The sequence below is a fragment of the Phaseolus vulgaris genome, chromosome 10, assembly GCF_000499845.2.
Source record: "Phaseolus vulgaris cultivar G19833 chromosome 10, P. vulgaris v2.0, whole genome shotgun sequence".
NCBI lineage: Eukaryota > Viridiplantae > Streptophyta > Magnoliopsida > Fabales > Fabaceae > Phaseolus > Phaseolus vulgaris.
In genome coordinates, this window is record NC_023750.2 from 7,180,416 (window position 1) to 7,250,650 (window position 70,235).

The 70,235-nt window shown below is 30.0% G+C and overlaps 6 protein-coding genes across 12 annotated transcripts; 4 read left to right on the forward strand and 2 right to left on the reverse strand.

Moving 5' to 3' along the window:
* Nucleotides 1–38: 38 nt before the first annotated feature.
* LOC137813478 (uncharacterized) lies at nucleotides 39–2,211 on the forward strand. The gene is made up of 5 exons (XM_068615765.1): nucleotides 39–310; nucleotides 481–654; nucleotides 750–938; nucleotides 1,300–1,387; nucleotides 1,852–2,211. Exons 1-5 carry the CDS (start codon nucleotides 39–41, stop codon nucleotides 2,209–2,211), a joined length of 1,083 nt encoding a protein of 360 aa, XP_068471866.1.
* A 19,779-nt stretch (nucleotides 2,212–21,990) lies between these two features.
* On the forward strand, nucleotides 21,991–22,527 carry LOC137813482 (uncharacterized). Its single transcript, XM_068615776.1, has one exon. The coding sequence runs from the start codon at nucleotides 21,991–21,993 to the stop codon at nucleotides 22,525–22,527; it is 537 nt and encodes a 178-aa protein (XP_068471877.1).
* A 3,345-nt stretch (nucleotides 22,528–25,872) lies between these two features.
* On the forward strand, nucleotides 25,873–31,007 carry LOC137818877 (uncharacterized). Of its 5 annotated transcripts, none has more exons than XM_068622514.1 (10): nucleotides 25,873–26,148; nucleotides 26,858–27,080; nucleotides 27,372–27,520; nucleotides 27,640–27,692; nucleotides 27,832–27,949; nucleotides 28,707–28,855; nucleotides 29,210–29,317; nucleotides 29,431–29,550; nucleotides 30,557–30,730; nucleotides 30,863–31,007. In XM_068622514.1, exons 3-10 carry the CDS (start codon nucleotides 27,403–27,405, stop codon nucleotides 30,962–30,964), a joined length of 942 nt encoding a protein of 313 aa, XP_068478615.1. In that variant the 5' UTR covers nucleotides 25,873–26,148; nucleotides 26,858–27,080; nucleotides 27,372–27,402; the 3' UTR covers nucleotides 30,965–31,007. The 5 variants fall into 5 exon arrangements, with proteins under 5 accessions (XP_068478615.1, XP_068478616.1, XP_068478619.1 ...); XM_068622515.1 differs by having other exon boundaries at nucleotides 25,911–26,148; nucleotides 26,852–27,080; XM_068622518.1 differs by having other exon boundaries at nucleotides 25,998–26,148; nucleotides 27,372–27,517.
* Nucleotides 31,008–36,438: 5,431 nt separating this feature from the next.
* On the forward strand, nucleotides 36,439–40,817 carry LOC137818646 (uncharacterized). The gene is made up of 5 exons (XM_068622187.1): nucleotides 36,439–36,918; nucleotides 38,362–38,757; nucleotides 39,219–39,311; nucleotides 39,427–39,569; nucleotides 40,294–40,817. The coding sequence occupies exons 1-5, from the start codon at nucleotides 36,535–36,537 to the stop codon at nucleotides 40,736–40,738; spliced, it is 1,461 nt and encodes a 486-aa protein (XP_068478288.1). The 5' UTR covers nucleotides 36,439–36,534; the 3' UTR covers nucleotides 40,739–40,817.
* A 2,550-nt stretch (nucleotides 40,818–43,367) lies between these two features.
* LOC137819223 (uncharacterized) lies at nucleotides 43,368–51,782 on the reverse strand. Of its 2 annotated transcripts, none has more exons than XM_068623008.1 (15): nucleotides 51,389–51,782; nucleotides 51,240–51,298; nucleotides 48,742–49,701; nucleotides 48,581–48,641; nucleotides 48,434–48,496; nucleotides 48,106–48,169; nucleotides 47,923–48,016; nucleotides 47,495–47,578; nucleotides 47,310–47,399; nucleotides 47,192–47,219; nucleotides 45,993–46,511; nucleotides 45,840–45,901; nucleotides 44,869–44,978; nucleotides 44,709–44,796; nucleotides 43,368–43,805 (listed from the first exon to the last, which is right to left on the reverse strand). In XM_068623008.1, the coding sequence occupies exons 1-15, from the start codon at nucleotides 51,696–51,698 to the stop codon at nucleotides 43,539–43,541; spliced, it is 2,859 nt and encodes a 952-aa protein (XP_068479109.1). In that variant the 5' UTR covers nucleotides 51,699–51,782; the 3' UTR covers nucleotides 43,368–43,538. The 2 variants fall into 2 exon arrangements, with proteins under 2 accessions (XP_068479109.1, XP_068479108.1); XM_068623007.1 differs by having other exon boundaries at nucleotides 51,240–51,301.
* A 2,204-nt stretch (nucleotides 51,783–53,986) lies between these two features.
* On the reverse strand, nucleotides 53,987–57,649 carry LOC137818240 (protein mago nashi homolog). 2 transcript variants are annotated; one of them, XM_068621532.1, is made up of 4 exons: nucleotides 57,551–57,649; nucleotides 57,216–57,464; nucleotides 56,954–57,130; nucleotides 53,987–54,357 (listed from the first exon to the last, which is right to left on the reverse strand). In XM_068621532.1, exons 2-4 carry the CDS (start codon nucleotides 57,432–57,434, stop codon nucleotides 54,298–54,300), a joined length of 456 nt encoding a protein of 151 aa, XP_068477633.1. In that variant the 5' UTR covers nucleotides 57,435–57,464; nucleotides 57,551–57,649; the 3' UTR covers nucleotides 53,987–54,297. The 2 variants fall into 2 exon arrangements, with proteins under 2 accessions (XP_068477633.1, XP_068477634.1); XM_068621533.1 differs by having other exon boundaries at nucleotides 57,216–57,469; nucleotides 57,551–57,642.
* Between the last annotated feature and the right edge of the window lie 12,586 nt (nucleotides 57,650–70,235).

Sequence of the window (70,235 nt, forward strand, 5' to 3'; positions counted from 1 at the left end):
ATACAAAATTCTTCCATTCATCTGTGAAGTAAAGGAGAATGAGAAATGGGATTAATGGGGTAGTGAACAATCGGTGGTGTGAAGATAAGGAGGTAGTTAAGACTAAGGTCAGAGAGTTCTTTGAAGCCAGATTTGATGGGACGTCCAAGCCCCAGGTTAGGTTGAACAATGTTCGCTTTAATGTCACATCTGATGAAGATATCGCATCGCTGGTTGGAGTTGTTTCTAATGAGGAGGTTAAGAACGTAGTTTGGAGTTGTGGTAGCTCAAAGAGTCCTGATCCTGATGGATTCAACTTCAATTTCATCTGGTTTTGGCGATAAATGATTTTATGGACAATGGTAAGTGGCCTAGAGGGTCAAATGCATCTTTTATATGTTTGATTCCTAAGTCTGATAACCCGCAACAGCTTAGTGATTATAAACTCATCTCACTGGTAGGGTGTGTGTACAAAATCGTTTCAAAAGTTTTGGCTATCAGGTTGAAAAAGGTGATTAATAAAGTCATCGACATTAGGCAATCTACTTTTCTTAAAGGGTGGGGACTTTCGGATAGTGTTCTAGTTGTCAACGAAGTCTTAGAAGAGATGAAGAGGAAGAAGAAGAGTTGCGTGTTTTTCAAGGTGGATTACGAGAAGACATATGACTCTATGGGGTGGGATTTCATTTATTACATGTTAGGCAGACTTGGTTTTTGTGAAAAGTGGATAACTTGGATTAAAGTTTGTTTAGAATAAGCTTCGATATCAGTTCTCGAAATGGAAGTCCCACTAAAGAGTTTAACCCGAAGAAGGGTCTGAGGCAAGGTGATTCTTTAGCTCCATTCTTGTTCCTTATAGCGGCTGAAGGCCTAGCTGAGGTGTCTAGGATTGTGATTGAGAAAGACTTGGTTGAGAGCTTGGAGATCGGGAAAAATTCAGTTAAGGTAAACATGCTCCAGTATGCTGATGACACCTTGTTTTTTTGAAAAGAAAATACAAAAGTGTGTTTAACATAAAGGATATTTTGAAGTGTTTTGGGTTGGCATCTGGTCCTAGGGTCGATCAGATCACAATTCTCCATTTTGCGACAATATTAAATTGTGATGTGATGAAAACCCCCTTTTAAGTATTTGGGGATGCCTGTAGGGGGTGTCATAAGAGGGGCGAGTTTTGGGACGAAGTGGTCAACAAAATAAAAAGCAGGTTAGTTAGGTGGAAGGGCAAATAGATATCGATGGCTGGGAGGATTTGTTTGATGAAATCCGTTTTGTCATTCATACCTTTGTTCTATCTCTCTCTATTCAAGTTGTCGTCTACAGTGTTGAAAAAGATAGTGAGTATGCAAAGGATTTTTTGTGGGGTTGGGGGTTTGAAGGGAGAAAGATTGCATGGACTGCTTGGGATAAGGTTTGTATGTCTCGGGAAGCGGGCGGTCTTAGCATTATAAATGTTAGGCTATTTAATTTGGCCTTATTGAGAAAATGGATTTGACGCCTAAATTTGGGCAAGGGGGGTTGTGGAGGGAGATTATTGAGTCTAAGTATGGAGGATGGAGAAATCTGAATGAACAGCAGGTCAACAATAGCAAAGTTTTTTTGTGGTGGCGAGATATGATGAAGGTATGGAAGTCTGAGGAGTGGGGAGGGAAGTTTGAAGATTGTTTCAGTTGGGAGGTTAGAAATGAGAAAAATATTATGTTTTAGGAAGACAATTAGGTAGGCTCTGGAGTCTTAAAAAGTAGATTCCTCATACTCTTTTCTTTGTCTGTCTCTAAGGAGGCAAATCTATTTGATTGTGGAGATTGGGTTAATGGTGTCTGAGTGTGGAATTTAATTTGGAGAAGATGTTTTTTTGTTTGAGAGGAGGATTAGGTAAGTCAGCTTTTTGAGGAGATTTCTAGTAAGCGGCTCGAGTTAGAGAATGTGGACATATGGGTTTGGAAGGATAGCGAGACAACAATGTTTTCAGTCAAGTCTACTTATGATTTATTAAGGGGAGAGGGAGTCGAGGAAAATATGCGAATATACAATTTCTTCTGGATGATTAAGGCTCTTCCTTCTACTCATGTCACAACTTGGAGGGTGATTGAAAACAAGATTGCTTCTAAGGTAAATCTGGAAAGACGCGATATTGGGATCGAGAACAACCTTTGTTGCTTGTGCAGGGTGTTCAACAAGTCATTTGTTCTTCAGATGCAGAGTCACTTGCCTAGTGTGGAATCTTTGTTATGATTAGTTATGAGTGAGTTCAGTTGATCCTCTTGTTCCTGGATCACATTTTGATTCAAAATTCTTGATGCATCTACTTCAGTTAATCTGATTATGAGTAATGTTTGGATCGCGTTAGTTAGTGAAATTTGGAGACACAGGAATAATTGTTTACTTAAAGGAGGACTAGTGGATCATTCTGAAGTTTTTTCCCTAACACAGGTTAAGGTTTGATCTTGGATCTCTTCAAAGGTACAGTCAGTGAGTTTCTCGTTCTCTGACTGGTGTCTAGAATCCTTGATATGTATGCATTCAATTTAAAGTTATTATTAGGGTGGCGGGGTTGGTCCTTGATCTTACTGTTGTATTTAGTTGGTGGCGTAGGGATTGGCAATAGGCGGATCTTTTGGGATGTTGTTTGAGTATGCAGAAAGGTGTTTTTGTATATCTAGCTCTGTATGAGAGTTGGACCACCCCTTAAGTAGTCTTGTTTAATTATTTGTTTCTTGCGGATAAAAAAATAGTTAATTTTAAAGGTTTTTATGTCAAATAGATTAGATATAATCTATTTTGGTGAGGGTAAAAAGGGTATGGAAGGAAGATGAAAAGAGGGTATGGAATGAGGAGGTAGTAGAGAGAAATAGTTATATTTTTCTTTCTCTATTATTTTTTTTTTTCAATTCGTGCAAATAATCAAGTGTTCTCGGTTGTGTTTTATAGTTTAATGGGTTTTTTTTTTGTATTTTTTTTTGTTTGGTTTGGTGTTGAATTTGATGGGTGAAGTGGTGTCTCAACTTGTCTCATTGCTAGTTCAAGGTTGTTCACTATTTACTTTTGTTTCGAAGTGATGCTGATATACATAAGTTTGGTTTATGTTCAAAACACATTATCTATAGTATTAATATTAAAATTTGTTTGTTACTTCGTTGATCTTGGTGCTTATATTTGATTGAGTGGATAAAGTCATGAACTTATATTAGAATTGCATTATAAGTGTCTTTTTTACTCTGATTTTTTCCTCTTCAATTGGTGTGTTAGAGAAGGTTTAGAGTCTTGATGGCCTGAGCCTGAAGTGATACTATACTACAAGGTATTGTTGTTGATCTTGAAAAATTAACTTACTAAATATAAATAAATATGTATGAAAATTTAATTAAAATTGAGACTTATCAAAGATAAAATATATTAATATATAATTCATATTAATTCTAAAATATTGAAATATGAAGTTAAGTGAGTTCAAAATCACATAATTATAATTGTTATTAAATATTTTAGGTTAAGATATTTTAGTTATAAAATATTTTATTAGGTTAATGATTTCTAAGATAAAAAAACACTTAATTATGGTGTTTTTTTATCAACAAAAATTATTATGGTGTTCTTTTAAGTAATATATGTATCTTATCATATAGGTAATACAAATCAATTTCTTTGATATATTAGTACATCATATGATTTTTTTCTCCAGTATATATATTTGATTAACTCATGAGTCTCTCCCATTAAAAAACCTAATAGAAGTATCTCTCTATCGTGTCTCTTCTCTTTTGCATTTTTTACTCTAGTCAATGTCCACAATATTACAAGTTCATCAAATTTAACTTGGCATACTTGAACAACAATACACTATAAAATTCCTATTTTAACAAAATTCCTATTTTAACAATTGTGTGGCATCTTTTTGGATCCATACTCATGGATGACAAGGAGCTACAAGAAATCATTAAATAAAAATCAAATTTAGAGATAAAAAATAATTCGTTATTATATTAGTAAATTAGATACTATTTTAAATACTAAAAAAATGTATTGGTATCTAAAGTTGTTTTTATTATTCATTAATTGTTTTTAGATTGGTATCTAATTAGCTACTGGTTTTAGCTACCAACTTTAGAATCTAAGATAGTTGGTAGTTAAAACCTTAGTAGCTAATTAGATATTAATTTAAAACTACTTTATAAATTTTATTAATAATATAAATTACTTTAGATACCACACAGAGTATCTACCAAAAAATATACTCTATATAAACTTTTTAATCACTTGATTTTTTTAAAAGTATCCAAATAAAACTCAGGTATAATGATTAACCGCTAGGGGTTGGAGACATGATACCTTATCAACACGGATGTAATTAAAATACTCATACTCATTACCTATATGTATCTATTAGCTAGAAAATAAGATTGTTACTAAAGTCAACTTGAAGAGACGGGAGGTTGAGATTGAAAGTAACTTGTGGTGTTTGTGCGGGGTGAAAGAGGAGACAACAAGTCATTTATTGTTTGGTTATAGAATTGTTTGGCTAGTTTGGAACCTTTTCTACATGTGGTTAGGGATGAGATCGGTAGATCATCATGTTTCGGTTTCACATTTCTTGTAGTTTAAATTGCATGATACACCTACATTTGTTAAAATAGTTTTGGGGAAATGTTTGGATTGCATTAGTAAGTGAGATTTGGAGGCATAGGAATAAGCACATCTTTAAAGGTGGAGTGATTGATCATTTATAAATTTTCTCCCTAGCTCAATTGAAGGTCTAGTCTTGGGTAACTTCTAAAGTGCCCTCTGCTTGTTTTTTCCTTTTTAGATTGGTGTCTTGACCCCCTAGTCTGTATGTACTCGATTAAAAGTAAATGACTTTTTATAGGTTGGTCAAGCTTTTACTTTGTGTTTGTGAGGGTGTTAGCTTTTGTTGTTGTTTTGAGTGACAGGTGATCAAGATGGTTTTTTCCTGTTTTGAACTTTACACTTTGCGCTTTAATCTTTGATTTTGTTTGGTTTGAAAGTGGTGTTTGGTGTGGTAGCTTGTTTTAGTGTAGCTTTTGTTGTACGGTAGACAACTTGGCTTGCATTGGTTTTTATTAGATAGTTGGTGGTAAGCTTTCGGATTTCATTTCGCTTTAGAGAAAGATGTGTTTATCTCTTTTGTTCTATATAAGGGTTGGATTACCTCTAAAATGACCCATATTTATTTATTTTTTCTTACTGATAAAAAAAATTAAAGATATTCATTTAATGTCTTTTACATAAAAGCACAATTTAATTGAGATTGGATTGATCACATGAATTATATTTTTAATACTTTTTTTATTTGATTTTTTTTTCGATTAAAAACAACCAGGTTTGACAATTCCATTGACCTCTAAGATAGAGAAATTGAAATCCAGGCATGCATTAGTGAGAACACTAAATTTATCTTTTTCTACTTTGTCAAATGTAATTTGAAGTTTATTCCTTGTTAAGAATGGGAAAAAAAATTGATTATAAATATTTTTCCTAAGAACAATGTTAAATCATTTATAGAAATGAAAACAGACTTGAATTCTTTGCATTTTAAAAATCTAGTCTGAGAGAGATAGTCATTCTTTTCTATGTCATATTATGGCAATGCATTTTGTATTCTTTCATATTTAATTATTATATTAGTTAATTAAACGTTAAGCCATTAAAAAACAGACACATGGAGAGAGAAACATAAGTGAAAGACAAGTATTAGATAGGGTTCAAGTGATGGATAAATCTGTTAGTTTTTTTAATGTTTTGAATTCGTATGATGCTTCATTTTCCAAATCATAAGAAGAACTATTGAATTGTGTGTTTAGCTTTTTAACACTTTTTTGGCATGAAAAGGCTTGAATTCAAACAATGCATGGAATGTTAAACAAGAAATGGCATCATTGTAATTGGGAATGTATTGTCATTTTCTTCCCTTTTTAATTTTTTGAGAAACAATTGGTGAATTTTTTTTTTTCAACGATAAAAAGAAAAGGAGAGAAATATAAGGGTCACCATACCAATATATAGAGTATTTATTGGTTTTGAAAAATTTAACATATTTATGAATATAGTGAAGAGTATGACGTTTTCTTCTTCGTTTTTAAGTGATAGTGGTTGTTTCTGGTGACGGTTAGTGATTGAGGTAAGTTTTGTGGTGTTTTTACTTGTGGTGGTTTTGTTTTTGTTTACTTATCTTTATTCATTTTTTTGAAAACCACAAAATCTAGAAAAAAAAATCAACAAGGTGCAAAAATGAAGTACAAAACTAAAAAAAAAAAATGTTTGCAGTGAGGAACGTCAAATACAACGAATCTTCTTGTCAATCCCCTCACATACTCAAATGATGAAATTTCTCTATCAAATGTTGCGACTGGAGAAAAATGAAAGTATTGTGGGTCGAAGAAAGGTATGGGGTGTAGGGATACAAGTGAGATTATTTAAAAAATTGAGATTATGCTTCATTTAGGATTATTTAAATTTTTTAAAAAGGTTAAAACCAACTTTTCACAATTGATGTGGAGGTGATGGGGAAGGTATGAAGGTGAATGGAGAATTGTGCCTTAGTTTTTCTCTATGACTATTTTTGAAAATATGAAAACTTATTTAGTTGGCTCAATTTTTCTTAATTCATAAACTAAAATCTAAAATATTAAAAATTATTAGAAGAAAAAAAAAACTAAAAAGAAACCATAACCCTAAATTCTCATATTCTTACTAAGAGAAATCTAACAAACTACCATGATCAACAACATTATTATTTTTAAAAAAAAAAACATATAATATTATATAACATGATATCTTACAAGAGATTAATTCTCTAGAAATGTTAAAAAGTCAAGAAAAAAATCCAATATACTTCATTGTTCTTACAAAGATGCATTATGGTGAATTCTATGAAAGAGAAGTGTGAGTAGAACCCATTTTCCTATGTAGTGGGAAAATAATTGCATTTAGGTTTGTTTCTTGAAAGGACTGAATTTTCAAGTTCCTCATTTGATGAGTCATATATAGAATTGACCTATGAATGTGTTTTTTCTTTTACCAACTCATTGTAATGGGAAAACCATATCCAGCATTTACCAAACAGATCCATTACTGTAACCAAAATGCTTTCTTCTTATAGATAGCTTAAGGGTTTTCTCTCTCCAAATTATCCTAAAATGCATGTCCCAAAAAGGTGTAAATTACAATGGTATACACAGTTGAAGCACCATACAAAATTCCCCTTAAAATGAGAATTTATCAATCATAACAAAAGGACATATTATATAAATAATTCAATACTTAGAGCCAATAATATTTTCACACCAATTTCATACCCTTCACATTTAAAAAAAATATTATTTTATTATAATATAATATCTTATTTTAAAAAACGATTATAGAGTATTGTTTTTTACTAGAGTGTGTCAAAAAACTTTACCATATTATATCTTGAAATTCTTTCATCTAAGTAACCATGATTATGATTACATTGTTTCATAAAATGTGTGAAACAGTCACAAACACTAATGTTTTAGAAGGTCAAATTTCCATCATCAAAATTTACTATGTTGCTTTTCTCTCTCAATTGTAATGAAGATAAGTAGTTTTGCTTTGACCACCAAAATGTTTTTCTTTTTCTTTAAAGACTTAATTTAAATATTTTGTCGGTATTTTTTATTGAGTTTAATTTCCATGTACTTAAAAGAAAATGGCTGTTATAATATGATTTTAAAAACAGTTAATATGAAAATAAAAATAAATATTTGTTATGAGATGACAGTATAAAAACTGTAAATTGTTAATGCATATTCATAGTAATATCATTTCTCTTTTTAAATTGATGTATGTATATGCACTGCATTCCAAGTGTCTCTTTTTATTTATTTATTCTTTATTGATAAAAAAATAATTTTTTAAATGTTATCAGGGTTTGGTATTAAGTTTAATAAATTGCTTTGGATTTGACTTTGTTTTTTAGTCTCTTTCTTGTATAAAAGTTGAAACATATCTCTAGAATGTTTCATTTAATTTAGTTCAATTTTTTTGCAGATAAAAAAATTAATAAATTGCTAATTTTTAAATACATTTCACAATAAATTTCACTATTTTGATAAAGTATTATTTATACTGAGAAGGGAATACTGGTGTTCTTGAGAAGAAAACAAAACAGCATTCACTCATTCTGAAGTTTCAGGTGACAAAGGCCCAAAACCTCACTTTACTTATTCTATCAATTGTTTGGCACAATATAATTAATATTCTCAGTACTAATTTACTTAATTACTAGTAAAATTATTTATGTAGTGATTAAGTACTTGCATATGCATAGATGTACTAGTTAAATACTTGTAGTTTTATATGGTGTGAGAATGATTTATTTAGCAACAAACTCCATATTTTCATGTAAAAATTTATTAGGCTAACAACAGTAATACTATATGAGTAATTTTATTTATATTTTTTAGGATAATTTATTTGTCAAGAACTTTTGTGTTTGATTTATGTTATATTCGATAAATTTGAGAAATAAAAAAAAAGTATTTTAATCGATGATTATGAAAATGAGAGCCAATATATTTATTATTAAAATTTTCATGTAAATGTATTCTTAAAAAGATGATTTACTTGTATATAGTTCTTTTGTATAATTTATAGAAGGTTGAATATATGTATGAAATATCAAATACCTATAAATATAAACGAGTGAATTCTTCAAGGAATATATATATATATATATATATATATATATATATATATATATATTATTTTGTTTTTGTTTGGTTTAGGTTTTTTTTAAAGGTTGGAACATTTTTAAAGTATTTTTTATTTAATTTATTCATTATTAATAAAAAAAATGACAAATGTATATGGAAGTTTCAATCAATGACAGGAAGCTTAATTTTTCAGATATCAATTCCTACATTTACTTGAAAAAATAAATAGAAAGTTCCATCATCACTGCTATTTGCATATTCTTAACTTAAATTAGAGTTGTTCTTCTTTTCAAATTTACAAATAAAAAGTTCATTGCTCATGGACTTCTTAAATAGTTTATAATAACATAATTAAATAACATTAACTAATAAGATATAAGAATAAAAATAAAATAAAACAACTATATGAGAATATTTTATATGCATAATTAGTTTGTCAAATGTACTTTATATTCTTCTATATATCTAGAACATTATGGAATAACATAAAATTATTGAAATAATTAAGTTTAAATATCATTTAATACATATTATAACAATTTATATGATAGATAATTCATTATTAGAAAATTATCAAAAAATTAATTAAAAAATAGTTATTATGTTAAATATATTAAATATTATTTTATAAAAAAAATTATTGATATCTAAATTAATTTTTATTATTAATAAAAAAATTATAAACTAGTTTCTAAATTAGTATCTAATTAGCTACCAAGATTTTAGCTACCAATAATTTTAAAATTTATAATAATTGATAATTAGCTAATTAGATACCAATTTAAAAATTAAATTATAAATTTTTATTAAAAATAAAACTACTTTATGCCAATAATTTTTTTATAAAAACTAAGAGAGATAAAAAAAATATTTTAGAGAACGAATACGATTAATTTACGTTCATTTTGATAATCAAGTATATTATGATTTTATTTTATAATTTTGTTTATATTAAAAGAATATAATATTTTATTATTAAAAGAAATTGTAAAATGGAAGTGTGAGAAAAAAAAAATAGTGTTAAATAATTTTTTTCTAACTAAGAAAGAAGAGATAAACGAAGAAACAAAGGCTTTCAAATCCATGCCAAATCATATTCCAATAGGAACACATGTGTCCACTGAGACCACCCTTCTCTGGACAAGGAAAGACCCTCCACACTCACTCTTGAAAAGACCCTCCACAATATATATATATATATATAGAATAGCATTAAATATTTCATTATATATATATATATATATATCTTCTAATTTTAAGGGTGAAAAAAATGTATGTATTGAAAATCTCATAATAAAAATAAAATAATAATATATGTATTGTCTAGGTTGAATGGCCTAAAGGTAGGCCAAATGGTCGAAAGGTGGAAAAATGGACAATAAAAAAAAATTAAACATAAATGAATAAGTTATTAAATAGTAAAATATTGCAGTAAAGGTCATTAAATAGGACCAAATACATGGAGTATGTTTAATAAATATTAGGTACAAAGATTAAAAGCCTAATTGGGTTTAAGACTCATTAAGAAAGTACTATAAATAGGTGATCAACCAAAGAAATGTAAGTAGAGTGAATTTTATCTAATAATTAACTAAAATCGATTATGACTTTATCATCGGAGCCTTTTGCCACACACACCTACCCGAGAGCTGATACCGAGACCAGAGGTCAAGAGTTCAAGTTGACCCAACCCAGCGAGTGAGAGTCCATAACTTGCGTCCAAATCCAATACCAAATCAGTGAACAATGTAATTGAAAGCCCAGACCTAAGATAGAAGACTAAGAAGCCGACAAGTCCATAAGAAAAGAAGTTTGTTTCCAGGCCCTATAAGAACAATACATAAGTTGATTTTAAAACTCTTAGACGTTTTTTCACTTTCCTTTCCGTACATTAACCATTTATGTTGTGATAAATACAATCCTCACACTACAAGAAAATTATTAAATAGAAACTAATTTTAAAAATAAAAAAATTAGTTACTATTGACTAAATTAAATATCCTTTTTATAAACTAAACAAAATTATTGGTATTTAAAGTAATTTATAAACTAGTTTCTAAATTAGTATTTAAGTTACCAATGTTTTATCTACTTATTACTTTATATTCTAAATTAGTCTCTATTAATATTTTAGAGACTAATTTAGAATCTAAAATATTAGTAGTTAAAATCTTAATAGCAAATTTATATACAAATTTAAAAATTATTTTATAAATTTTTATTAATAATAGAAATCACTTTAAATACTAATAATTTTTTTAGTCTCTAAAATAATATGTAATTTAGTTAATGTAAAAAATAATTATGTCTCTAAATTTAGTTGTTATTTAATATTTTTTCTTTTAATGTCAACAAAATATAAAAAAAATAAAGAAATTTTTTCTTTCATCATTTAGTAAGAAATCGTAAAGCATAATAAAAGAAAAACAAAGGCGCAAACCAATCACATGCTTCACTAAGAAACCGTAAAGCATAATAATGAAAGAAAGAAAAAAAAAGCCGCAGACCCTTTCTCTCTCCCTCCTCCTTCTCTCTTCAATTTTTCTTTCATACCTCATCTATTCCAAAATCTGATCACATCATGGTGTAGCTGAGGAGTCAGAGTACATTTCTACCCGATCAGATTTTCAAACATAGTAAGTTCATTTTTACTCTAAAGATCCCTTATGTCTTTCTCCGTGATTTAGTCTTCAATCTTAGTGGGGTCAGTTGAGAAAAGTAACCCTCTCAACTTATTCTATTATATATTGAATTTATGTTTTGTTTGGATAACTTGCATTAGGCTCTTAAAGCTTATCCAGACTGAGAGATTAAAATTCTAGAGGTTGCTTGAAAAACAAGCAATTAAGGTAAGGAAAACTAACTTTAACTTTCAATAGTACCTTAAGGTAGAAGATATGAATATGGAGGAAAAGTGGTCCCAAGTTTCAATTTATCTTGTAGGGATGTTGTTTGTTTATATATTGTATTGTTTGTTTATATTTTATTTAAACTTGTAAAAATATTAGATTTTGATGGTTTAGTATTTAAGTGTTATTTTTTATGTTAAATAAGATTTTAAATATTGTGGATTGCGTTTTGAATGATATTGTATGATGAAAATTGTATGAAATTGAATTCATACATTTGGGATAATGTATGGACTGATGTTTGTGTATTAATTATTGATGCTTATGTGGTAACAAAGATCTCTGACCTTCACTGATGATCTAAGTCACACAGACTAAAATATCAGGTGGTGAGAAGTTGATGGGGGAGTCCGTGACATATGAGATGCATGACTTGAGTTGTATTGAACTTACCCTGATCCTTTCTGTTGGATTCGCGGGTAATCTTTGGATGATGTGTTAGTCTCCGGTAGGACTTAATACGGATCTTCCGGAAGGCATAAGTTGTTATTATGTTTGTTGAATATTCTGAATGTGTAAATCCATGTGATTTTTATGTTGGGATTTGGAAGAAGATTCAATAATTGAGAAATTGATTCATGTAATTTGGTTTTCTCTTTTGATTTAATAGTGTATATTATAATTTTTTTACTAGTTTACCCTTGTTTTTCTTGTTGTATTAACCGCGATAGCTGTATTATATACACGAGCAGATGATCATACAGGTAGAGCCTAAAAGATTTTAGAGTTTTATTTGAGCTATGAATTGTAAATATTTGTATTTCTATAAATACTAATCATACATTAGGAATGTTTTGAAAAACTTTAAACTTGTATAAAAATCTATTGAACTTGTATTATAATAGTTAGAGGTATTTTTCGAGGCGTGACAGTTTAAATGAATATGTCAAGTCTAGTATTTAATTATAATAATAAAAAGAAATAAATCATGTATCAAATTAAGATTAATCCAAAAATTTTAAAATTTAAAAACTAAAATTGTAAGAGAAAAAAAATTAAGTCTCACTTAGGTCTTTATTGTTTAACAAGTTTTATAATCAATCGTTATTCTTTAAAAACATTAATTAAAATACTTATGCACTATTTTTAATGGAAAAATATAAATGGACACTTAGTATAGTCTAACATTCCATACCTACATTTTAAGTGACTAAAAAAATATAAAAATAGGGCTTAATTATCTTTTTAGTTTCACTATTTATTTTTATTTTATATACTCATTATTAATAAATAAAAATCAATCAAGTTTTCTAACCTTTTATTTAATTAATGATAAAATAGTTTTAAAAAAATAATGTTAAAAATTTTAATGTACATAGAAAAATTTATAATTAATACATAATAATAAATTATAAAACTAATTAGTTAATTCCAACGTAACGAAAATGTCACATTATTGTATTTTTGAAAATAGAAGAAGATACAATGAACTTTGAAAAATCACATCGTGTTACTTTTATAATTAAGTAACTTGATTGAACATTGTTATTAACAGATGGAACAAATTTAATAAAATAAATAAATGATAATACAAAAAATTATTAAGCCAAAAAATAATAAACAAATGCACACATATGTGAGTGTTCTTGGGATTGTTGGGATTTTGATAAAAAAAAAAAAAAAGTGGTACCACTTGTTTTTAATCCTTCTAAATTCCGATAATAGAAATTAAAAATTATCCAACACCAAAAAAGATTAAAATGATATATATAGGGATAAAATTAGATTATTTTAAATATAAAGATAAAAGAAAAAAAAAAGTATACAATTATAATACTTTATCTGGAAGGAATGTATAATATGAATATCTTACTTGTATGATGTGATTCGCCAGTCTAAATATACCATTTTCTTTATATTAATCCGTGAAAATACAGGTGTGATAGTGTATCTATATTTTTTTAATCTAAATGAACTAAAGTTGAAAAACAAAAAATAATATGTAAAAAGAAAATTAATGAATTATTAATCAACCTCTTCTTTCTTCTTTTCTAGTTTGTGCTTCTTTTTTTCTTCTTTCTCTAGTGATTTTGGGATTACAGAGTATGATGAGGTTCAAGATAAAGTGGAGATTAACTTGATAGTAAATGAAAAAAAAAATAATAACTTTACCGATGAATGAAGTTGTTTGAAATAAAGTGGAATAGCAGATAGTAACCAAAAGTTGTCTTCTTCTTATCTTTCAAAAAAATCTATTTCATAAAGGTTGTGTCTTATGTCCTTAAAATAAAGAGTTTCGGGAAGAGTGAGAGAGATTACTTTGCAATAAAAATTACTCCTTAACATTAATTTAAAAAATTAAAAAATAATTATATTTTTAGTGATTAATTTGAAATGATGTAATGCACATTCTCATCATTTTAAAATTTAAAAGATGAAATAAAATATATTAATAAGGGTAAAATTGAAAAAAAAAATATGTACATTAAAATCGGTTATTGAAAAAAACATATAACTATAGATAATAATATTAATAAATAAAAATGTACTTTTCTTCCTCCTTTTGCTTAACGTCAATAAATACGGTGATGGGTATCATTATTCAAAATATTAATATTATTACAAGATAAAAAAAAAAGCTCTTTTATATGATTTTTAGAATAAATATAAAGATAAATGATAAGTTAAAAAAAAAGTAAAGGTGCTTTATGAAAGTTACAACTGTTAAGAGGATAAATGAGTAGAAAAAACATCACTCAAATTCAAGTTATAATTTTATATTTTCGGTTATGTAATTCACACGAGAATATTGTAATTAAAAAAATCCTTTTAGGAATAATTTTCATAATTTTGAAAATATTTTTTTAAATTTTAAATTAATTAAAATAAAGAATAACTAAAATAATGAAGTTATAATAGAGGTTGAAATAACTTTCTTTTTTATTTCCATAGGATTATAACTTCGACCCTAACGTGGAAATAAAACGTGTACAAATCAATGGAATAAGGAACTATATTTTTATAATTATGTTCTAAGTTAAAAAGAATATATATATATATATATATATATATATATATATATATATATCACTTTTATAAAATTATTAAATAAAAATTAATTTTAAATATAAAAATATTAATATTTAAATTAATATTTAAATAATTTAAAATGATTTTTCAATAATAGAAACTAATTTACACATCAATATTTAATTAGTTTCTAAATTAATATTTAATTTATTTAATATAATAATTAATTATTTTATTTTAAAAATAGTGTTTATTTAATAATTTTTTGATAGTATTTTTATTTAAATAATAATTATTTAATCTTTAAAATAATATTTAATTTAGTTGATATAATAATTAATTTAAAAAAAATAATTTTTATTTAATAATTTTCTTTCCGTACGAGGTTAATTGATTTCTATACTAAAGATGTTTCAAATTAGGTTAACATTGGTATGGTATGTAGACGTTTTTTGAAAAGCAACTTGAGAAAAAGAAAAAGGAGTTTATAATAATTGAATTTATGACCATGGAATTAATTAGCCTTGATTACCGTTAATTATTCTATTCTTATTTAAATTCAAAAGAGAATTGCTATACGTTGAAAATGAGAAATAACTTATTTTATTGATATCTCACTTTAGTGTTAACTTTTTCGTTGGATACTATTATATCTTTATCTTTATTTAGTAATTACCATCATGTATCTACATTTTATTTTATATTTAGCTATCTTCTTATAATTAATTGTATACTTCATAGTAATTTCTCCTATTTTTTTTTATTCCATTTATAAAAAATATAGAGAAACACAAAAAGTGACACTCTTTTCCTTAGTAGGTTAAAGTTTTTCAAATGCACTTCCTTTTTCACTCTTAAATTTGTGATTTTGGAGAAGGAACTTGGTAGAGTATCTTTTAAAGGTGAGAGAAGAATATAATAATATCATAAGAGAATAGAGATTTGAAAATTGGTGGTTTGTCCCCATTGTTTACAACATGGATCCATCCTTTGGTCCCAAAGAAAGGAAGTTTGATACACCAAGGATCAAACATTTGACATTGACATCTTAAAAACCCTACTTTTTTCTAATCCAAAAAGAAAAAACACAATGTTTAATAGTTTTACACTTTTATTCGATGTGAGTGAATTTCATTCCAAAATAATACTCATTCCTTTCAAAATTATTTTATTACAATAAAATCATTAAATAAAAATTAATAGTAGATGTAACAACGTTTTTTAAAAGGCTACATAGCCCTTCTCGTGCCTTTTATTCTCTCTCTCCATATTCTCTTCTCTCCCTCTCTCTCCTAATTTTCTCTCCCAATCTTCATCTATTTTAGAATCTGATCGTACCACGTTGTAGCTGAGGTGAGGAGTTAAAAAACATTTCTACTCGATCAGAAAAATTTTCAAACAGAATAAATTCATTTTTACTCTAAATATGCTTTGTTCTCTGTTTTTTATTAGGATTTAGTCATCAATCTTGGTGGGGTCAGTTGAGAAGTTTAATCCTCTCAACTTATTCTATTATATATACTGAATTTTTGTTCTGTTTGGATAACTTGCATTAGGCCCGTAAATCTTGAAGCTTATAATAAAATTCTATAAGTTGATTGGAAAACAAGCAATTAAGGTAAGGGAAACTAAATTTAATTTTTAATAGAACCCTAGGCTAGAAGATCTGGATGTGGAATGAACGTGGTCCCAATATTCAATTTCTCGTGCAGGGATGTTGTGTTTATATATATATATATATATATATATATATATATATATATATATATATATATAAGGTTGTTTGTTTATATATTATTTAAATTTTTGGAAATATTAGATTTTGATGATTTAGTATTAAAGTGTTTTTTTTATGTCAAATAGACTTTTAAATATTGTTGATCACTTTTTGAATGATATTGTATGACGGAATGTTATGGAATTGAATTCATACATTTGGGATAATGTATGGACTGATGTTTGTTGTGTATTAAGTATTGATGCCTATGTGGTAATAGAGATCTCCGAGCTTCACTGATGATCTAAGTCACATAAACTAAGATATCAGATGGTGAGAAGCTGATGGGGGAGTTCATGCACACCGTGACATATGAGATGCACGACTTGGGTTGTATTGAACTTACCCTGATCCTTTTTGTTGGATTCGCTGGTAATCTTTGGATCAGGTGTTAGTCTCTGGTAGGACTTACTTAATACGAGTCTTCCGGAAGACGTTGTTTATTGAATATTCTGGATGTGAGATCTATGTGATTGTTTTATTGTTGAGATTCGAAGAAAATTGAATAAATTGATCATGTAATTTGATTTTCTCTTTGGATTTAAGTGTGTATATTATAAAATTCTATTTTTACTAGTTTACCCTTGCTTTTCTTGTTGTGTTTTAATTGCGATGACTATGGACACGAGCAGATGACCATACAGGTGCAGGAGAGCCTTAGAGGTTTCAGAGTTTTATTTTGAGCTATGGATATGTAAATATTTGTATTTTTATAAATCCTAATCATGTATTAGGAATGTTTGGAAAAACTCCAAGTTTGTATAGAAACTGGTAGAACTTTTATTATAATAACTATATGTAAATTATGGGGTGTTCCGGTAGAGATCAAAATAAATATTTATTATATTGAGTAAATTAGAAACTATTATATAAATTAAAAAATTCATTTAAAGTAGTTTCTATTATTAATAAAAATTTATAAAACGGTTTCTAAATTTGTTACTTAATATATATCAATTTAGAAACGGTTTTATAAATTTTTATTAATAATAAAAATCACTTTAGATAATTTTGTGTTCTCTAAAATAATATATAATTTAGTTAATAAAGTAATTAATTATTTTCTTTATAGTGAATAAATAGATTACATTTATTGAAAAAACTTTATTCTGTTAACGAATATATTAATTTTTTCGGTAAATACATGCATTGATGATAATTTATTTGAGACAAATTAAAAATAAGACATTAACATCGTTAAAAATATGAAAGCATTGGTTAATTTATTTTCTAAAGTTAAAACTGCAACTATATTTTATGATATATAAAGTATAATAAAACACACACAAAGACAATTATTTATTGAATTCAACAATTTGTTTAACTCATTCAAAGCATAATTCTTGTGTTTTGTATTGTTGATAAAAAAAAATGGTTGAATCAAGTATCAATGTGGATAGAATGAGTAACGTTTTAGTAACTTTTACAATAATTATCCTAAAGATCATGCATGATTAAAAATTGTTGAATACTATGATCACATTTTATAATATTTTTTGCAAATATTTCATACAACTTTATAAAATTCACATGAAAATATAAAATAACTCATTTTTACTAAGTTTTATAAAAAAAATCATAAAATATGGAAAAATATAAAATTAATACCAACTAATATTCATGATTGAATAAAAATGTACAATTATTGTATACCTACAATTCAAAACTATTAAAATAAACTATTGCTATTGATGTATAGTTAAGGTAAAGTTGGTTTTCTTCATCAACAAAACCAAAATTTATTTGTGCCTTCAAAGAGGAGAAAATAAGAAAAGAGACTTAGCAACCCAACATGTTGGTCCAATAAATAAATAAAATTGAGTTTAAAGTGTGTTTGAGAAGAGAAAAGAAAAGAAAAACTATTTAGTGGTTTATTTAATTAATTTATTTATTAATATAAAAATATTATGTTATATTATTGTATGTTAGTTATTTGTTTGATTAGTAATTTTTATGTATTTTTTATTTATAAATTAATTTTGTTAAGCACTTCTAATCAGTCTATCAATTTAAAATGTATAAATTATTTGTTTAAATAATGAGTAATTTATTAACTATTCACTAGTTTTAAATTACTTTTGTAAAACACACCTTAATAAACACATGCAAAACCCTATTATAGAAGGTGTAATTATTTCTATTTGAATAAGTTGTTCTCATACAATTTTTTTAAGGTTGTAAGACATTTTTTTTTATCATTATTGGATTATTATTATTTTATCATTAGCCCGTTGATTTATTATTGGTTGGAACACATAATTAATACAAACTATACCAATTAATAATATGTTATTTTTAAGGATTAAAACATCTCTTAAATACGTCACAATAATTTATAAAAAAAAGTTATAAATACAAGATTTCTATAACCAAGCTGTTAATTTAGTTTGTCTTTTCTAATTATTAACTATTTATTTTTTTTATATGTTAGTCTTTATTTTGTTTTTTCTTATTCTATTATTTATTGATTTTTTATTTTACATTTAGTCTCTTAGATAGATGTAGAATGATACAAACTCTTTGTTTTGATTTATGTAAGAAAAATAAAATAGAAAAAATATTCAATCTCATATATTTTTTTTTCAACCTTTTTTCTCTTTTATTAGAATTATTATTATATATATATATATATATATATATATATGTCAATAGTTTGATGTAATCACATAGATAGACGTAACATATGAAGTAGCAAATCATATGGAGCATATCTCTCTAATATGATTTACAAGAAAATTTGGAATTACATACTGATTATCATATACGGATATTTACATACGGATTATTAGAATCCGTATGTAAGATATTTAAAATTTAATTCAAAAAACAAAAATTATTACATACGAATTTTAGTTGTATCTAATTCTAGATTTTACGAATTTTAGTTGTATCTAATTTTAGATTTTCTTGTATTGATAAGGAAGTTGAATAAATATACATAAATATCTTTTCCATATCTTTTGTTTATCTTAATTTTTTTATAATAATTTATTTATTCTTTCCCTATTAAAAAAACATACAAAACATTGTGGTTATAGTAATGTGAAAGAAAGAAGCAATTATAAATGTGTAGTGTGGCATAGTATTGCTGAATTCCATGCAGCAATCATGGCTCCCCAATCAATTTCCATAGTCTTCCAAAATCTCATCATGGTGGAGTGAATAATCAGATATTTCATGGGTCCCCATGTTTCTAAAACCTCTTTTTTTATTTCAAAATAAAACAAAAACTATAATATTTCTTTGCACTTGTTTCACAACAATGGTGTTTCTTCAAAGCTTTTAATGGAATGTTCTTGTTGCAGGTGTAACTTAGCAATCTTCACCAAACCATTTTGAATAGTGTGTCTCTAGATGATGCAACATAGTTTTACTATATACATTTTTTTTGTCATAAACATGTTCACAATTTTCAGACCTGGATTTCATTTTCTTTAAAATTACAAACTAATTAAGTTTAATTTTTCTTTCAGAATATATAGAGTAAAAATATTAATTTTAAATTTAAAAAAAGATGTCCCAATTTTTAAGGAATTAAAATATATTTATGTCCTTTATTTAAAGAAAACAATTATTAATAATGAAAAATGTAAATAATCCATTCTATAATTTTTGGCGTTTCTGAAAAATAATCCAGTGCCATTTTCATTAGATAATTCATATCAATAATGTACATTTACCCAAGGACATAGAATTTTTATTTCTAAGTGCACCTACACCTACTTATTACCCCTTTCTAGATTTAAATATATATATATATATATATATATATATATATATATATATATATTAGAGTTAAAAATAATTTGCGACTAGATGTTACTACAAAAATAAACTCTTTACATTGTGTAAATTATTTAAGCCCTAGCCATATGAAAGAGGTTATTTACATTTGAGATGTGATATTTGTGTAAAAATAATTCGTCTCTTTATATTTAATATTGAATTTTAAGTTAAAATTATATATATATATATATATATATTTATATTTATAACCATTTTATTCTTTATTTCTCTAAAAAAAATTCAAAATTCAAAATTCAAAATTCAAATTCAATTTTTTTATTTTTTTATCTTCTTTATAAGTTCTTTTTTACCACTTTTTTTTGTCTTTGAGTGTATATTAAACAAATATAATTTTGATTAGAGTAATTCTTTCTTTTGATTTTTTAATCTCTTTGTATGTGGTATAGAAGGAATCTATCACATGTATAATTAACTGGAAAAATATTAATATTTATTAGTAATTGTTTTATTGAGAATTGAACTTGTGACCTTAATTCTAGTAAGTTGTTAGATCATGTTTATCATTAGATTGAAAACTATAAAAGATAGTCAGAGTGTAATTTTTATACTTCAGATCGTAACACTTAAAAACACCATGATTTGATTGTAACTTGGTTCATCTAGGCTCCGTTATAGAACAAAACGCTTGATGTCACATGAAAAAAATAATGTTTGAAATAAAGAATTAAAATGTTGTTGGGTTGTTAAAGCTTAATTATGCAATGGATGGTTATAGAATAATGAATGTCACTACAAGAAAATCATTAAATAACAACTAATTTAGAAATAAAAAAATTAGTTATTATATTGACTAAGTTAGAGATTATTTTATAGACAAAAATATTATTGGTATTTAAAGTGGTTTCTATTATAATAAAAATTATTGATATATTACTAGACAACCCTTCTACAACTATTTGGAACAAAAATAGAGGTAATGGGTCCCTTTGTCGTAAACCTTTTGTAGGTTTAAATTATTATATTAGGATACCATTAACTAAAATTGATATTGTGGACGATTCTAGACACGCTTGCATCCATTTGATCTACTTACTACAAAACCCAAGCTTTTCATCATATAACACAAAATATCCCATCTAACTAGGTCATGGGCTTTCTCATAATCAGACATTAATGAGTAATCTCTTATTGTTTTTCCTTCATAACCTTTTACACTACTTTATTAGCCACCAAAATGCTATTTAAGAGTTCCCCACCCTTCAAGAAGGCTAGTTGCGAGTAGTCTATAATCTTAAGAAGTAACTTTTTAATCTATTAGACAATCCTTTGGATATAATCTTATATAAATTTGTTTCTTTTACTTTGGTTTGCCTCTTTAACTCCTTGTTTAAAAAGGAAGAAGTTGTGTGTTTTGCAGAATGGTCTTAAGCATCATTTGGAGTTTTTGTCTCGTATTTTAGGATTAAGAGACTCTAAGATGAAGTATTTGTGATGTGAAAATGATTACCTTTATTTTTGTTGAGGTAGTGGGTTACACTCCATTTGTGTTATTTGTAAAGAAGATTTTTATAAGTTCCTCTTTTTGTAGGAGATTTTTGCTTAGTGGTTTGTTTATGTTTTTTGTTTTTTTGGAATTTGTTGTGATGATATACTCTGGTTGTTTCCAAGGGTGGGTTCATGTGTAGGTGATATTCTTAGGATTTGGGTTAGTCGACAACTTTTATTGGGAGATTGGTTTAGGATGGGGTGTAAGGTCTTTTCTTATTTTTCTTTTTATTTTGTATAAGAGTTGGATCACCTCTGAAGTGATCCATATTTATTTATTATTTCTTGCTGATAAAAAAATATGCGCTTTCCTAGAGAAATTGGTTTATAATCATTTAAACCAATAAGGTTATTATTTTTAAGTACTAACATTATGAAAGACGCATTGCAACCCCTTGGTATGTTGCCTTATTTTGATGAATCGGATTCCCTTGTTGATGACTCGATTCCAAATATAGTCGACGAATTTGTTCCTACAATTGGAATGTGTTTTCACACTACAGATGGCGCCAAAAGTTTTTATCGAAAATATGACATTAAAATACGAAGTTCAAATAAAGGACCTGACAAGGAATTGAAGTATTTTATGTTGGTATGTGCAAGAGTAGGAAAATACGTGTCGGGGATTCCAGCCGAAATGAACACGCAACCAACTCAGACCGTTGAATGTCCAGCTCGTATAACTGTTGGCATAAAAGAAAGAAAGTGGTATATTATGTTCGTACATGAGGAACACTCACACGATATAAGCTCGACGAAGTCTAGATTGTTTCACAGTAATAGGAAAATAAGTTTACAAACAAAAAGAGTGCTTGATATAAATGACGATGTTGGGGTTCGTATAAACAAGACTTTTAGGTCTTTTGTATTTACTGCTGGTGGTTGTGACAATCTTGACTTTGTTGAATGAGATGTGCACAATTATGTCGCCAAAAGTAAGAGCATTGGGGAAGGAAGGTGATGGAAAAACTCTTTTAAGTCATTTTGTTGGATGGGGAATTGAATCCACAATTTTACTTCGCATAGATTTGGATGATGATAACCACATATGTCATGTATTTTGGGCTGATGCAAGAAGTATGGCAACATGGGATAGTTTTGCAGACATTTTATGTTTCGATTCCACATACTTAACAAATAAGTATGATATGTCATTTGCACCTTTTGTTTGTGTAAATCATCACGATCAATAAATATTGTTGGGATGTGGACTGATATCTTCTGAGGACAATGATGTGTTTGTATGACTTTTTCAAAGTTGGTTGCGTTGCATGTCATACAGGCTCCCGTAGACATTGTGACCGATCAATGCAGGGCAATGAAAAATGCAATTCAAGTTGTTTTCCCAAATGCACGATACAGGTGGTGTCTTTGGCACATCATGAAAAAATACCAAAAAAACTTCAAGGATATATTCAATACAAGGAAATCAAACGTGCAATAAAGACAGTATATGAGTCGACAAATGTTGATGATTTCTTGTCTTCCTGTCAAATTTTAGAAATACGTTTGAGTTAAGTAACAACAATTGGTTAAGTACATTATTTGAAGAATGACATCATTGAGTCCCTTGTTATCAGAAAGCATTTTTTTGGGTTGGAATATCGACAACGCAGAGGAGTGAAAGCATGAACGCATTTTTTTACGGGTACATTAATTGCACCATAAGTCTCCAACAATTTGTGCAGCAATATGATAACGCTCTGCAACATAAGGTCGAGCTAAAGGTCTAAATTAATGAAAGTAATTATTACTGTGGTGTAATCAGGAAAGTTGTTTTCATCCAATTTGTGTGAACCATCCCACAACTTCATAAATTTCACAACTAAAACGCCACAATCAAAGCTGCATACAACAAATAAATTATTAAATAAACAACAATTAAAATTCATATAAAATCAAAATAAATAATACTATCATTTTGGATACTAACCCATTTGGTTGTAGGGGAACCTTTTCTTTTATCAATGTAATTTGATGGCCACTCTTTCCAAAGAAGTTGTCAAGAATTTCATGAACGCTTGAGTCGATCAATCTACAACCTACAACATGCAATATAACAAGAATCACAAAGAAATTCAAACCAAATGAATTCATTCACTATTCAAGAACATGGAACTATTTACCATTGCTTTATCAATTTTGTGTCAACCTTAAATTGTATGACCAATCGAGTCCAGCACATGCAATTGCCTCATACCACAATTCAATGCGTACACCCACCAGTGGTCATTGAACACTGTTGGCACAAACACCTACAAAGTGCAAAATTTTAAATTCACAGTGAACATCAACATTTTAAACAACACTAACATTTATTTACACTAAACATCACTAATATAGACTTACAAAATCACAATAGGATATTCCTTTATATGAGAATAAACCTTTTCCATAAAAGGATGTGTAATCAGAACTGGTCCAAGATCTTTATCCCCCTTTCACATTCATTTTTTCAATTACACGGGTCTGCAAGAACAAACTCTATTATTACTATTACCAAAAACTTCAAACAAATAACAACAATTTTAAATCCACACTAACCGCAAAAAAGGGATTGAATGAAAACCGCTTCACCACTCCAAATCGTGGAAAACCAATACAATCAGCACGGTCCCCAACACAAACATGTTGAATCGCCCATACCTATTTCCAAATAAATAATAGACAACTAATTAACATTTAAAAGAATCACCAATTCATTACAAACTTACTTGTCACAATTTTCACTTACCAGACTAAAAAAATAAACCACACTTACCTTCTCGTTGCTCCTAGTACTCTGGCCACCGCTACTTTGCACTTCAACCGCAACCTCTTCGCACTCCACCCCCACTCATCGCCATTCGCAATGTTCATCGCCCCAACTATTACAAAGTGGACTTTAAGCATAACTCAACCCCCATAAAACCGGCTCATAGGGTTGAGGTTTGCACCCACTTATATACAATGAAATGTCTTAATCTCTAGTCGATGTGGAATCTCCAACACCAACCTCTTTGCAATGTTCTCCTTCCGTTTGCAGCACCCACATTCCACTCTTTCCCGCTACCCACCAGCAATCCAATCCAACCACGTAAGGAAGTTGTATTCTGGCGCAAATGACCGAGAGTTGTCTAAAAATCATTTTCGTATGCAGTTCACTTAATCACCTAAATACCCTTTTATTCCATACCTTTAGGTTATGTTCCACTCTTCTCAATTTGTGTCTTTGGTGTACCATACCATACTCATTCACAATTTAACTATTCCATACCCTTTTTCACCAATTCATTAAATATATATTAATGTGTTGCCATGCATCTAATGTCCTAAAAGGTATTGGGCTCTAATAGGTAACTTTTTCTCATTTCTTTTAATAATATATATATATATATAAATATTTAATAATGTTTTGTTTGTTCTTCAAAATATATTTCAAATTGCTCTTGTACTTTTACTTCACGTAAAAAATTACTCTGACAATTTTTGGTCTAAATTGAAAATTTTAAACTCAATTTATATTATCATTTTTTGAAATGAAAAAAAAGTTACACTCAACTTGTAAGCAGAACTTTTAGTATAAGTTAAATCACAGGTACTACAATACGACTTTAACAAAAAGTAAAAAAAAAATGTTTAGAAGGAAGATTTCTGTTTTAGTGTTTATATATTTAAAAATATATATACATTTTTAATGCCATAATTTTATATAATATTCCATATTTATACAATAATTTGAATAGACATTACAAAAAGAAGAATATTATTAATTTATGACGAAATAGGCCGGGATGAATATTTGGAAACTGACATAATTCACTAAACATAATTTTTCTGATTCAATTCTCTTTTATGCTAGCAGAAATAGAATGAGATGAAGAACTTTCAATGTACCAACACTTACATATAACATTCCAAGGACTTTCATAAATATTTTAAACATTAAAATTTAAAATAATTTTTTTTTGTCTGAATTTTATATTTTGAATTTTAAAATTCAATAAAACATAATTTTATATTATAAATTTTAAAGTTTAAAAGATATTTCCTGAATATAAAAATATATTATGAATTTTAGAGTTTAAAAGATATTTTCAAAATCAGAAAATACATTCTGAAACTCTGAAATTTAGAATATAAAATTGTATTTTATATTTTAGAATTTAGAATGTATTTCAAAAATAAAAAAGAAAGAGGAGTGACAAAAAAAAGTTAGAAACATGGCAAAATTATCATTTCACTTGTTATATATGAAGGTGCATGAAGAAAGCATGGAGGTATATGAAGAAATTGCCACTTTCAGTGTGTTTTGTGTCTACGTGGGCTTGGTGCGTGGGCTTGGCCCACGGTGTGTCCCTGGTTTTCATTTTCGTTCTAACCTCGATTTCTTCCTTCCCCATATGTTCTTGCACTAATTTATTCACTGTTGTGGTGAGTGAGCTACTGAGCTTACGTAATCGGTTTCGATCTTCGAAATCGGAAAGAGGAGGTTGAATCTTGGTATTGCTTCGGTGCTTTTGCAGTTTAGCCTCTAATTTTGATTTTAAAGGTTAGTTGATTCATGGTTGCAATGAGTTCATAGTTGGTTCAACGTTAGGTTTTTAATATTAGATTGGGTATTTAATTTTTGTGATTTTCTCTGTTTGCTCATACATGTTAAAGACTGTTATTGTGTGCAGATTATTTAAGGAGAAACTTTTTGGCTAGTTTTGGGAGATAAAATAAAAGTTCCTCTGTTGTAGTTATATAGGTTTCTGGATTTTTTTTTTATCTCATTTTCTGTATTTAGAAGTTCGTTAAGTTGCTGATAAAGAACTTGAATTAAATTGGATGAAAAAACTTAAAGGGCAAAATTTCCCATGACTGTATTTTTAATTCAAATTCAAAAAATGAACTAAACACCTCAACAGCATGTGGGAACTAAATAAATTGCTGACTTAGATTAGTGATTATGTTGGTTATTTGAATAGTTGAATAACTGGAATAGTGATTATGTTGGTTTCTTTTATTTGGTGTTTTATTTGTAAATAGGGTTTAGAATACGTATTTATTTGTAGTTTCAGTGAGATAAGTTATTGTTTTGAAAATCTATTGATCTGAACAAGTTTGGCTGGTTTTATACCATACTTTTTTATGTATGTTAAAATTGCAATGAACTTTGAAAAGTATGTATGTATGTATATATATGTTTGATGATTGAACAGAAGTTGGCTTCACAAAATCAAAATCATAAGTCATCCTCTTTTATGGAGGTGCAGGAAGAAACAGCCTTTGTCCATTTTTAACCTAAGTCCAGAAAGGCCCATTAGGCACAGCACCCTTTGTAAACTGAAACGAGCTCGGGAGCATCTTCCATGGAGGCAAAGATGGAGACGTAATCATGAACCGGAGAAAGTACAGATTTTTATTCTGAGCGAAATTTGGGGCAGCAACGAACTAAATCCTCTATCAGCTTTACCTTACCTCATTGTTCTATATCTGGTAACTCTTTTTTTTCCTCACATCTCTATTTGCTCTATGTTTGTAGTGTAGCATCAGATTGTGTTCGATTCTTGTTTTATTTTCATACCGTTTTGTAAATTGATGAGGGACCCTTCTCAAGTGAAAATACTGTGAGATTACTGAGATATAAAATGGTGTAGTGGTTGATTTCGCGAATTTATGTTGCGTGCAATGCATTTGATGAAATGTCTCGCTTCCTTCTCTGCTTTAGTTTGAGCACTTTTAGTTGCAATCTTACCGTTGCTTCTGCTCTGAATTTCAAATGGGAAGGTGCAATCTAGTGTAGATTGTTTGGTCAGTTATGGCAGCGCTGATTTCCAAAAGGCTACTACGTTGTTCTTCTGGGTCCTTGCCTTCACTAGGACGAAGCTACTTTAATTTACCAAATGCTGGGTCTGCCTCTCTTTATAACTCACGTGGTAAGACCTTTTCTGCAGTTCCTTAACCGTGGACAATTACCATTTGCCGTGAATTTGATTTTTGTTCTATTTTTCAGCTTTTGTAGATCTTTATATATATGATTATTTTTTGTGCACAGATGTACACAGCAGAGTATCTGGGGAAAGACTTCTTTCTGCAAATTGTTCTTTGGTACATTGCCATAGCATTTGAATATACTTCTATATTATTCACTACTTTCAGGATGAAAGCTTAATCAATGCGGTTCTCTCATATACTGTTTTTCTGATTCTTCTTCTTTAATAATGTGGTATAGTGTGCTTAAATGTAGGTCAGGTCAATGATCCGACAGTTTTCTACTTCTATTTTAACTCCTGGATCTGATGAGGGTGCATTTCCGTCTGATTTATTGTCCAAGAATACTCTAGCAACATCTGAGCGTACTATAGGTATGAGGAATAAGTTCAAGCATCTTGTACAAGAATATAACAGTGCTTCTGTTTTGCTGACTTGGATTTTATTTCTGAAAGGAGAGAGTCAATCGACTGCAAGGCATGAATTCCAGTTTGGTTTAGATTATGAGATAATTTTTGTTGTCCATTTTGTACTAGACTAATATCTTCCGTGTCAATGTTTCTTCTTTTTTTGTACTTCTGAAGATACAAAATTTACACCAAATATCATTTGTAATTGACTGAATACATTTCTACATATTTACATGTCAGAACTTGCATATAGTTTGTTCTGAAATTGATCCTGTTAGTGAGAACTTAATATTTTATTCATGCTTAATGATCTTATTTTGCTCTGAAATTAAAGGAACTTGGTCCCAGTGTTTAACTTTTGTGTCCTCCACTATTTAATATCCTAAGTTACCAATAGCTTTCCCTAGTTTTTAACTGCATGTAGGGCCACAACCTTGTTATTATTGGAAAATCACAGTGGGCTTGCATTGGAATCATCAGAGTGGCACAACCTTGATAATGATCTTTTGTAACACTCTTCCATAAAGCCTTTACCTAGCGGCACTGGTTAGGATTCTCCTTATTATAAATCAAAATTTTGAGTGCATCTGTTGGTTGTTTCACTGTTTCCTTCACTACCTACCATCTTTCGTGACAAACTATCTAGTTATGTTCATGGCATGTGCTGATTGCTATCTCAATAAGATTCTAGAGTATCTTAATCAAGTTCAATATATTGTAGGGCTTTGCCAGGATCTTTTAATTCCAGTTACCAACTTTCATAATGAAAACAAGGGCTTTATGGTTTTACCTGGAGATGTTTTTGATTTGCCTATTCGGAAGGACATTATTCATCGTGTCGTTAGGTGGCAGCTTGCAAAACGACAACAGGTAGTGACTGCTTAATGTTTTGGAATCTAAAGGTTGTTTCTTATTGTCATTGCATATCTGCAATCCAGAGGAAATGCTATATTTATTTCTTTGGCAAGATGGTGATATGTTTTCTATATTGGCTTTTAGCAATTTTGGGATATAATTTAGCATATCTATACAAATGTTTTAAGGATAAAAGGTTTTCACTATTGTCGTATGCTTAATAGTTGAATATATATATATATATATATATATATATATATATATATATATATATATATATATATATTATCTAGTAGCATGGATCTAAATTTAGCTATGGAGACTCTCCGTGAGAATGTTATGTATTTTGCTAATTGATTTGGTCAACAGGGGACTCATTCAACAAAAACTATCAGTGAGGTCAGTGGGACTGGGAGAAAGCCTTGGAATCAAAAGGGAACTGGTAAAGCAAGGCATGGTACATTGCGTGGGCCTCAGGTAGTGGAGCATTCTGCTCATTACTTGCTAGTCCATCTTTATTTCTTCACGTTTCTTCTTTTCTTTCTGTTTTTTCAGCAGTTGGAAATAATAAATTTTATGAATGGTAACAGTTTAGGGGTGGTGCCACCATGCATGGCCCTAAGCCTCGAAGCCATGCTTTCAAAGTCAATAAGAAGGTTCGGCGTCTGGGGCTAAAGATTGCCTTGTCAGCTCGTGCAGCAGAAGGAAAGGCAAGTTTCTTCCCCACCCTTGACCTATTCACCATCAAAAACTAAAATGTGGCATCTCTACATTATTCTATCTCCTACATGAGTGTACATTCTTGCTTATACTAAACATAGTGTGATTTTTCAGTTTTCACTTCTAGAAGATTTGTTAGAAAAATTTATAAGTAAATTGTTTGATGGTTCAGTAACCTACCTACCTGAAAGATATAAGATTTTCTTATTTCTTTCAAGGGTTTCTTTTGCTGTTGATATCAAAATCAAAGGTATAACATATGATATATAAGATATTCTTAGTTCAGTGAAGTGGATTGTGTTGTCAGCCTCAGCCTACCTGGAATCATAATGTTTTTATTCTCTTTGACTTTTTAATTATATCATTTAATGTAAATATATTTGACTATTTAATATATTTATGGAGGTAACCAATGTGGGATCTTCTTTTAAATGAACACCCTCATGTGTAGAGGAAAAAAATAGAGTGCTATATCTTCACAAAATTGTGGTTGGGGTGTAGGGAGAATCGAAATAGGAACAAAGGAATCATGCATCTACAGTTATAACGTGGCATCTGAGTGCAAAGTCCTTAAACTGTACTTTACTAAGCCCTGCTCAAAATGCACGCCACCGTCTAAACTTGAAACTCTAGAGTTTGGTTATCAGCTAGAAATGTGACTACATAAATACAATAAAGCCTCATAAACAAGAAACTAGAAAAAAGAAAACTCAAATAAAAAAAAGACAGTGCTCGCTCGTACGATAGTTGTTTTGTCATATATTGCTTTCTTCAAGTTAAATAGTTATTTTTGGCATGTATCCCTATCCTGAATCCTTATAGTCGTATCCTCTGATATGTTAGACTGTGTTTCTTTTAGCTGTTTAGTATATAGCGTCTTTCCTTTCATCCAATAATTATCTTGTTTGTCCTTATTTTTGTTTTTTTTTTATCACTGCACTATATGCACATAAGAATTTCTTATTGCTAATGTTCTGGGGAACTGTGTTTATACAGCTTCTTGTCTTTGAGGATCTGGAGGTTCCCACACATAAAACTAAGAACATGGTGAATTATTACAATCAAATGGAGAAAACCAAGAAACTTCTGCTTGTAGATGGTGGGCCTATAGACGAAAAGTTAAAATTATCTACACAAAATCTACACTATGTTAACATACTTCCCTCCATTGTAAGTTTCAGTTTTATCTATTTGAAATTTATAACATGTTTCTTATTATAGTCAAAGCATTTTCAACAGTGACGACAGGTACATAGATTTTGTCAACATATTATTTAGTTATGTTTAACATGTTTTTTGTAGGGTTTGAATGTCTACAGCATTTTGCTGCATGACACGTTGGTGATGTCCCGATCTGCGGTGACCAGAATTGTTGAGCGAATGCGCACTCCAATAAATCGTTGAGGCTATAACTATTTTTTGTTCTTTGCTTCATTTACTCCAAATAGGAATGGTATACAATGAGAATATATTTGGTATGAGATTTCTGTTAAAAATTACACAAGTTATGCCATTTTGCTCATGTTGAAGGTTTAGAACTTAGGAAATTGTTGGTCGAATTTGGATGTTCAACAGGTTTATCATGTTTTCTGATGGCTAAATCTCATTTATTTCAATCTTTTCACATGCAAAGGATCTGATAAATATAATGTATTTTGCTTTAAGTAGTTGATGTGGGTTTGGTCCCTTAAAAAATTTTAGTGCCTTTCACTGTGGTCTGTTTCCTCAATTAACAGTATGATAAAAGAACAGAAACTTCAAAAATTAGATGAAGTACAGATATTTAATTTAGGATAACAAATATTTCATTCAAAATTAATTTAATTTAATATATTTATAAACTTATCATTTTGTAAAATAGAAATGGCCTCAAATTGTATTGCATTTAAAGAAAGTAATACATTCTCATAACGGTAACGTTTCTATCTCTTTCTGTTTTCGTTAGAGTAAAACGTAAAACTAGTTTACAACATAATTTATTGCACATCAAGCCTTTGCTTATATGAGGTTATAAAATGCATTATTGTGTACTTGTATAAAATTGATTTTCAAAATTTTCTGCATAAAAAATTAGGGAGAAATTACGACAGCAGAAATCATTAAATTGAGTGGGTATTTATGAAATACCAAGATGGACCAAGAACAAAATAAATAAGGTAATATTATCCATCCCATTGAAAACCAGAATATGGCATGTTCAACATAAAAGGAAACTACAATTTCCTTAACAGATATTATAGTACTTGCATTGTTCATTATAGATAATATAATTCATTCAAATTAGAGTTAACTTTATTGTTGAATGGTGAGGGAATATTATGCATCAAATAGTTCAAAATGGACTTGCGAGAGCCAATATCTCCAGTCATATATCAATTTGAGTACCTCATTCAAGTATGTTTATCACTACCAAAACAATGTGTTATATTTGGTCTTGTGCATATCAATACATACATCAAACTGACTAAAATGAGAAATACTGAAAGTATTCACCACCTTGACTTTTTTCATCTAAAATTTGTAAACTCTTTTAATATAATCTTATTGTGATATTCAAGGCATATTTTTCTTTTTGTCACCAAGCAACTATTTAGCACCTGTCATGTCTTTCATGAAAAATTACCCACTCAATTACTTTTTTAACATGTCAATCTTGAAAATATCTTTCTCAACAATAACAATGTGAGCAACATATAATAACATGACAATGAAATCATCTTCAGAAAACTTTCTGACAAAGACACAATGGTGAGAAGTAGTATTTTTGTAGCATGGTCATACATAACAAACTCAACCTTATTGTATCATTGTTTTGAAGTCTACTTCAAATCATATAAGCTCGTTCATAGCCTACAAACTTTGTCTTTATTTCCAATCACCAAGTTAGTTCATGTGGATCCTTTTCCCATTACATGAAGGAAAACTTTTTTCACACATTTTCTACTACCTCTAAATCAAGATTAACAACTAAACTTAACACAATTGTTATGGATGACATTTGCACAATAGATGAAAAAATCTCATTGAAATCAACACCCTCTCTTTTACTTTAACCTTCACTACTAATCTAACTTTGTACCAAGGAGACATGGATTTATTCTCTTGTACACCCTATAGATCCAAAATATTGTGTGCGTTTTCGGGATCCCACATGTGATCATTACGGACAATGGTTGACAATTCATCGTTCGAGTACTGGCTGAATTTAATAAAAAACTTGATGTTAAGTGTACCAGTATAGGCAAAGAGGGTCTAGATAGTACCTGAGACTAATTGTACAATTGTTGACGTGTCAGTGATCCTCTGGTTTCTTCCTTTGAGTCTCCTTCCATAAATGCTGATGCTCGGTCGGGGTTGACCTGAAAAAGGTACACTAACGATCAAGTAAATACTTTGTGTAAAGAGTGTATATTGGTAATTGATAAAAATGTGCGTGCACCTCACAGAGGATTTATTTATGGTGTTGGTTATGGACAATTATTGTGATGGGTCAAATATGAGTTATTCACTGATGTGCATCATGATCCATAATTAATAGAGACGCATATTGGTATATAGGTATGATAGAATATTTGTATTATCTTTCAGTTAATTAGTATTTAGCTGAATTGTCGAAGATATTTCCCATATATTTCGAGATAAGAATGTGACTCATTAAGTGCTATTGTAATTGTCATTACTATCATTTATTACGTGTCTTGAGGTATTCTTTGACTCGGTCGGTTGGTCACCCGGCTCGAGACCGGTACCGACCGGTACAACTTCAATTAAGAACATTTTAACAAATTAATATTTCAATCAACTAATCAAAATTCTATTAAAAATTTCAACAACTTCCCAAACAATTTCAAAAAATTTATTAGATTTTTTCTTGGATAAAAAAGTTTTGGAAAAGGAATAATAAACAAAATGAACTTAATACACAATCTAACACAACTATAATCTTTATCTCCATGAAATGATCAACTTTTAATCTTCATGAGGGTTTGGATGCACCAAATATGACTTCATGCAATCTATTAAAGTTACAATTTAAAATATCAATACCGAGATATTAGATAGGTTGTTCAATTGGTTCAACATCAATCACACAACTGACTTGCTTAGGTCTAAACTTTTCCACTTTATCAATTGTTATGGATTTCTAGTTTCAATTGCATGTGCATAGTAGCTTCTTCAAGATGTTTTTTATTTTCTTGAATGATGAAGGAGAACGGAATGCATAAAGAAGAAGGTGAAGAGACGTGCATGAGAGATGGAGTTTGGTGTTTGAAATTCCTAGTGAGGTTAGGCTAACACTCAAGAGAAAGTCTAGAAGAGTTTGGTAAGAAGACTACTTTAGAGAGAGTTCAATGATTTTGGCAGCATAAATTTTCTTTTTCCAAGATGAAAATTGTATAGCCAAGCACTCTTATTTATAATGCTTTAGACACTTAAACTTGTGCCACAAGCTTATAAAACCAAGGTCTTTTATCATCACATGTAGTCCGAGAATCCACTTTCAATACATTTACATTCGTGGTCATAGATATAGCATAAGCACTTCAACGAGTTCAAAGATTGTGCTCGTAACACTTCCAAATTTTTTTCTAATCAACCTTCATGGTCACTATCTTTCCTTCAAGAGTAGGGAACCTCACATAAGGTGAACAATGGATAGTTTAACTTGTTTAAGGAGGGGTCCGAGGAGTAGATAATACGACGAAGGATCATTAACCACAATGTACTTGACAACTATGGTATTTGCCCCTTGTCCACTAGTGAAAGTGGTCTTGAGGTCAACGTACCCTCGTATTTCGACTTGTTCTCCCGAGAAACTGATTAGGACTCCATCAAAAGGCTTGAGTTGGTCTTTTGATACTTCAAGACCTACAAAGGTATCCCAAAATATGACATCAGTTGAACTTCCTTGATCTATCAAGACTAAGTGAATGTTCTTTCCTATCATGACCACGAAAAATACTATGGGATCATCTTCATCAAGCATGGAATTTCTAGGTTCATCAGGCACTGGTTGTCGTTGGTACGTCTCTAGAGAGAACACGATACATGTGTACCTTTTACTTTCAGAGTTAGTTGATCCTCTTTCAGAGAACCCTCTGAAGATCATGTTGAAATCTCTGAGGACGGGCATTTCATGCTTGTTGGTTGTGTGGGACCAACTTTTTTCGACATCTCTTTTAGCTGTAGAGTTGGATTTTCTCTGTGTCGTGGATTTGTAGCACAACGAATGCCCTTCCCTGAATAACCTTGTTAGTTGTGCTGCCAAAGGAAAAACATTTTTTAGTGTCATGACCATGAGTTCAATGGAAATTGCACCAACCGTTGCATACTGGATTGAGGAGGTGATCAAACTTTTTTGGGAAGTGAAGTTTCGTGGTAACCTCAATATATGAAAGGATTTCCTTTCGAGAGACCTTTAGGAGAAGATAACCTCGATCATCATATGATTTTTATGCGATATACAAGGTATAGTGCCAATCCAAGTGGTGCTTAGGCTGGATGTCATCATTCTTTCTCAACTTCAATTCCTTATGCACTTATTTCATTTCCTTTTTGGGAAAAATTTTCATCAAGCTAAGTTAGGGACTCCCTGAAAGGGTTAGCTTGGAGACTTTTAATAAGGACTCCACAAACATCTTCTCATCAGGTTGGTGAATACAAATTGAGATGTCACAAAAACAATTAAGATAGTTCTTCAATGGCTCATTCTCTTGTTTAGTGTTATAAAGATTAATAATTCTTGAATGTTTCACCAACATGTGGGAGAATTTTTGAAAGGACGTGATGGTCCCATTGAGGATTCACTTTCGCGTTATTTTTCTACACATGGTCCCAATTATTTTCTTAAAATTAATTTTAGTTGTAAGTTTGAAGCCACTCTTCATTTGAAGCTACATACATTTAGTTAACACCTTATATTAATGAGAAAGTAAAAGTCTTTTAAAACTTAATATAACACCATAATCACATCTTGTTTTATATGTTGAACAATTTTTTTTTACTCTAAAATTGGTTTTTATTTAATGAATTTCTTGTAGTGATAGTACTCTGAAGAAAAAAATAAAACAAGAGACACTTTATGAAGATAAATTATGTGTGTTTAAATGGAAATGGCCGGTAAAAGAAATAGTTATTTCCTTTTCAATAAAATTTTTTTACTGAAATTTTGTTTTTTTTTCATCTCCTTTTTATTTAGATATAAGGTATTTCATAACTTTTGTTTATAAGTAATTTCTAAGCTATCTCATGAATTGATTTTTTTTTTATTTGTTATATACTAAATTGAGAAGGATATTTGTTAGTTTGTTAAATATATGAATGAAATTAGATTGTAATATAAAATTTTGAATATTGTAAATGTACCATAATTGGAGATTTTTTCCAATTTGTTTCAATATGTCATGTAAATTTTTGAAATGAGTAATTTTTTTTTCTTAATAGGTAAGCCATGCATTAAATGTATGAGATTCTACAATAAAAGTTGTGCTTAAGACTAACGATTTCAATGACCAAAAAAATTAACAAAAAAAGTCTTGTGCTATAAACATCAGTATGAATAAGCTTTTCACATAAGTTGTGAGTTGTGTGCACGAGTATGATTAACCATGAGATCGTGTGTAGTTGATCAAAAAAAAGTTGAAGTTGTGCTTGATGGTGACTTGGGTTAATAAAGTTTTCAATGAAGTTGAAGCATGACTTTAGTTTTTCCTTTTTTTTGTTTTTTTTCTTTGAATGATAGAATAATTAGTGAATGATTAAAAAATAATTATAATGATATTTACAAATTTAATAATATTTATTATGAGTTATAATTATATATAAAGAAATATTTATTCTGTGTAATACAAAAGGAGACATTAATCAATTATGTGATTATCCAAGGACAAAATTAACTAGAGAACACAGTAGGAGTTTACTTTAGGGAAAGCTCCAAAAGAAGTGGATTTGTGTAGCCTTCTCAAGTCACAGGCATGCAATCCCCTTCTTCCCTTTACCTCAGCAAGTCCTTCGTCACCACACACCACCACCTTGGCTTCCACCACACCCTCTCTTCCAACCACAATTCCCTTTCCTCTCTTTCCCCCTCCCTCATCAAGCCATGTTCCACAAGGCTCATAACAGCTCAGGCTCAAAAGTCCAACAATTACAAGAGGAATGGTCCAAAAGAGGGTGTGAGGGTGAGGGGCAACAAGGAGAATGTGTGGAGCATTGACAATGACCTTGCCAAGATGGCTTCTTCTCAGAAGGATAAGAGGAGGAAGAGGAGAGTGGTGAAGAGGAACGGGGAAAAGGGTGGAAGGATCATCGTCTCTGGGGCTATGTTGGTGGAGGTTGAGACTGTTCTTCAGACTCAGGTACCCTTTTCCTTATTTGGGGTCTCTTTAAATTTCTAATTTTGATGTAAAGTTGTTAGCTTTTGCTTTGTTTGGGGATTAAAATTGATGTTGGCTAGGTTCATTGATTGAAATTGAACCTTTTTTTTCCATTCTGAAATTGTGAATTGAATTGGTGAATGGTCTGTATGCATGTGAATCCTGAGATTCTGTTAACAATGTTATGTTCGTGGAGGTTGAGACTGTTGTTCAGTCTCAGACACCCTTTTTCTCAGTTGGGTCTCTTTGAAATTTTGATGCAAAGTTGTTGGCTTTTTGTCCAGGGAAAAGAATTGATGTAGGGATTTGGGATTGGGTAGGATTATGAATGAATATGAAACCTTTTTTTTCTGAAATTGTGCTTGGGTTGGTGAATGAACTATGAATGTATAGGAATGCTGAGTTTTTTGTTGACAATGAGAGGAACAATTAGTATATGATTATAGAAACATGAATGATGCTTGGTATTTTAAGCTTGTGGCTTCTGAGTGAATACACTCGTATTAAAGTAGTGGATATTGTGCTTTTATGAGGTATAGATTATTTTTTCTACTCCTAGTCCTTGTATTGTATGTCTGTTCTAACTTTGATAGAAGATGGCAACATTGTGTGAGGCAGTTAGTTGAGGACGTAGAAATTGATTAACTGGGGTTAAATTGAATGTAATGAATAAGTCCTCACATAGACTTGAGAATGAATAATTCTTCTGGTATAAGTGATGGGAAACAAACAAGATCAAGGTCCTTGGATCATTTTGGTGAATGGTGGCCAAAAAGGATATGCAAACAGAAGTAAATTTGTTCAAATGAATTAATAGGAATCATTTAACGCGATGTATAGTGTAAAAGCAGTGGTGTTTCTGGAGATGATTAACATCCCAAAAGTGTTTTTAGCTGCTTTCCAATTTATCTTCCTGCTATTACATCCTTTCTTAGTTTTCTCTGCTTTTATTGTACAAAGTACTGTTCTTTGTATGATGATGTCTTGCTCTAGTACTTTGGGATGTCTATACCAAAGATGATATGACAATAATGTGGCAGAACCTCTGCTTTGTGAAGTCTTTTATTTTCATTTATTTTCAGTATAGTGTAGTAGTGTTATAAGTGGTTAGTTTTGTCAAATTTCATGTAAAAAAGTTTTGCTTTGAACTTCTCTTTGTGTGTACCAAAGAATATGATGTTTAGTTGAAAAGTATGGAATGCTCATATGACATGGATGGTTCTTCCATTTCAAACCTTTTGGGTGGAAGAATCTGTGTGAGGGAATAAATCCATCAATTGTTTTATTAATAAAATTGCTTCTATTATCGTTATCTTTATTCTTTCTTATATGTATATGTTTTTTTTATATCTGTGCTAAACTGTAGACATGATTCTATTTCAAATTGCAATGCACATTACACTGACAGAGTGGACAATCTTTAAGGAACCGGTGATAAAACCAGTTTGGAATACATTTGCTAGCAGTCTCAGTGGAGTATGGAAGGGTGTAGGTGCTGTGTTCTCTCCCATCACAGCTGAAATGGAACCAATGGATATAGGTAGCAAGAATGAAAATCTTTATGACTGCTATACTCTTTCCCGTATAGAGGCAGCACCATCAGTTTCAGGTGAACGGACATCTCAAATCCAGAGAAAGGTTAACTGGGTGACTTTGAACCCTTATGGCGAAATACCGCAGCATACCAAAGACAGGAAGCACAAATCCAGCGAAAATGTAATAAATCGCACTTTGCCTACATTTGAATCCTTTGACCTTAAAAGCAGTGATGTGATGGAAGAAGATGTCATGGGCTGTGAACCAGGTCTTGTTTACTTTGAAGTAAGATTCTTTTCGTATAATTAGGTTGTTTCTTACATATTAGTAGCAAGACCTTTAACTCAGTCTTTGTATATTCTCTTTTCTATCCTACCTTCCTCAGTGATTGATTTTGGGTGGAGGAAGAGTATCACTGAACTACTATGCTTTAGGTCATTTGCTATAGCTAGATAACTCGAACTGCATTCACAGTAAGTAACTGTTGTGAACAACTTCATATAGTTGCATTAGGCTTTCTAATGAAATTCATGGCTTGGTCTTGCTGACATATATGTCAACTATTTTGAAACATTTACCATATGATGGTAAATATTGCTAGAGTCATGTGTATGAAGGGAATATCCTTAAATCATATGATATGCCTGATATAGTTTATTATCCAAATTACCAGCATCTGAATCTCTGATAGTTTGTTTATGTTCCTCCATTTGTATTCCATAATAATTATGATTTATAAACTTCAGGATGGGTCTTATTCTCGAGGTCCCATGGATATTCCCCTGGGTGAATCCGATGATACAAAGTACTATGTCTCACCAACTTTCAAGTTTGAACAAGTAAGTTTGGCATGCTTCTTTCTAGATATCATATTTATAGATCCTTCCCTGATGTAAGTTCCTATTAACACTGATCATGCATTTGTTACTTTTGTCACAATTTCTTCTTTTTCAGTGTTTGGTTAAGGGCTGCCACAAAAGAATCCGAATTGTTCATACCATAGAATTCAGTAATGGCGGTTCAGACATACAGATAATGAGAGTTGCTGTGTATGAAGAAGAATGGGCCAGTCCTGCTTCCATCGATGACCAGAGTTTGTGAGTATGGCACTTCTTGTTAACAAGAAAATACATAAATCATAATCATGGAAATCCATTATTATTCCTTCCTATTATTGTGTATACTTAGAATCAATTTGTTAGTTTACTAATCAACCTATCAATAAGAAATTAGAAATCATTTGTAATCATTAGCTGTAAATATGCTTGCATTATATATAGAGGAAATGAAAATCAAAGAAGACATCAAAAACCAATTTCACTGACATGGTATCACAAGTCTCCAAGCTTGAGACGTGAGCCCTGCCCGGTATGTCGTCCACACTTGGTTCCACACCGTCGTCTCGCCTGGTTCCACCTCTGCCTGGTAGGTGGTCCATGCTCGGTTCTGCTCTGACATCTTGTGGTTTATGTTTTGTCCTACTGAGTAAACACCAAGCAACAGGGAAATGTGAATGAAGCCAAGAAAGTGTCTAGTTAAAATGATGTTTAGTACATGACATGGATCTCTGGTGTGAGCATGTTCTTAGGCCCTATTTGTATCAACTTTTCAATGAATACTTATAAGAGACAGAAAATATAAAGTGAGAGTTTCTACAAAAGTTGAAGGAATAAGTTAGTTTTAACTTATAGAAGAAACTTAATTCATTGCACCTTCATATTTTCTTTTCCTACAAGTACTTATTGTAAAGCCCATCCCAACAGATCACAACATTTCCTTTGTCTTCAAGAAAGTGACTAATACCTGCTACATTTGAAACAGTGATATAGAAATGGATGTAAAGCCATTGTCACAAAGAAAACGAACCAAGCCATCAGAGCTGACAGGGTCATGGAAAGTCTTTGAGATTAGTGCGACACCGGTGTACGGCGAGGAGAGCATGGCGGAAGAAGGAACCGAAACCCCATACGTATACCTTTGTACAGAAAATCTGAAGAAGAGGAGCCTCCCGGAGAACACCAACTACTTCGGCGAGGAGGAGCGGCTTGACATGCAGGATGTGACGGTTCTGTGGCTTCCTGGAGGTGTGACATGCTATGTTGACATCAACAAGGATGGTATTCTTTGCATTGGAGTTGGTTGGTACTCTGATGAAGGGATCAATCTTGTGATGGAGAGAGACTATGGGTTGGATGGAAAGCTTAAAGAGGTGAGATGGAAATCAGAGGTGAAGAGAAGGTGGTCTAGTCCTCCTCCCATTGAATAAACTGTGAGGATTAGAAGTTTGTAAACTTTTGTTGCATCAGAAATACAAAGAAAATTCAATGGTATAATGAGGTTCAAAAGAGTGGATTGCATGTACATTTTTACCATTACCTGTCATTTTGCTGATATATTTCTTTTCATGAGCTTAGCTTAGAACATTGCAATGGTTTATCTTAGAGTATTAGCAAGATGAGAGTGAGGTTATATGCATGGCTAAATGAAGAAAAAAAAAAGAGCAGTTCATGTAAGATGTGAAATCACATAGGTCATATATTCCCAACATGAAAATTATTAAATAGAAATTAATTTTAAAAATCAAAATAATCAATTATATTGATTAAATTATATATTATTTTATAAATTAAAAAATTTATTAAAAAAAAAACTAATTTTAAAGACAAAAAATTATTAGTTACTATATTAATTAAATTAGATACTATTTAAAAAAAATTAATATTTAACATAATTTTATTATTAATAAATAATTTTGATATTTAATTAACTATTAAAGTTTTAGCTATCAACTAATTATATTTTAAAATTGATAGTTAAAATTTTAGTAACTAATTACAAACTAATTTAAAATTTCTTTATTAATAATAAAAATTATTTTAACATATATATAATGAATTATTTTTTAAGATATAATGAATCATATTTTTTACATAAAATAAAATATAGTAAATTTCGGTCAACATAAATAAATTATGACTAAACCTAATCAATTATTTGGACACGTAGTATGATAGAAAAATTATTTTAGACTATGTTAACAGTGTTTATTCACTCTTTTACTTGCACAACAATAGCACTTCGAAAGAGACACATGTCATAGCACACTGTATTTCTCCATTTTAATTCACTATTTTGCTTGCACAATAACACTGCATTTGCGAAAATGATGTGTTATATTTTAGTTAAAATACATTTTTAGAAGTACATTTTTGTTATAATTCCTCCTGATTTAGATTATTTTTTGTATATACATGCATGTAGGAGTTATTATCATAAATGAGTAGCACATTACAACAAATGGAGAAAAGAGAGTTTAAAAAGAGTTAGTATCAGATTTGAGGAGTAAGTTATACCCAACAGAGAAAAGAGAGTCAAAGAAATTCCATGGAACCAAGAACAATTCCCCATTGAACAAACTATTATAAAAGAGAGTAATATTAGAAGCCAAATTTCGCTCAAACGAATTTTGACCACTTGAATGAAAACATAGAAAAACACAACTTCACTCTCGCCATTTTCGCTCAACTGAAAGTTTCGCTTGAATAAAAGTACATTTCTTCAACCTGAGCCAAACCAAGAGAAATTCGTTTTAGTGAAATATTTAAATATAAAAAAATTTAGATAAAATATTTCAATTAAAACAAGAATGTAAAAAAACTATTTAAATATCAAATAATTATTAATAATTCAAATAATATCAAATAATTTAGATAAATTATTAACATTGATGGTTTTTTGCCAATTTTGGTCGATATTATTTTCAGTTGATATTAACTATAATTATTTAAACTAAGATTATCAAGTTATTTTTACAATTATGTTGACTATGTTATTTTTGGTGACTCTTTGGTCAATGTTGGCTTAAAATTATATTGGCAAAAAAGTCTTAGTTAATGTTTGTTCAATCAATATTAACAATAAATTATAACAAATAATTGAAAAAAATAATAATTAATAAAAACATCAAAGAAAATAAAAGTACATAGATATCGAAAAATTCAATTAACATTTGTCAAAAAAATAGTTCTCCTAACATTGACTAAAAAACTATAATTAATATTGAATAGAGTATGCAGCAATAACAAAAATAACCCTAACAATTTAAATAAAAACAATAATTATTATAACATAAAAAAAAACTGTCAACATAAAATTAACTAAATCGATAACACCCAAAATTAAAACCAAATTGAGAATATCAAAAGAATAACTATAAATTTTAGAATACAAAAATTTCATATTCTTACTCTTTGTAATATTTAAAACTCTTTAATTACAACTATTCCAAATATTCTAATAAAATTCCAAAATTTTAACTTCCAAAACAATTTAACTCAAAACATTTTTTATAAAATATTTCAAATTAATTATAGAAATTTATTTACACATTTTGGTAAGGGAAAATGAACTTTTGGCACAACCATCATTTAATCCGTGATAACTTTTGGCATAACCATCATTTAATCCGTGAAAGTGTACACGTTAATTCCTAATAGAAATAAACTAAAAGTTTTTAAAAGTTTCTACTACCTTTCACATTCACAAATTGCTTAAAATAAATGCCTTAATAAAATACAATTTAATTCCTACATATGAATTAAATTATATTTAATTATAATATAAAAACAAAATTTAAAACAAAAGACGAATATAAAAATAAAAAATCAATTTAATTTGTTTTTAAGTTTTTTATTTGAATTCAAATATTTGCATAAAATCATCCAAAACTTTCGGGAATAAAATATTCTACTCCTCTCTTAACCAAATTTAAACATTTGTTAAAACTGGGCATATAAAAGATGAAAGAATATAAAAAGGAAAGCGAAATAAATAAAAAATGTTTTAAACCTACACGAGGATGACAATACTTAAATAAAATAAGATGAGAAAGAGACTTTACAAGAATGAAAGAATATATAGAAAAACATGTCGAAGTTGTAAATTTGAGCAGCTTACACTACCCTGCACTAGTTTTCTCTGAAACAGGCATATATACAACAAGTATAGAAACCCTCTTATGGGTAAAAAACTGCAACTAAAAATACCTGCACTTTATGAAACTAGTTTCAGATTGCAGCAGAAGCCCCAGCCTCCGATCTGATAGCTCGATGCATCATCCTTTGTTTCCTCAGAGACTCGTTAAGTGAGTCAAAGAATTGATGTCTTAGAACATCTTCTGCACTAAGTCTATTTCTTGGATTAACTGTTAGACACTTGTCTATCAAATCAAACAACGATTTCGGGATCTTCTCAAGAAATTCTGGTCTCTTTGAGTGAGTTTTGCACCAGGCTTCCAAGTCCCATGACTGCAAGTATCGCTCATCAAGTAACTCCTGCAATACAAAGGATATCATTAACTAAGATGACTGATAAGCAATCATAATCATTTTGCTTCTTTTTACAACTGTTATTTTTGTGTATATAATTTATTACTAATTTTATCCTTATTATTATAATTTAATTTATAGTTTTCTCATTTATGAAAGATTAATTACAAACTTGTTAACAATTTTACTTTTTATCAATATAGCTCATTTTATTGATTTTATTATTTATTAAAATAAATTAGAATAAATAATAATTATCTTCAAATAGTTCGTAATTATAACATCATAGTAATTTTTATTTTATTAATCATCATAATATCTAATTCTTAATTATATATTTTTTATTTATTATTGTCAATAAAAAAATATATACACAAATACTTTATGCGTCCATCTTTACACTAGTGATAAATAAAATATATTATGATTCATTGTTATTTTTAATCACTGATAATTAAAAGAATACGAATTTCAACTTAGAAGCAAAAAATATTAAAAACAAGATAGAAAAAGATAAAATAAGCAACTTTTCTAAAAACATTTTCGTCAAAAAAACATTTTAAACTAAGCATAATCATATCAACTGTTGATAACAAAAAGAGTAAAATAAAGTAACTTTTGGCAAGCAACCATCATCTTGAAACATAGCATAGAATTAAGTTAAGGACATTTATTTACTAGTAAACACTACATTTTGACTACTGAAGTTTAACGAATAATCTACCGAGACAGACCCTGGCTAAAGAATTTAATGGTGTTTGAAATCTCAAAAAATAAATGAATATTTTATTTATTTATTTATAAATATATTTTGAATGAAACTAAGATAATAATAAATATTTTAGTGGACTCAGAAGATTATTTCAGTTTATTATTTTCCAATTATATTACGGAATAAGAGATCATTACCACAGGGAAAGACACTTCACGGTCATGTAGCTTGGCCACTTCCCAAAACTCTTCACTGCCCCGCAATTTAACAATTTCTTTTATGTTCCTGAAACAAAATTCGGTTAGCAAGAAAAGACAAACAAACAAAAGAAATGAATTTGGCAGGCGAGAATATTACTGTTCCGGGTCGCCAGTGAAAGGAGTCTTCCCGATCACAATGTAGAGTAGAGTGACGCCAGCTGACCAAATATCAATCTTTTGTCCCTGATGCTGAGATCTTAATAAAACCTGAAGAAAAGGAAGAACCTTGAATTGAAACTACTGAAAAACAAAGCAATACATAATTACAGAGCAGTGAAATAGCATCTCTAGGTAACAAACTTCAATCTCGCATTTAGGTGTCATCCAGTGCAGTGATGAACCTTGATAGGGAAAAGACCACAAATTTAGGGAGTATTATTTCCACTTTTGCGTCCTGTTCTCAGTTTTGTTTTTACTTTTTAATTATAAAACTATCTCATTTTTTTAATATACTTTTTGTTTTCAAAACAATGTACCGGACAGACGAAACAAGAAAATGTTTTAGAATGAAGCTTTTACAGATTGAATGCAGTATGTAAACTTACGAATTAAGTATCATCTTACAATGTTCATTTCCTCTCTTTCCTTGCTCAAGGGAAGTTTTAGTTTTAACTTCACAATGTAAGAGACCAATAGTCTCGTTGGCTGAAAAATAAATTCCCGTAATTAAGTTTCTTTAGTCTGCAGGAGACAGTTTGTATGACAAATGAAACGAAATGAAAAATATGGGATACTGAGACCTATGGTGCAACCGGGAAACTAGCTTAGTGAACCAGTTAAACCTTACACTAACTCGGAATACTATTCTAGGTTGAAGAAGATAGGATCCCATACGAATGATGATTTCTATTAAACCTTACGTAAATGCTTCACTTTAAATTTCCTAAGCAATATAAATTTGTCTTTCCAAGTGCTAATTATGTTGCATATTTTCTTTGTTTATAAGCATATATGAAAAAGGCACTCCTCCTATGTCAGGATACTATCTGCATTTGAATCAACATATAATTGAGACTCTAATTGGGTTAAAAGACATGCAAGTCAATGGAATTGACAGCATGATCTTACCTCCGGTGCACGAAATCCTTTGGTTCCAACACATGAACCTTCTTTTTTCTGTTTTCCGTCTCCTGGAAAACACATAAACTGTTAATATGCTAAGGGTTTAGTTAATATGCTAACAGTCCTCAGAACGCAAAAGTTCTGCAATTAGAGTCATACCTTTGCCTCTCAATAATCCTGCACCAACAGTAGATGAATGCATAGGCATCGGGGTAATATGAAAAATCTTGCCATCTACCCTGCTTGAGGGAGCAGTAACCCTTTTCCTTTGAGAAGAAGGACCTATTATTGAACTGTTGTTTGCACATTTCATAGTATTCACAAAGCTGATAAGCTCCTTTCTTCCGTGGGAAGGTAAAGGTTCCCTGAGCCTCTCTGCAGAAGCAGTCTTAGTGCTAGCATCTCTCGCAGAAGTTATACCAGAGCCGTCTGTTCCTTGTGCTCTAAGTAAATTCCCACCAACCATGTCGGGACCATTTTTCAGAGGACCAGCATGAGCCTTTTGCTTTACATGCCTATTAAGTTCGGAATAATTTTTATAATCCGCCAAAGCCCTTTTATTGGATGTTAAAGACTTGCTGCCTCCAAGGTTCTTGCCTCGGACCAAAGGGGCAGTCCGAGAAGAAGAAGAGAGAGAAATATTATGGGATGATGCAACCAGACTTGGTTTTGATTTACCTGAAGAGAAGCGCAAACTAATTAGGTAGATCATATTATGAATATCATTGACAGTGAAACTTATCAAAGGAATATAAAAAAAACATATTTAAATAAATTTCTATATAAATTAAAGGATAAATAATCAGTTCAATATAATAAGTATTCACATATTTCTTTTCAGTACAATAAAGAAAATACAATTTAGAATAAAATTTTAATTTCATTGTTTGAACTTTCTTAATGTTTAATGGTCAAGGTAATCGAATGCGTGCATTTGGTCTTTAATAATTTTCACCTTAAAAATAAACTTTAATGTGCAATTAAACTTAAAAGTAACTTTTTTTACCCTGCTTTATACATTTAAACTCATTAATGATTCCTTCAAAATTAAGTGTATATTAACATTAAATTTTCCCTTTTAATAAAGATATTTGATAATTATTAAAGAACAAATATGTACTTAATTGTATTAACATTAATGGAGTTCAAACAAAATAGTGTTCAAACAAAAATTAACACAATTAAAGTTGTTATAATAAAATTATACTTTAAAAATAAAATAAACCTTAAATATAATAGGGGTAGAAGCAAGAAAAATGTTATTTATGTTAATTACAAGTATCATAAGAAAACCAAATATTCAGCAAGTTATATTTCTCAAAAAAAATAAGCAACTAATAAGTGAAAAGAAATCTTACTTCCAACGTTGTTCTTCTGCTTTAAATCCTATAAAGAAAATATTGAAATTCATCAGTGTCAAGATTAAAACAATCAGTCAAAACTCTTGACAAGAAACGGAAAAGAGAAGCAACCTACCATGGCAAGGTTGAAATCAATAAGGTAGCCTCTGCTTAGCTTTCGAGAGAAAAGGAAGTTTCCAGGTTTAACGTCTCTGTGAACAACTCCCTACATTTTATAGAGTTAGAATTTCTCAAAACAATTGTACTTACTGTCGTTTTCAAAAGTCACATGGCATAATGATTGCGCAAAGAGAAAAATACCTCTTTGTGCAAGCAATAAAGGGCCCTGAACAAGCAATACCCGTACCATTGAAGCTGAACTATATCAATTTCTTTTTTCAAAACCTACAAATTGAAAAGGAAAACTTATCTCCATTAAACATGAATGTAGAGCAGGTAAGAGTATTCGAATGGATGCTTTAAATTAAGATTGAAAAGGACACAATCTCTTGCATATCTTTTTTCAAAACCTATAGAAGTAACTCCTAGATCTATTAAAGAGGAATTCAAGAAAACGTCAGGATTCTTATGATTCTTATGAGCTTATCAGTTTAACATTGGGAAATGCTAAAAGAGGAATTCATTCATCTTCTGAATTCGATGGATTGATAAGAAATTAAAATGTACGAAACAGAAGACATTTTTTTTCTGATAAGAAAATATAAATTGTACACAGCTTCAGCAATTACCTCAGGTCTCTCATGCTCAACATGCTCTAAAACAAAGCAGTCGGTGTTGCCATTTTTTAAAGAACCTTCATACCTTATTATGAAGTTTTTACCACTGTAACATACCAAAAAAATATTAACAAAGAACAGAATGCATTGCGACTTAAATATAAAAAATATTGTACCCTTATGTCTTATACTTACCCAAAACGCTCTAGCATATTCCGTTCAGTAGTTACGTGGTTTTTATGAGCATTACTATGAGGACCTGAAAATCACAAGTATATATTGGACCATCAATATCAATTTCTTAAAATCCATTATGCCAATCATATAGTAAATTAGTATAAGTATAGTAATATCAAAATGATTACATACAAAGCATAGGTTCCAGTTTCTATTATAAGTGGGAAACTGAACGCAAGAACAATAAGAGTATGGACCAAATTCTTAAAGAAAATTAAGTTGCTTTTTTTTTATCATAATACTAATTGCAGGCACATAATTAATACAAAGGATAAGTGTCATTTACATTTTATTGCAACCCGTTTTCCATCAGTAGTTCTTTGAGCACGGTAAACAGTGCCATAACCACCTATATGGAAAAAAAAATGTCATCGCAATTTAATATTTCTTTCCATCAAGAAGGAAGTGTAGGAGAAAGAAAGAGTCCACATACCTGAACCTTCTTCTTCCTCTATTGTAAACGCTTCAAATGAGGGATATGTTTTTTTCTCCACCTGATTCAAAAAAATAACCAAAATGAACATACAAGGAACCTCTTAATAAAATGGTCAAAATGATCCTAAAAGTCACAGCCTATTTCAAACTACAGCACACCTTAGTCGTAGCCGAAATATTTTCTGCCATGTTCTCTTTATGATTTTGCTTCCTCGTTGTAAGTTTCTGATCATTTTTACATTGATCAACATTTCTTGGAACACTACATTTATTGCTGACTAGTGACTCTTTAAGAATTTGTGACTTAGGGTGCAGTTCATTCTTCTGTCCCCCCTTTAATGAGCTAGAAATTTTCAAAAGCCCCTTGGGGTTTGAAGAGGAATTAGCTATTTTATAAGTTATTGTGTTTCTCTCAGTCTCCATTTTTTCCAAACTTATTGCATGGACAGGGTTTTTTTGTTTCAAACCATTAGTCAATCCTTCTCCACAGACTGCTCCATTGACCATCTGAGTAACATCTTCCTTGTCTCTATCAGTGCCAGCATCGATCAGCCCCTTCTTTGAACCACTTTGCACCTCATCATCTTCATTAGGTTTTCCTGGTAGATTTTTGCAAGCTTTGCTTTCACCCGTACCATCTTCTTCCACATGATGAATACTGTTTAGTTCAGTGCAGTCATGCGTAAATGTGTCAAAATCCATTTTCTTCCCGAATCCAAGGCTACTATCATCAATGCCGTTTTTGCATATTGAGGGATCTAAGAAAGCACGGTCAACACCAAGGCTACTATCATCAATGCCGGTTTTGCATATTGAGGGATCTAAGAGAGCACGGTAAACACGGAGATTACATGGCATGAATCTATATATGTCCGCTAGCTTTGCACCGTGGTTTAAGTCATTGATGATTGATTTAGAAACCTCTTCATTACACATGATTTGGCTGGGATCATTATTGGCTTGCCTATGTTTAACATTTGGCATTAGACAACCTGAACACTTTTCATTTTTATCAACACGCAAGGGGAATACAAAATTCCCGCTACCTATATTCTGAGATTCAAATTTTAGGACAGGGAAATTTCTTCTCTTCAGAGCCTCTGCAGCATCAGCAAAACTCTGCACGCCAAAGAAAAATTCCAGAGATTGGGCACCAAATTCAGCATGAAATGCAATGATTGCTAATGAATATATATATATATATATATATATATATATATATATATATATCACTCTATAAGACTGAATAAAGATGCATCTGTTTAAACAACAACTCCTATTAATGTGTAATTTTTATTGGTTACTTATAACTTATGAGAAAAGAACTAGAACTAATATATTACCATTTTATATTAAAATGAAAAATAAACTTCTCTAATTGTTATGATATTTAATCTTTTAATAGATTTTTTTTTCATAAAAAACGAAAGGCAGCCAAACTATAAACTAAGATATTCATACTAATAATAAGCATTTATTTCTATAGCTTTATTTTCCACCTGACTCTAAGGCACCCTAGATGCAAGAGAATGCAAATAATTCTCAACTCAATCAAGTGAGTTACACTGTCGAATATCAAACTCACACACTATCTAACCAAGTTCATTAACAATGTATGATAAATAGGCCATTGTGATTCACTATGTATTAAATTAATTTATCGTTCAAACAACCGTACATACACGCCACCAACGATGAGTCGAAAGGCAACCAATTTATACCTTCAGAAATTGAAATTTAGGAATAATAATTATGGTCGATCATCTAAAATAACATTCCAACATCACTTAACCAAAAATCAATATTGAAAATTATCACCTAAACACAAAATAATCACAATCATCACCTCACCACCTAAACGGTTCTATTTCTATTTTATTCTCCTGATTATATAATAATGGTCCCGAATGCAAGAAAATGAAACCCAATCATAATCAAGCTATGGTCACATATCACAAACACAAACTGCAGTCAATCAAAATTACCATTCCACGTGCATATCACCATCAACAAGCACAAGCATCAGTGCCTTTAGATTGGCATTGGAGCCTCTAAGTTCTCATTGGAATACTATCTAGCATGATTTTTAATTAGGCATTCATATCTGATTATATATTAGAGTTGGATATAATATTGGTTTTAATTTGAGTGATGTTAAAAGCTGAATTTGCATGGATAAAAATTATATATATTCACTTTCAAAATAAGAATAGAAACACTCAACAACAATACGTGCACTCTAAAATCAATTTTAACCAGAATCAATTGTACAAACGCGTAAAAACACAATAATCATTGACACTCCTCCAACCTAAATGGTTGTGTCCCTACTTTTTACACCTGATTATTATGCCTCCTAAATTCAAGAGAATGAAACTCTTACATAGGCACCGAACATAGTCAATCAAATTTACGTGTCCTATCCCAAGTGCACATAACCGTGTAGCAACAAAAATCAGTGTATTTAGATTCACGTGGAATCATCAAATTTGCCATTCAAATGCAACCTAAGGTATTCGCTAATTCTTTATCTTAATGTTCACCTATTGGATGCAATATATTTGTGAGTATAATGAAAGTAATTCATGCCACTTCAAAATTTGCTTTAACCAAGACATCCTCACACAGAAAATGAAATGAGAATGAGAATGGAATACCTGGAACGACAACTCCCGAATTCCGTTCCCAATCGCGAACCTCTTGTGTTCTACTCCATCTGCTGTCGCCAAAATATCAATCAAATCAAATAACCACATAAATTAAACAGTAAATCAGAATCCAAATTGAAAAATCAATAGAGATGCACCTTCCGCCGAGTCGAATAGCAACTTGCGTTTCCTGGAATTTGTTTGTGGTTCAGGAGAGAGACGGAGAGAGAAGAAGCTTCCGAGGGCAAAGGCCGCACTAAGAGAGGGCGTGACGAGTCCATTGTCAGTGACAGATAGCGGTGAACCGGGGAGAGAACTGACGTAGCAGACAAAGTCCGGCGAGGCGGTGAATAAACGGCACTCCGAGGCAAGGCGCTGCGGATAGACTGTGTGGCCGATTCGGAGGAGGAGTGCGAGGAGATGCCACGATTTCTCTTCGAGTTCGAATTCGCACTCCGCCATGACCATGGATCCAGATTCAGATTTCTTGTTTGGGATGCAATGCGGTGTGACAAGGTTCAGAGAGAGAGAGAGAAAGAAAGAGAAGCGGGAAATAAAGTGAAGAAAAGAGAGTTTTGGATTTTGATAATTGGGGATTTTGTGTTTGGGCAATTTTCCCGCTTCTTTTTGGGAAAGAATACTGTGTAAGCTATGAGAAAAGAGGCACACCTGTGACATCAAATCTTGACCGCCAAATATAATAATAAGATAATTAACGAGTTAGATTTATGAGTTTCAGTCAAATTAACAATAACACTGTCATAATCTGACTATTTTAAGATTTAATAATTTTCCATATACAATAATGTATGGGAGAAATATAAAACGTATTTGTGATATATATTATTTATTCTTATAAAACTGTAAAACAGTTAATTAAAAATTATTATATCGATCAATTTAATTCAATAATTAAACAATTATTTTGAAGGAAAACTATATAAGAATGTAAAAGTGTTTTTAACATATTAAATTTTTAAATTAATAAAAAATTGAATGTTGATTCCAAATCAACATTTTATATTAATTAATATCAATTGAAAATATTTAAATACTAACAACTAAATTAGGGAATGTAAAAATATCATTTCTTTAAATAATTAACTAAGAAATAAATTAATACTAATTTAATTAAGTTTTATGAAACAAATTAAAGTATAAAAAATATATACGACTTTATGAGATGTAACAACAATAAAATAATCTGTAATAACAAAAATGGAAGAATTTCATGTAATAAAATATTTAAGGATCATTTTTTCCCTTTTATAAAAGTCTTTTCATTTTTATTTATTGCAGTTGTTTTAAAAAGATGACAAATTATTATGTATAAAAAATTATAAATATAACTCAAAAGTAATTTTTACAAACTGAATATTTTATACAATTTGGAATTATACTCAAGAACTAAACTTTGATGAATTTTGTAACTTAATATTTTTTCTAATGGTTGTCTTATTTCATTTTTTTTTATATTAGAGAGTTTAATGGCAAAGATATTAATTTTTACATTTTATATTTTTTATAAGATAGTTTAGGGTTTGTATTTTTGGAGAAGATAAGAACAGTAATGTTACATAACAAGTGTCTTATAGTATGTAATGTATAGTTATTTAAATATAGGAGTAGTTTATATTTTTTTTGTAATTCTAAAATATAAGATAAAATAAAATATGAAATATGTATACCAAGATGAAAAATTGTTATAATTAGTAATACTTTTCAAAATATATATTTTCTTATTTAATTTATAGCAATACATTATAAAAAAATTTATCTCATTTAGTGTATATATAATATATATAGTTATAGATTACATTCTAAAATTATCCTAAAATATAATTATTTTCAACGCATATAATACAAATATCTATTAATCTTGTTGTAATTACTCCATTTAACTTTTATTTTTCAATATATTTTACATCAAATAAACATAACAAATAATTTCAATATATTAAAAAACCATTTTTCTTATAACTTTTTAATTATAAAAATGACTTAAATTACTTTTTAAAATAATAGAAAAAGAACATAATGATGTAGTCTCACTTTCTTTTTTGTTGTTATAATTTTAAAAGTTATAATAGTTATATAAAAAAAGTTATAAACAGTTTTTTTAATCAAATGACTTTATTAGCTTATATTTATAGTTTGATTTTCCTTTTTCAGTAAGAAAGTAACCTCTGTAAAAAAGGTCATTGTAATTATTTAGAAATAAAAAAATATTTACTATAAATATGTCCAAAAAAACAAACTTAATATCATTATATAAAGTATTAGCAGTTTGAACTTTTAGACATCAACAAATATTTTCTTACTTTTTTGTTGTAACTTTAAAGATTTTGTTTCCTGTTATTGCCACAACACAATATTTTTTCCCTAAATTTGTCACATTTTGAAATCAAATTCTTCCACATTAACTGCTGTTATTTTTTTTAAAATAACTAACAAATTCATTTCAGTTCAGTCATGATTAACTGACTATAATTAAATATATTATGAAGGAGCAGTTATTAGTAACATATAAAACTGACTATTAACATTTGTAATTGTAGGTCTTTTAGAAAGGATACTTAGTGTATCTTCTATGTCTAAATAATTTAATCATATGTTATTTATTTAAAATAAAATCATAATAAATATTTATATAGAATTGAAGACATATTTATTAAGTAAATTTTATGTAAGTAAATCTGGGTCCCTCCCTGGATAGAACTTTGACTGAAACCTAAATAAATTGTGTAAATAAAACATTTTTCCATCTCAAAGAAATTCTCATAAAAGTAGCATGTCCACATCTCATGCTGGCAAAATAATTCCAAAATGTAGCATTTGGAATGATCCAACCGTTAAAGCAAGGCAATGAAAGAATAATAACTAAGCCATGCATAAAAACCAATCCAATAAACACCCTAGTACAAGGGTTACACCCTCAAATCTAAAATTCCATTTCATGTGAATACAGAACCAAATCATATTCACGATTATAAAGTCACTCTATCAGATGTGGAACTCCATTAGCAAAAAGGTTCCAAGAGGATGAAAGCATGATACTGAACACTCCTTAGATAGGTTTGATCTTGAAGTGAAGTGAAATGAGAGAGAAGACAAAGCACTTCAGATCCTGTAAACAGTAATTGTAAAAAACAGAATAAACAAAAGGCATTAGTTGACAAAATCTGGCATTCACATCTGCTAATAATCACAACACTACCCTTCCTAAGACTTAGTGAAGTATAATCAGAAATTTTCAAACATCAGTTAAAATGACATTGGAGTTTTGAAAATGAGATTCTTACATATGGCGACTTTGTTTGGTGTTCTTTATTAGGTCACTTTATTTTCATTTTTCTTCAGAGTTATATAATATTTTACTAATTTTCATAGACCCTGGTCAAGGAAACTGTTTAACTTCTCATTACTGTACTTAGAAGTCTTTAAGACGATAATAGAAATCCAAGATCTGACATATATATGCCAAGAAATTCTTCCATAGGCTTATTAAAAGCCAATTCAATGGAAAATTTCTCCTAAAAGACTGGAATAATACTACATTCTATATTAATTCACGTGTGTGGGTTTTCTCCCTTCCCAAAAGGGATCCATGAGAATGCCCAAGGATAATTTTAATGCCAAAAGAATTTCAGCTTGATAACTGGACAGTTCTTTTCTAACTCAATGGTGACCATTTAATACGACAAACTACATAACCATAAGCCAGTGTTTTTTATTTAACCTAAAACCACTTGAAGTAAGTTCACAATTCCAAAGAAGCGTCCTTATTTGACTTCAACTGGACACAAAATAAAACTGGCCCATGCAAAGTTCAAGCTATGACCAAGAACAGCATTCAGAATTATTCATGATGATATATTTCCTCACTCAAAAATAAATAACTGACAGTTATTACTCAGGATAATTTAAAAAGCACTCTGAATGGATGTTACAAAGAACAGGACCATCAAGAGTAACTGATGTTCTGATATTATGACCAATTGTTACAAGGGATGAAGTATTGTAATAGAAGACATGATTTTTATTTGCTTCCACATAAAATTACACCTGGCCTGTATAAGAAACAATCAAAGAGCTTAATAACTTTGAACCAAGGGGGTATGGTTTGCGGAACCTTAGTTGATATGATATCATTGTATCCCTATGAATTAGGGATTGTACAGTTCCTTCATATTCTCTGTACTGAGGTTGTCACGGTTCAATCAATTAGAGATACTCTTCAATTTGTCTCCCAAGATTTCATAAAACAAAGAGTTCATCAAGGTTTCCTCACTTAATAAACCTAAATCAGTAACAACACCCAAATGATCTTTATGTGGGGACTGCATAAACTGACTAATAGCAATAGAATAAAAAATATAGGATCAGTCAACCGGTTTAGTTTCCCGTACATGACTCTGACATCTACCAAAACCTCAATGAGACTATCCATGACCTGTTAGGTAACAACATGTTTTGATACATAACGCTGTCAACTGGTTTATAACTCAACGAACCATTTTCTTCCAATATGTTTGAATGTATGTGGTTCACTTTGTGAAATAATACCTTACAATTTGATTCGAAAAGGTCATGTTTCGAAACTCAAATCAGTTACGAGTACCTACAGAAAATTGTTAGTATTGCCCAATATGAACCTAGTCAAGAAAAATCATGAAATTTTATCAGGGAAACAACCCATTGCACTTTCAGAAAGGAAGTTTTGAAGGAAGCTAAACAGACTTATAGTGAGATTGGTTTTCTGTTGGGCTCACTGCTTACATAAAACCAAATAAACCTTTAGCCTAGCATATCCATAATTGTTGATACAAGGAATCTGTAATCCTACAGTTCATATTCTCGTAATAAACCAAGTCCTTGGATACTTAATTTAGGCACCTACAATTATGTAGCTGGTAATTAATACCCTTTTACTCTTGTCCTACACGCAATCTTCCTCATTCTATCGCCTCAGCAAATGGCTCTAAAGTTGATCCCAAAGGCATTGATCAAGTTTCACTCCCAGCACTTGTCTTTAAAATCAGTTTTTCTTATACCTGGCTGCCTTTTAAATTCAATTTCTTAGTCAACTTACTCTATTAACTAGTTTAATAGCTTTTGGTCCTATTTCATTTACAATACAAGACCATGCGTAAGAAACGCATATTTAAACAGGCCATGAATCATGTGGACTTTATTATATCAGGTCAATACTATCCCTGTTTTGCACTGCTACTGAATTTCCTAGTCTTCTTCACAGCCACCTAGGTCACCCCAGTTTGTCAAAGATTCAAAGCTTTGAAAAATGGTTTTGGGCAATGCAAGTTACAGTCCTTAAGGTATGAATAATGTCCAAAAGGGAGCATATTCAGACTTTCTTAGACAGGACAAGAGTCAAACTGAGTCATAACCACTTTTGTTACTCATTCTAATGTTCAGGGTCCAAAGTCATGTTTCAACATCATCAGGTCCCAGGTATTTTGTAACATTTACTGATAATTAATACAATTTCTAAGTCATAGGGATGCAATAATCCCAACAAACTTCAGTGTATGTCCTTTACTTCCAAGTCTGACAACGACACTACTACTAACTGAAACATTAAACATACAACCTTGTCTTGGCCGATAACTAAGGCCTATTGCTGCTATATGCATTGTGTGAAATGAGCACGCACAATTCGAAACCTTACATAAATCAATCAAAACCCTAAACCATAATTTCACCTGAACAAGGTAGTAAAAGATGCGAAGCCCTTCCGGGTCAGCACTGCTCTGAACATCCACCAATGACCCAATCTTCGAGGTTGTGAACGATATGTGCTCATTCCCCATAACAATCTCCAGCTCCTGCCGTCCCACCCGGTCCGGTTCCGGCCAGTTGTTATCATCTTCCTTCATAATCTACACACCAAACAAATAAACCAACAAATTAAATAAACGACGACAAGGGGTTAACTTAGTTGGTGAGTTTGTAAATTAGGGTTACCTCGCTTTCGGCGATGATGCGACGGCACTCGCGGAGAACGGCGGGAGTGAGGTAAACCTCCTTGCGGATGATGGTGTCGTTTTTGTAGTTAGAGTTGTTGGCGTAGCGGAGCTTCCCGTCGGGGCGAAACTCGAACTCCAAGAACTCGTGACCGAACTTCCCTTTGTGACCGACGTAGTAGCGGAGGTAGAATTCGTTGTTTTCCTCTTCACTCCCCATTGAAACCACCGCGAATCGAAACGAAACGTTCTGAACTTCGTTGTTGAACAGAGAAATCGTGAGTGTGCAAAGATTGGGAGGGTTTTGAGAAACGAAGAAGAGATGAACAAACGTACCTCTGTGGGAAGAGAAGAACTTCAGCAGCGGTTTCTAGGGTCCACTCTTCTGAACGATTTCAAATGAAGGAGTGTGTTTTTAAATTTTTGTCATTTTTTTTTAATTTCGTTAACTATAATAATAAAAATTAATGTATTTTTAACTTATGACGATTAATAATGTGATTGTTTTTTATGCTATATTATTATTTTATAAACAGAAATAATAATTAATATTATATATATTAAAAATACTATCAACTTTATTTATTTAATTATATATAAAATTACAAAATTAATATGATGAAAAATTACAATGTTTCTATTATATATAGTTATGACATTATATAAATTAAATCATAATTACTCTATAAAAAATTTATATGGGTAAAAAGAAAAAAAAATTACAATGTCTTTATTAAAGTTCAATATTTGTTTATCTTTTTAGTCGAAAATTTTAAGGTTGGACAGTTGTCATCATAACCACCCTGATATGGAGTCTCATTATGTGTCTAAATGACTTGCTTTCTCGTGAACACTTTGTCAACATTAAAAATAAATTATATTTAGTATTTAGTAATACATGTATTGAAAACTATATTCGGATTCAAACCAGTGATATTAACCTCTCATCTCTTAGATTTTTAAGTTTGTATGAACTTTTGTCAAGTCTCTTCATCAATACAAGTGTATTTTATACAAGGACTTCCACCTTTCTTTGAACCAAATACATAAGTTATTGTCAACTTTGATATAAACTTACAAAAAAACATTGTCAATGAAGATAGAACCTTCAATCTCAATGTCCCCACATTAGGAATATCATAATGCATCTACATTATAAAGAATTAATTAGTTCATAAATAATGTAAACAAGTCAAGGTCAATAAATAAATATAATTATTTATCAGAACATCCTGCCAATTCATGTTTTCTCTTGCTCAATAACATAATTCCAAGAGGGAGTCAATATAAAGATATTCTCAGGAGCAAGTACTACATGATAACTACTAAAAGATTCTAAGTTTAACCTAGTCAACAATGTCCTCTCACCACTAGTTTTCTAATAGAGAGAGGCCTTAATTTAATAGCTCCTCTCCTAGACTTTTTTAAAAAGACCTTGATCATTAACCATACTCTTGTTATGAAATGAAAATGACAAATATTAAGAACAGTAAACATAATCATATATATCTAAGGAAACATTAAACCTTAAAGAATGCATAATTATTCATACATAAATACACACTCACGCGCGCGCGCACACACACACACACACACACACATATATATATATATATATATATATATATATATATATATATTCTTTTGTCATGATCCTTTTTAGTTGCATGTACAACATCCATAACATCCTCATAATCCTTGTTAATCATCATTCTTGTAAATGATTCAGTCTCCTAACTGTCATTATTGGGTTGTTCATCTTCATGGTCGTTTTGTTGTTTCTTCCATGTAGCACAACATACCAATTTTCAGACATAAGGTTTTTAACATAAAATACTCGGGAAGCTTGATATGTCATGATAAATGGTTTGTACTGATATCCTATCTTTCGAAAGTCAACCAAGGTCATTCATGATTTGTCTATTTTATGACCAACCTTATTGTCAAGCCACCTCTCAAATTTGAAAGTCATATTTGAAAACAGGTACAAAATACTTGGTATAACTAACCTCCCAAATCTCTTCTATCACACCATAATAATGCATCAATCCTACGAAAGGATTTTAATCTTTTGAAGTAGATAATTGAATGGACTTTGCTTGCAAAGTGACTCCACTATTTTTCACTATACTTTTATCATCTTGAGACTTCGTATAAAACAAACAATCATTTGTTTCATAACTAGAACAACATAAAACATCAAACTTTAGTCCACTTGCAAGCCATGTTAATGCTTTAGATGATGGATCATTGATGATTCCTTGTTTAAACCATGACAAGAAAGTTTTGTTATGCTCCATCAACATCCATTTCTCTGATTGCCTTGGACTATTATCTTTAACAATATATTTGTGTGCAACTAAGTACATTAAGACATCATTTGTGTTATTCAATATATATAAAATATTCTTACAAAACCTCTTCTCTAGATTTTCTTACCACATATATACCCTTTGAGGACTTACTTATTTATCCATGGGAGTGCCAACATTTGTTAGGAACTCCTATAGAATTTTCTTTTCATATGTAATAAAAACAAAAGTCAATAACTTCCTTTGAAATTATCTTTCAATAATAGAAGCTTCTGGATGATATTAATTTTTCACATATCCCTTCAAAATATTCTTGTATCATTCAACTGGGTACATCCATCGCAAATAAACTGACCCACACAGTTTGATTTTTCTTACAAGATGAACAACCAAATGCACCATAATGTTAAAAAATGATGGAGAAAAACATCTCTAGTTGACACAAGATAAAACCAATCTCTTCTTCAAGTTCATCCAACTTTTGAGGGTAGTTCTTTACTAGTATTGAATTGAAAATGAAAACAATCGAGTTATGGTATGCCTAACAATTTTTGGTAAAATTACACGAATAGCCATGAGTAGTAATTGTTGCATTAGAACATGACAATCATAAGACTATAAACCAAATAGTTTAAAATCATTCATAGATACCAATGAATTCCTCACATGTTATCTAAAGATGATCACCCTTCAATTCTCGCATAGAGCTAAACGAGGTTGAACATGCGTCAATCTAATTCAACTTTAATCTCACCAATAAAGGATGCATCTACTGGTTTAATTAGTACCAACTTTATTTCATGTGTATACTTCATGTGAATGCTTATCTTCTCTCTATTAAAATTTGCGGGCTTAATTATTCTGCACAGACCTCTTCTACACACTTGATAATTATTTTTTCTATTCATGTATCTTCTTTAATTATTTTTTCCCTATTTTGGGAACAAGGAACTTGCTAGTATCAACATTTTGTTGGTTATATTTGAAACTTGTGTTAGGTGAGTTATAAACATTTCTCCTCAATGATAATTCAAACGTTTAGACGTGAAATAAAATGGTGAAGAATTTGTTGCTTCTGTGTTGTATTAAATGCAAATTGTAGATCTGTCACTGTTTGTCTGAGTTACTGACTCAAAATTTTTAGTTAAACTTCTGAACATTTGTCCATGCTCAAATTTTTCTTTGTAATGTTCTACTGCTGCAACATTGATAATTGAGATTGGTTGATTGTATTGACGAATGATTTGTGTTTCCGTCTATTTCAACGACACACTTACTTGCTTCAGTTGCTGTAAAAGCTGTAAGTATGGATATTATGTTAGTGATTCATTTCAATGTCTATTTGCATAAATAATTTCTAAAGTTATTAAATCTTGTCCCTCTTGATGTGTTTATTTTCTTATTGTATGCAAAGTAAACTCATTTAATGTACATAATGGTTGTAATGGAATCAAGATCATATTTTGTAACATTTTGCATTCATTTGATGTAAAATTAATTTAATTTGTCCCACAAATTCATTTCAATTCTGTTTTCTCTTTTTCAATTCACCAATTAAGTGTAAGGTGGGCAGTTAACTATTTATCTAAATATTTTTCTTTCTTATGTTTTCTTTAATCTTCCTATTATAGGGAAAGTGAAGGTTCATTTGAGTTGAGGATATACGTGTTGTAGCTGAACACTTTCAAGAAACAAACCATTCAGTTATTACAATTGTTGGGCACAATAAAGGTTTGTTGTATTATATTGATTCCCATACATGCATTGCTTAGTAACAAGCATCCAGATTTGTGTCAATGTTTTTCTAATAAACAATTATTTGTGTGGGATGGAAATCTCAGAATGAGGTAATAGGATAAGAACAATGTAGTTTCTTGCATAAATAATAATTTTTACTTATTACATCTTGAAGATGAATTTGAAACTCTAGTAATTAAACCAAATACACAAATAGTCTTTAAAAGGATATATTTAAAGTTTGAACATTTAATTAGACTTGACTATTTAGTAAAAATCATCGAACAATATCTCCTTCATACAAAAATATATAAAGCTTAGCTAGCTCTATGACCATCCACGGTTGCAATAGACTTTCTATAGGCTTTATAGATCCAATATGATGGCCCCTCATACAAAGATATACAAGATAGTACACAAGTACACTTGTGTAACACAACCTTGAAATCCACAGCTACCTGTTAGAATGTATGACTTTAAGTTGCTCTGGAAGTTGCTCACACTTGTCTATACTCTAGAAGTTGCTCACACACAAATAATGAAGATTCCTTTGATTCTCGGCAAAGCCATCAAGCCTATTCACCATGTATCTTTCAAAAGAAGACATGGATGACATTTCATCTCCTTGATTTCCTGCACTGGTTCCAACACCAAAATTGGTTTCAGGTTGTTCTTCATGGTGAAAATCCATGTCAGCAGCTTGATTTTCTTCATCAAAATCAGCAGCTGCAGTACTTGATGAAGCACCGTGATCACCATCTTTGCTCACCCATTTCCCATTTATTTTGGTGAATCCCATCTTGCTTAGAGAGCCATTGTTCATCTCTTGTGTTGACTTAACCAACTCAGATGACTCATCTTCAAGATTCACTTCAAAATAGAACAAGAATTTAGAGATTAAAACAGCATAGGGATAGTGATAATCACTTAACCTCATGGCTTTTTGCATGTGTTCTTTAATGATGTGGATCCAGTTGATCTTGATCTTCTTCATGATGCAGAAGATGTATACAAGGTCTTCTTCTGTTAAGACAGAATGGTTGCTCCCCTTTGGAGTAAAAATCCAAGTTACAATAAGAGCAAACACCCTTTCATCTAGCTTTAAGCCTCCAACCGAACAAGTTCTCACTTGGGCATTTTGATTCTTCAAGCAACTCTTGTAGTATTGGACTTTGTTAAAATCCTCCACTACACCAAGATTTCCCTTGTTGATCCTTAGACCAGCATATTTCAGGCCAGCTACAACAGTCCACACATCAAGAGTGATCTCTATGTCAACACCCTTCACATGAGAAACAAGATTGTTTCCCTCAAACTTGAGATTGGTGTAGAATACCCGAATCAAATCAGGGTATATGTTTCCCTTCATCTCCGAGAACCTTCTTAGCTGCTGGTCTTTGAGAAGCTTCCTCACATTGTCTAGCTTTTGGCTTTTCAGCCAATCAAAGGAAACAACTTTGGGGTTGTTGATCACCTTTGTGCTAGTTTCAAAATGATACTTTTCAATGAGTTCATTGTCACCAGAAAACCAGCCCTCTAGTCTCCCTCCAGACCTCACAACTCTGGTTTTGATCCTCTTTGATGTAGGAGGAGTGGATTCCATGATAGCAGAAAAAGAGGCAAAGAAGACTCACACAAAGAGAGCAAGAGATGTTGTAAGAGATGGCTCAATTGATTGTTCTTGTGAGAGAGAACAACTGCACCATAATTTAAAGAGAAACAGAACCAAACTGCATTCAATTGATGTGAGAAAACTTGATTCAGAACTCAGTTTGTCAAAAACAAAAAGCAATTTAGCATAGCACCAGAAAAACAATCGGTTGTTTCACAGAAACAATCAGTTGTTTATACCAGTTAAAATAAACAAACTGAAATTAAAAAGTTTAAGGATAGAGAAATTGCACACACAGTTTATATTGATTCACTCTTAAACCAAGAGCTACATCCAGTCTTCCCAGAAACCACTGGGGGAATCCACTAAGCAATCAAACCTAGATTACTTACAAACACCATCAAAGAAGTGACCTTGATCCCCTCAAGACACACACTTCCTTTGGCTCAGCACATACACCACCAAGAATGCCGATCTTGACAACCTCAAGAGCACACAACACTTCTTGGCTTATCACACCAGAGTTTACACAAAATACAGAAGGATTACACTTGTTACAGAATGATCTGAAATCAATACAAGATGAAAATCCTATTCCATTCTCTCTTGATCAAAGCAATCTCAAAGTAATCTTTCAACTCTTGAAAAACCAAATCAATGAAAAACTCAAATCTGTTTTTCTATGATTAAATCTCAGTTGTTGTTTGTTGCAAAAACTTAACAAACTATTTATTGCTTTCAAAGACTGGTCAAAGAATTTAAAACAGGAGCACATAAAAACATTTAAAGCTCAGTCAAAGCACAAAACAGTTTTTTGTTATGGTTTGAAAACAAACAATTGGTTGAATGCTCGAATCAATCGGTTGTTTTGGTTTGACTACAAGTCAACCATTAAAAACAGTTTTCAACCTTTGTCAAAACACCTAAGTATAAAAGAATCTGTTGTTTCGACAAAACAATAGGTTGTTTTTCACTTAGTTTGAAAAACACTTTCATTTCAAAAGGTTTGAGAATACTTAAGCTTTGGATTCAATCAAGAGTAGATTTACACAGATAATCTACCCCAGATCCTATTCTAATACACCTCAGCAACATCAAGCACATCCAGCCTTCCATCAAACTCAAAGGATTTGGATTCTTCAAAGCTTTGAACACACTTGATTCAACACTACCAACTTATCTTAGATGTTGTATCATCTAATTGAACTTTTTACAATAGAGATAGTCTAACATAATAATTTTTTTGGGTATAGCAATTAATAGGTTGTATCTTTTACTTTTATTCAATGTCTTCAATGCACGAAAAAGGTGATTATTCAATCTCAAAATCAATTAAGCATGTGGTTTCTATTCCACCAACGATCTTTAGCTCTACAAATGTGAGACCCCCTTGCCATGAGGGAAGAAAAAAATGTTCAGAAGCTTGGAATCATTTCATTCAACTAGAACCTAAGTTGGATAATAAAGCTCAGTGCAAGTATTGTGATATTCTTATTCGATGTGATAAAGGAACAAGTGCAATGCGAAATCATGTGTTGAGATGTCCAAATAACCCTGATAAACAAGAAAACAAGAGGCAAAAAGTGAGTGTATCTTTAACAATTGATGAAAATATGAACTCTCCTTCTTATGGTAGATTTGACCAAGAATTTTGTCAAGAAGAACTGGTAAAACTGTTTGTGGAAGCTGAACTTCCCTTTCAATTTGTTGAGCATGTTGCTTTTAGGAAGTATTCAAATGCGTTGCAACCATGATTTATGATCTCATCACACTATACCTTATCATGGAATATTGTATCATTATGGAATGCAAAAAGGTATATTTGAATAAGTTTATTTCTCAACATTTTTAGAGAGTTTGTCTAACTACTGATACATGAACTTCACCTCAAAATAAAAGTTATGTGTTTGACAACTCACTTCATTGACAATGATTAGATCTTGCATAAAAAGATTTTGAATTTTCGTCAAGTAATAAGTCATACAAGAGAGACCATGGCTAAATTTGTTGAGTCATGCTTGCACAAATGGAGTTTGAATCATGTTTTGACCTTGATAGTAGGTAATGCTACATCAAATGACATAGGAGTTCAACACTTGAAGAAAAGACTACTATTTTGGAATAACTTGGTTTTGAAAGGTGACTATATCCATATGTGTTATTGTGCACATATTTTGAACTTAATTATGGGTAGTGGGCTAAAAGAGATTGATAACTCTGTTTTAAAAATTCGTGCTGTAATGAAATATATTAAATCATCTCCTTCTAGATTTATGAAATTCAAAGAATGTGTTGAGAAACAAAACATTGAATATAAGGGTCACATCTGTTTGGATGTTGAAACTAAATGGAATTAAAATTATTTGATGTTAGATGCTGCTTTGAAACATAAAAAGGCATTTGATGAGCTTGATTTTCACGATACAAAATATGCTAATGAGTTAGGAAAGGGGATTGGTTTGCCTTCTTCGAAGATTGGGAGTATGTTGAGTCTATTCTGCCTTTTTTGAATATTTTTTACGAAGATACTTTACGCATCTCTGGTACCTCTTATGTTACTAGTAATATGTATATGCTAGAGGTGGTATGAATTTGGAATGGGATCAATCATTTGCTTAAGTCCAACAGTCCAAGTAGTGCTACATAAAAAATTTGACACCAAATTTAGAAACTAAACAATTGGTAGTTAAAACCTTGGTAGCTAATTAGATACCAATTTAGAAACTATTTAACAATAATAGAAACTAATTTAGAAACCAATTTTTTTTTAGTTTCTAAAATGGTCTATAATTTAGTTACTATTGCAACTAATTATTTTGGTCTCTAAAAATTGGTTTCTATTTCATGATTTTCTTGTAGTGGTAGTTTCTGTTGGGAGTTTGGGATAGAATGAGGAGTGAGGTCCTATATTTTATTTTTTGTATAAGGGTTGGATCACCCCTTAAGTGATTCATATTTATTTATTATTCTTGCTGATAAAAAAAAATCCAAAACACTATCCAACTCCTACTTAGGTGGAGAAAACATTCCATACTTAGGTGGAGAAAATCTTTACTACTTTGCATAAAATATTCTCAAATATTTGCTTTTGTTTTGATTTAAAGAAGTAATTTGGACTTTTACATATTTAACCCATTACTTCCTTAATTAACTCTAAAAACACAAAATTAACAAAAATAATAATTAAAACCCAAATAAATCAAATTATATGAATTTTAATTAAAACAATAGATTTATTTATTATTATATTTCAATAATTTATGATTAAAGTTATTAAATATAAATACAATTATGTTAATATTTATATGTAGAAATACAATTATATAACATACATTCGCTGCCTATATTGTTAGAATAAATGGCCTTAACAAGAGGGGGGGAGGGTGAATTGTTTAAAGGGGATTTTTGAAAACACTTTTAGGTTCAATGAAACTCTTTGTATAAATTCAGAAAAGGAATCAAGTTAGCCAAGAACTCAAGCAATTAATGAGTAAAGCAACAAAAAAACAATCGGGTGTTTCCTCGAAACAATCGGTTGTTTATATCAATTAAACAAAAACCAGAATTTAAAAGAGATAAGGAAAGAGAGAATCACACAAACTGTTTTATACTGGTTCACTCTTAAACCAAGAGCTACATCCAGTCCCCAAAAACCACTGGGTATACCACTATGCAATCAAAACCAGATTACACACAAACCACCAAAGAGTGACCTTGAACCCTTCAAGAAACACACTCCTTTTGGCAAATCAAACCATAGAAATCAGAGCCCTCTGATTCTGCACTTACAACCAGATTCCAGAAATACAGTGATTAAGGGAGAAGAGATTTGAATACTCCTGGGAATTACAAAGCTTAAAGATCATAACACCCCAGTCCTATTCCACACACTTGAAAAATCCAAAGCTTAATGTGAATCTTGAAATCTTAGAATCAAAAACTGTTCAACTGAATTTCTCAAAATTATTTTTCTTACTTGTTTGAAACATAAACAAACCATTCATATTTTCCAAAGATTAGTCAAAGCATTTAATGAAGGAGCGTATTCAGTTAGAAATCATTTAAAACAAATTCACCAATCAAAACTGAATTCTGTTAGGATTTTCAAAGAAACAATCGATTGATTTATCGAAAGAATCGATTGATTTGGGTTGACAACAAAGTCAACCAAGTCAAACCTTTTTCAAAACCTTCTAAAAACAAAACAATCTGTTGTTTTCACTTAGTTGAAAAACATTTCATTTTAAAAAGCTTTTCAAGTCCAATCAAATTTGGATTCAAACAAGGAGTGAATTACATAGAAATCTACCCCAAATCTCACCCAAACACAACAACAACACCAACCTTTCATCAAGCACCTTTGATTTAGATTCTTCAAAGCACTTGATCACTCTTGATCAACATATATATCTATACTTAATATACAAATCATACCTATATATCTATACTTAATATACAAATAATTGGAAAATTACATTCCCAAAACTATAAATATATACAACACCAAAATATCTTATCTCATTTAGTTGTATCTACAATATTATTTATTCTAGTAGCAAGTACGATCATAATGATTAAATGATAAATTAATTATTTAAAATTATTATATAAGATGATATATATATATATAACACATAATTATATTAATCACATTCCCAATCAGGTTAGTATACGTAGGTAAAGATTACATATTGAAGAAAATGTACTCTTTTGTTGAGTAGACTTCGTTGTGATTTGTAGTTGGGTGAGAGTATATGATTGTCTTGTAATATGAAGTAATGTTATTGTGGGTTTTCTAGGAGTTGTTTTGTGCATATTGTGTTTTATTCTCTTTTAACTGAAGATTGATTACCAAATTCCTTTGATAGTATGAAGTTGAACAAGTTGGTCTAATCATTTTCTGTATAAAGATTAAAACACTCATCCTGAAATATCTCATTTTATTTTATTTATTATTTACTAATAAAAAAAAATCACTATCACACAAAATATATATCATTCTGTGTTGTCCATAGACGCATCACTCTAGCCACACCTCTCCTCTCTTACCTACCATATACACGTTTCCCTCATTCACTACACATCTTATCCACAAAAATAACCCACACTACACAAAAGGAGGGGGCAAATAAAAAAGCTACTGAAAAAGAAAAAAAGAAGAAGAGAAAAGCTGCAAAGGAAAAGACCAGAAACTAACTAAAGAAAAACGTGAGGGAATATATTAATATACATTATGTACATTTAGAAGAAGATGGAAGGTTTTTTTGACCAAACATATGAATACACAAAGTAACGACAATTTCTATCAAATTTGAGTGATAGATATTACAATCAGCTATATAAAAAAAGTGTTTATGTATCCAACACAACCCTAAACCAATCAATATAAATTTTATATTTTATAGTCGAATCTATCATAATCTTTAAAGTAACTTGTAAGTTGTAGATTATTGTTGTTGAAAATATTTGTTTTATTTTTCTTTACATGATAAGATATTATGATTTTTTATAATATATAAGTGGGTGTATACTTTCATTTTATAAGTTGATTTTGTAAAGTTAAGTTAAAATTCACTATGATATCAAAATCTAATTTAACAAAAATTTGACGTGAGAAGAGTATGTTAAAGATCCTAATTAGAGATTATGATAACTAGAGATTAAGATGTGAATCTCATTTTATAAATTGAGTTAAATTTAAAATTTTCTTCTTAAAATATGTTTTAACATGTTACTTTTCTCTCACGTGCTAATTTTTTTTTTTGCTTATTTTTTAACCAAACACTTCCCATAACAGTGTTGAATTCTTAATAGGTCAAGTGTCTATAAATGTTGATGTGCATGGATTTGGGAATCTAAGAAGATAAAGTAACCATATAAGCAATTTCGAAACGTGGTAGGACTTAAAATGACATGCAGTGAAACAAATAATCATGGTGGACCATGAACATAAACAGGATAAAAGGTAAAATAGGGAAAAATATTCAACATTACAAAATAAAACAATCTACTAAGAGGCGTGTTAAAAATATTGATTATATATAAGAATAAAAATATTGATTACTTTGTAGATAAGCAAATTAAACAAACAGATAAAAAAAACAGATTTGAAATAAAAGTGGTCTATTATTAATAAATAAAATTAATGTTTTACTAGGAGAGCAAGATTTTTAATTTTTTTTTATCACCACAAGATTTTGAAATGATATCACAAATTTAAAAAAAAAGAGTTAATCTATTTTCAAAATAATGTTATTTATTATAAAATTGAAATTAAATGTTAGCACTAAATAAAATAGATTAAAAAATTTATTAATATCTAAAGTTAAATTTATTATTAATAAAAATTTATAAAATAATTTTTAAATTAATATCTAATATTAATTAAAAAATTATAGTTCCTAATTACTTTTTAGACTTTAAATTAGTTATAAAAATTCACAGAAAATCATCAAATAGAAACAATTTTTTAAACATGTTGATCTATAAAAATTTCCCAACCAATATAATAAATTATAAATTATAAATTTCCCAAACAATATAATAAATTAAAAGTTATATTATATTTAATGAATTAGTGACGTAAAAGTTTCTATGCAGCATAGAAGTAGTAGAGTGGTCCAAGTTAGTGTGGACACAAAAGAAAGGTCTGGCATTGTGTTGCAGCATTATCACCTTAGCCATTTGTTATTTTATTCTTGTTTGAATTGGGATGTAGAATATGTATTTTATTCTTCTTTGAATTGGGATTTAGAATATGTAGGAATGGACCATGTTTAGAATTCAGATCTTAATTATGTGCACTCAAATTATACTATAATTTATAAATTATGTTTTATTCTTTTGACTTTTTAAATTTTAAAATTATTGCTAAACTTTAATGAGCAAGTAATTTCAGTTTCTCATTTTATAATTACTCTTTTAATCACCAATTTTTAGGAGTTTAGTCACTATTTTTCATGCATAGTTAATCATATATATAAGTTGATAAAAAAATTTATTAGTATAAGTAGTTCTATATTTAGATTATATGTGATTTAATCTTCTACTTGATAATGAAGTGACAATTTAATATACCATTTTTCTTTGGAAATCGACCAGCATTTCTCCCTAATTTATTCCATATTATATATATATATATAATTATAGTATATAAATAAATGTAAATTTTAGTTTATTAAGTTGGTTTTATGAAATTATCATAGTTTTTAATATTTTATATTTGATGTTGCCGATGTTTTAGGCGAAAATATTGGATTTTATTATATAAGTTAGAGATATAATTAAATTATAATATCTATTTAAATTGTATTAAAGGATGTAAACCTTACACTCCTTCATATACAAGTAATATGAATGA

What these genes read in the sequence shown, in the direction of transcription:
- LOC137813478 (XM_068615765.1), top strand. Translation starts at nt 39, where the DNA reads ATGAGAAATGGGATTAATGGGGTAGTGAACAATCGGTGGTGTGAAGAT. An exon ending in TTCAACTTCAATTTCATCTG is followed by an intron (nt 311 to 480) that starts GTTTTGGCGATA and finishes TTTGGCTATCAG; the next exon opens with GTTGAAAAAGGTGATTAATA. An exon ending in AAGACATATGACTCTATGGG is followed by an intron (nt 655 to 749) that starts GTGGGATTTCAT and finishes CTTCGATATCAG; the next exon opens with TTCTCGAAATGGAAGTCCCA.
- LOC137813482 (XM_068615776.1), top strand. Translation starts at nt 21,991, where the DNA reads ATGAAAGACGCATTGCAACCCCTTGGTATGTTGCCTTATTTTGATGAA.
- LOC137818877 (XM_068622514.1), top strand. Translation starts at nt 27,403, where the DNA reads ATGGCAGCGCTGATTTCCAAAAGGCTACTACGTTGTTCTTCTGGGTCC. An exon ending in AACATCTGAGCGTACTATAG is followed by an intron (nt 27,950 to 28,706) that starts GTATGAGGAATA and finishes AATATATTGTAG; the next exon opens with GGCTTTGCCAGGATCTTTTA. An exon ending in CTCGTGCAGCAGAAGGAAAG is followed by an intron (nt 29,551 to 30,556) that starts GCAAGTTTCTTC and finishes GTGTTTATACAG; the next exon opens with CTTCTTGTCTTTGAGGATCT.
- LOC137818646 (XM_068622187.1), top strand. Translation starts at nt 36,535, where the DNA reads ATGCAATCCCCTTCTTCCCTTTACCTCAGCAAGTCCTTCGTCACCACA. An exon ending in CAGGTCTTGTTTACTTTGAA is followed by an intron (nt 38,758 to 39,218) that starts GTAAGATTCTTT and finishes TATAAACTTCAG; the next exon opens with GATGGGTCTTATTCTCGAGG. An exon ending in CAACTTTCAAGTTTGAACAA is followed by an intron (nt 39,312 to 39,426) that starts GTAAGTTTGGCA and finishes CTTCTTTTTCAG; the next exon opens with TGTTTGGTTAAGGGCTGCCA.
- LOC137819223 (XM_068623007.1), bottom strand. Translation starts at nt 51,698, where the DNA reads ATGGTCATGGCGGAGTGCGAATTCGAACTCGAAGAGAAATCGTGGCAT. An exon ending in ATATTTCGGCTACGACTAAG is followed by an intron (nt 48,642 to 48,741) that starts GTGTGCTGTAGT and finishes TTTTTGAATCAG; the next exon opens with GTGGAGAAAAAAACATATCC. An exon ending in TTTATTGCTTGCACAAAGAG is followed by an intron (nt 47,400 to 47,494) that starts GTATTTTTCTCT and finishes TATAAAATGTAG; the next exon opens with GGAGTTGTTCACAGAGACGT.
- LOC137818240 (XM_068621532.1), bottom strand. Translation starts at nt 57,434, where the DNA reads ATGGGGAGTGAAGAGGAAAACAACGAATTCTACCTCCGCTACTACGTC. An exon ending in GCATCATCGCCGAAAGCGAG is followed by an intron (nt 57,131 to 57,215) that starts GTAACCCTAATT and finishes TTTGGTGTGTAG; the next exon opens with ATTATGAAGGAAGATGATAA. An exon ending in TCTTTTACTACCTTGTTCAG is followed by an intron (nt 54,358 to 56,953) that starts GTGAAATTATGG and finishes TACTGTTTACAG; the next exon opens with GATCTGAAGTGCTTTGTCTT.